The sequence below is a fragment of the Spea bombifrons genome, chromosome 5 (assembly GCF_027358695.1).
Source record: "Spea bombifrons isolate aSpeBom1 chromosome 5, aSpeBom1.2.pri, whole genome shotgun sequence".
NCBI lineage: Eukaryota > Metazoa > Chordata > Amphibia > Anura > Pelobatidae > Spea > Spea bombifrons.
The window spans coordinates 66,277,234-66,349,322 of record NC_071091.1 but is presented as its reverse complement, the minus strand read 5'-3'; the positions used below and the strand labels follow the sequence as shown (position 1 = coordinate 66,349,322).

The following is a 72,089-nucleotide window of genomic DNA, read 5'->3' as shown; positions in this document are numbered from 1 at the left end:
AACTAGTAGTTAACACAACACGATATATGGCCAAAGCTGACAAAACATTCAAGATTCTGCCTGGTATACTAAAAATACTTTTAATCAACACCAGGGGTCCCAAAGATAAAGGACCTATCTTAAATCGAATTCTTGGATAATTACATACTCTGTTTGCTGTGATGAATAATTTAAAATAGAATAAGGTGATAACCAGAATTGTGAAGGTGACTTTCAGGCATTGTAGAAATAGTCTCCAGCTATCAAATATCAAGTTAGCCCACACCAGCTAGTTTCTGGAGTGCTTTAAAGAAAGAATACAGGCAGAAAGCGTGAATGTTTACCTCTTGTTGAAGGCCAAGTAGAGTGGAGTACTTATTTTTCTTACAATAAGTATTATTTTGCCAGTATGAAGATAATTAACATATTTTAAAGCTGATGAAAAAATGACAAGGTCTACTCCATATGCAAAACACATCTCCAACTATATAGTATGCCCTGCAGATGTTTAGATCAAGACTTAGGACATATGTTTAACCCTGGACTGAGATTTCTATGACGCTTAAGTTACCAATACATGGTACATCAACTTTGCCAGAGATATGTATCAATGTTATCTGTAGTCCAAAGGCATTTTAGACATACATTGCCTCCAATTAAACTACTCAATTACTGATAATTTAGTGAAGTCATAATTTGTATCATGGCATTTGTTTACCCTACAGACTAAACAGCCTCCCCGCAAAAAAGGGTGGTTATAGTTGTAAAACTTTTCCTGGGAAAATATCAGACACCGCTGCAACCATCAGTAGACACGGCTGCAACCATCAGTAGACAGAACACAGAAGAAGTTACTTTGGCTTACTTGTATTTGCACCTTTGACAGTGCACCAAGGATGACAAAGTTTTAACATCATACATATAATTGTGCTAAAGGTTTTATTTTGTCTTGTTTTTCAGCTAGAGAAGGAAATAACATATGAAAACTTTTTGCAGTGGACAAACCCAGATATGATGGATGAAACTGAAATGGAGTTGTATGTTCCTAAATTTAAATTAGAAGATAATTATGACCTAAAATCTGTTCTTGTTGGCATGGGTATGTCACATGCTTTTGACCAAGGAAATGCAGACTTTTCTGCCATGTCTGCGGGTAATGAATTGCTACTGTCTAAGGTGGTTCACAAGTCTTTTGTGGAAGTGAATGAGGAGGGCACTGAGGCTGCTGCTGCCACTGCTGGAATCATGATGCTTCGCTGTTTCTTGAGAACACCTACAATTGTTTGCGATCATCCATTCTTGTTCTTTATCATGCATGCACCTAGTCGTAGCATTTTGTTTTGTGGCAGATTTGCTTCCCCCTAAGATACAGTAAAGATGAATGGAAAGGGCTGTCTTTTATATATATATTTTTTATAGTAAGCATTCAATTGAAGTTCCGCTTCAAAAACAACAATTAAAGTCCAAAATTAAGGGGAAAATGCATGCGTTAATTATAAATAATACAATAAAAATTAAGTACTGTAAAGATCAACAAAGCTAATTTCACATCAAAGCCATTTCCTTATTTCACGTAGACAATGACTGTCAAGCTTGATGACCTGTGTAAATCTCTCCATTTATAGATTAAAAAAAACATAGATCTGAGAACTTGATCCTAGTAAATGTCTGTAGTGTTTTGTAAGATCATCTCCTTGAAATATGAAGCTACAGCTTGTTTCGTCTGGATGAGTGATTGATATACCGAGCAGTCAAATGTGGGAATAACTAATACACTGAACATTCATATATTTGTCTGTGCAACGTTGAGCATGCACTACAAACAAAAGCATGTTTAACTTCTGCACTGTGGCCAAAGTTTAGTACTTGGAGCAAATTCTTCAATGTCGTTCCACTGGGGAAGATTTGATATGTGAACTGTTTTGCACAGACTTCATGGGTGCATAAAAAGTTCTGCTATAAAGCCTGGTAAATGGAACATTGCACACTATGATGAATGTTTGACACATGGAGTGTTCCAAACACTGAAGAAGGTTTGGTACAGGGAACGTCCTGCACAGTGAAGAAGATTTGATACATGGAACATTGAGTACAGTGGTGATGGATGAGTAAATAGAAAAGTCTGCTGTAAGTTTCTTCTGTGGATACATGGAACGCTCCGGGAAAAGAAGAATACAAGCAAACTTTCCCTGCTCTAATGAGCTTTGGATATGCTAACCAAGCGCATAGAATTGTAAAAGTGCTATTCTTCACTTCCGAACTATTGATCGATTAAAATATTTTTACTATGGCATTACAAAATCTTAATGTGACATGTTTCTTCAACATTAAAAAAATATATATGAAGCTGATAATTGTCAATTATTACAATATTATTAAATAATGTTTGACTTTGAGGAAATATATATGTCTTTTTTTTTTTTTTCATTAACAAAAACACATAATAAAGGATGGACAACAAATAATGAGCTTGGGAAGAAAGATGATCTGTACGTGAATGAACACTAATACAATTTTTATTTCTTGTGGTCTGGCCATAGATTAAAATTGTAAAACTATAATCTTCCAATCAGAATGACACAATTTTGTAATTTAACTGTTATCGAACAATTTATTCCCCCCCCAATACCTTAATAGTGTAATGCACAGTTTTCTTTGCACATCAGACGACATGTAAAGTACATATTGGTCCTCCAACTGTATATTTCATGGACCACATATATTACAGCTTGCTACTTGGAGCTTTTGCTTAACAAGAAGTTTTTTTGTTTGTTTGTTTTTTTGCAATTCTGTGGTATTCTGAGTAAGTGACTGAGAGCTAGAGTTAACCCCGCGTATTAATTCCGAAACATTAAAGGAGACTTGCTTTCTCAAAACATTGTAGATACTAGGACCCTTTTATAATGACTAAATTAGTATGATTCAGTAATGTTATATTTTATGCATGTTACTGAAAGCACGTTGGTTTATGGATATACATCCAATGCTAATTGCACAAAGCTGTGTCTTTTGTATTCAGAGCTAAGCGAAGATCATTGTATGCAGCTGATGGACTGGAGGTAAAACCAACGGTAGTCCAGTCTGATTGTAATCAGTTTTGTTAACTACCACTGGCATGGTAGAGTTGTTGGGGTAATAGAAGATCAATGTAATTGCGGAGGAGAAAATAATCTGGCCCAATAATTAATTTAGAAATCATTAATTTCTTGTAGCTTATAACATTTTGCAAATCAAAATCAAAATGAATGGAATTAGTATATTGAATACATATTCTGTATATACAAAACACAAATACATCCCGGTGCGTTCGGATAATAGCATAGCTTATACATAGTTAAAATACTTACCAAACAACAAGGATACTGGTGTCCTTAACTGCATATTCTGGATAGTTACATAGTTATATAGGCTGAAAAAAGACATGCGTCCATCAAGTTCAGCCTTTCCTATATCTGTTAATTTGTTGCTGTTGATCCAAAAATACTAATATGAAAATATTTTATAATATCTTACAAATGACTTTTTGTCTTGCGTTACTGGGTGTTTGAATGAGCAATATAGTATTTATGTACCTACATTTATCTGGTTTGAGCAGGTTGACTACGTTTAAATATTGGGATGTATTTGTTGTTTGATTTTCCTTGATAATCGACAATGTAATTTCCCTGCTCCTATCAAACAATTAAGAAGATAATTCAGGTGTTCTCCGTTTATTTACCTTTATATCAACTTCAAGCATTACAAATTGACAACTTCTGTTTTTCTTACAGCTTGAAAGGGAGTTAACCTATCTTAAATTCATGGAGTGGACTAACCCAGAAATGATGGACAGAACAGAAGTGGAGCTGTTTTTACCCAAATTTAAATTGGAAAACAACTACGACCTGGAGTCTGTTTTGAGCCAGATGGGAATGTCTGATGCCTTTGATATTGTACGATCAGACTTCTCTGGCATGTCGGGAAGTAATGACCTGGTACTGTCTAAGGTGGTACACAAATCTTACGTAGAGGTGAATGAGGAAGGAACAGAGGCTGCAGCAGCCACTGGGGCAATTATGATGCTTCGCTGTGCGAGAATAGTTCCAAGGTTTATATGTGACCATCCTTTCCTCTTCTTCATCATACACAAACAAAGTCGAAGCGTTCTGTTTTTCGGCAGATTCTCCTCACCCTGAAATGAATGAAACTAGAATTAAGCTGCCAACGTTTTGCCGTCTTTCCCAAGTTTTATTATTATTGTAATTTTACCACTTATACGGTTTATTTCTATCTATATGTAGAATCTTTACTGCAGTTTGAAGTATATTAGCACTTTTCTGTACAGGTTCTTATTCCACTCAGCTGAATAGCAACCAACTTATAATTCAGAGGCTCAACATTTTGTGCTCTTAAATGCACCTTAGACTTTTTCATATCTAATGAAATCTATATATTGAGTTTGATGAACTAGGGAGAAGGTGGTATAGGTACACTAAATCATTCAGTTCCAGTTAGATTATAAAATGTTTTTAACATTTATGACTGGAAATTGAATGTTAATAGATGGTTGAGACAGTTTGGCAGACAATCCACCATCTTTTTAGGGGTTAAAGAGAGACTTGTTACTGTTATAGGTTAAGTAACCCTACTGGGATCTATACGCTTCTTCTACTCGCCTGCTTTAACAATATTACTTTTCTATTGTGTCTTAAGGTCACAACCAACTTGAATGAAATGTTTTTGGTTTTCATGCACAAATTGTGACATCACTTCCCAATACTGAATGCCAAAAAGTTTTGGTGTTGCTTAAAATATACAATTTGTATAAATATCATACTCTATCCTATGTGTCTGTTACATTTTTAACAGTCCATCAAATTTCAGACCGTTTTTTCCTTCAGTAAAATATAATTTTTATACACATTCTTTAGGACGTAATGATTCCCAGTATTTTACTATACAATGTATTTATTCATTCTGATTTAGTGTTTCCTAATGCTACTTTTTTATAGTTACATTTCTATTTGCAGTGGACTGCTGACCTCATATTTCAACCATTTCTATTGATATAAAATATTTTTGGTGTGGCTAATTTTCCTTGCAAAATAAACAAAATGCAAAGATACATGTGTTTTTGTATTTTTTTCACCTATCTTACTCTGTTTGGGATTTATAATTATAAAAATTTCAGCCTTTTTTTCTTAGAAACTGATTATGGGAATTAGTTAAGTTCCCTTCTGTTGATCATGGATAAAAGCAAGTAGTCCTTTGTAAATGCACTGTGTGTCTCTGGCCAGAATAATGCCTGTGCCAATTGACATGAAAAAGTAGCCTGTAACTTCCCAAGTATGAGCTGCTTTCTGTGAATTAAACTGAAACTGAAAACTCCACTTCAAAAGATAGCCTGTGTAAAATTTAAAGAAACACGAGGGGATTCAGCAGAATACTTTGTGTATTTGCCCCTTCCCCCGCCTGCATCTATTTTCTTCACACCATATGTGTTCAACTGAACACTTCTTTCATGTAATATACTCGCCTCCAGCCAGATTTAGTTCTGGCTTATGAAATGGTTGGTTCAGACCCCGGTCCACATGAGCACCAAGCGCTCCCATTGACTTCAAGCAGCCAATCAGTGTTAAGAACTGCCAGACCACAGAGGAACTGCTGTTTCTACTTCAGGTAAGTTTGGGGAATGCAAATGAAAGTAATTACAGAGTATTCCCACTTTTTAACGTTATGACCACTGACAGGTGAAGTGAGTAACGCTAATAATAGTGTTTTCATGGCACATGTCGGTGGTGGCATATATTAGGCAGTAAGTGAACATTTCATCCTCAAAGTTGATTTGTTAGAAGCAGGAAAAATGGGCAAGCATAAGGATCTTAGTGACTTTGATAAGGGCACATTGTGATGGCTAGACTGATGTGTCAGAGCATTTCCATAGCTGCAGATGTTTGCAGGGTGTTCCTGGTCTGTAGTGGTCAATACCTATCAAAAGTGGACATAGGAAGGAAAATCAGTGACATGGTCATGGGCAGCCAAGGCTTACTGATGCACGTGGGGGAAGAAGGCTGGTCCGTAGGGCCAAATCCAACACACGAGCTACTGTAGCTAAACTGCTAAAAAAAAAAAGTTAATGCTGGTTCTGATGGAAAAGTGTCCGCTACCAAAAGGGCCTACAATGGGCACATGAGCATAAGAACTGGACTACGGAGCAATGGAAGAAGGTGGCCTGGTCTGATGAATCACATTTTTTTTTTACCATACCCGGAGAACACATGGCAAATTTTTGTTGGTTCGCTTTTGGCCCATTCGTTTTCGGACGTTTCTGTTTCCTGCCCGTTCATGTCGGGTGAAAGTTGGGAACCATTTAAGATTCTGGAACCACATTTGTTGTCCGATGCCCACATTTACCCTCACAATCTCTGACTCTCACGCTCATTTTTGTTCACTCTCTCCTGCTCCCTGAGTGTCTTCCTATCTTCTCTGCCTACAAGAAACAAAAACTGACTGCGCTTCTTACCCTAATAAAGTTGGCAACAAATATATAAAGATAATATAAATGAGAGGTTTTGGTTATATGAATTGGCCAAAGCATAATTAAGCTCACCCGCCACGTCAAGGCACACTCTCAATAGGGTGAGAACCTACTCTCACCTCCTACATAGTGGGCACACAAAGCAGTTTATACTGCTACCAAAACCTTATTAATGTGTTGGGGGAGGTGCAATTAAACCTCCTCCCTATTAACCCCTGGACAGCAAGCTGCAACCAGACTGATGAGGAGCCAACAACCTCAAATATGTGCAAACAGGGAAAAGAAAAAATGTCGGTGCGCTAAGCTAGTCACAGGCTCAAATAATACAAATGTGTAATACGAGACCTACCAAACAGGTGTAAGCATGCTGCAAGAAACAGTGTATTGGCTGTACAATGTATACAAGAAACAAAAACTGACTGCGCTTCTTACCCTAATAAAGTTGGCAACAAATATATAAACATAATATAAATGAGAGGTTTTGGTTATATGAATTGGCCAAAGCATAATTAAGCTCACCCGCCACGTCAAGGCACACTCTCAATAGGTTCTCAATAGGTTCACTCAATAGGTTCACTGTAACTGTAACGGTTCACTGTAACTTCAGTAACAGGAACAACATAGTTTGGTAGGCCTCGTATTACACATTTGTATTATTTGAGCCTGTGACTAGCTTAGCGCACCGACATTTTTTCTTTTCCCTGTTTGCACATATTTGAGGTTGTTGGCTCCTCATCAGTCTGGTTGCAGCTTGCTGTCCAGGGGTTAATAGGGAGGAGGTTTAATTGCACCTCCCCCAACACATTAATAAGGTTTTGGTAGCAGTATAAACTGCTTTGTGTGCCCACTATGTAGGAGGTGAGAGTAGGTTCTCACCCTATTGAGAGTGTGCCTTGACGTGGCGGGTGAGCTTAATTATGCTTTGGCCAATTCATATAACCAAAACCTCTCATTTATATTATGTTTATATATTTGTTGCCAACTTTATTAGGGTAAGAAGCGCAGTCAGTTTTTGTTTCTTGTATACATTGTACAGCCAATACACTGTTTCTTGCAGCATGCTTACACCTGTTTGGTAGGTCTTGTATTACACATTTGTATTATTTGAGCCTGTGACTAGCTTAGCGCACCGACATTTTTTCTTTTCCCTATCTTCTCTGCCGACCACTTCCGTGTTTTGCATCCTCTTGTTCTACATCCTTTTCTTCTCCTATCTTCTATATTCTCACTTCATTTACATTTCTGTGGACATAAGCTCCCAAGGAACTTCCACCAAAATGTCAGAGCTTCCAGTGACATCCTCTCCCCCATTCCTCCAGTCAGGGGAGAGGACGTTACCAGAAGCAATGCAATTTTTGCAGAAGTTCACACAAAGTTATCGTAGAGCAAAATGGTGGAGCTTCCGGTGACGTCCTCAACCCTCTGCATTTTTCCAGACATTTTCCCCAGGAGGTTATGTCAGCGAAGATGAGGGCATAGAAAGAAAAGAACAAGAATAGGTCACCTAGCTATCATGTAAATATCAGGTGGTAACATGGGCACGTGAGCTCCTCAGAGTTATTAAAGAAGAAGGTACCATATCAACAAAATAGGTGAACAGATTTGGGGTGTAGTTGCTCTAAGCCCTGTGGGGAGAGCGGTGAATGAGCCTGTGTGCTGTTTTTTTTTTTACGATTAACCCTTTCATGCTCATGCTCCCACTTAATGTTACAATGAAAGGCAGCAAGGCAGCGGGTAGTGGTTGCTGCTTCTGTTGCTGTGTGTATTGGTTTCCTTGACACTGTCTAGTAACAGTCTAGCCTAGGGGATCTTACAGCAATAATGTAGTAATTACAGAAAAAAATAAATGCTTTATCAGCCAACTGCATTACTACTTCATAAACAGAAAAAGGTAAACCCTTTTACGACCATGTAATTGCTGATTAAGGCAAGGACATCTCACGGTGAACTTTAAACCATGTTGTAGGTGACTGGCAGGCCATTTCACAAGTATTGTACAAAAGATTGTGGTTTACAGCTACATTAGGTGATTGCTAAAAAGCAGAAGCATGCAAACAGGTTCCTGGAAATTGTACATATGGTATACTGTATATAGATAAAAAGGTGATAAGAGGGCAATAATGTGTGGGTGCAAGGGCAAGTGTTAGCATGTTTATGTGTAAGGGCAAACATGAATGTGCATATGTCTGTATGGGCAGGCATTTATAAGGGTAGAGTATATGTGTCTATTTTGACAGTCTAATGTTACTGTGTTGTGCCTAAAGGGTATAGAACGAAAATATGTTGTGTCTGAGAGGAGCCCTGACTGATAGGAACTCACTGTAGGTACGATCTGGGTACTGGGCAAATCCTCTGGATGCAATCTGGGTGCAGGGGCAAACCCTATGTTTGCAATCTGGGGGCTGGGCAAGTCGTCTAGATGGAATCTGGGTGCTGGGCAAGTCCTATGTGTAGACCTTGGGTGCCAGGGATGGTGTTTTGGGTGTGCAACCTGTGAACTATGCCTGCAATTAAGGGCTTCCATGCTATTTTAAGTTGATCTATTCCTGTAAGGCTGGGTTTGTGGGTTCAAAATAAATAGAAACAATGAAATAAAAGCGCTAGAAAAACTATAAGGAGCTTCAAACCAATACTAAATGTGTATCAAATCACCATAAGTGTTAATAATCAATAATAATAATATACTTATAATATGTGAAAGTGTATAATTTCTTCTTGAATATTCGACCAGGTCACAAGATGATAATATACATGTAAAAGAAAAAAGTGCAAACATAGCGTAACCTGTAGCTTCAGTATATACAGGAATCCTTATTTAAATAAGAATCAAAAAAAAATGTATATGAAATATTTTATATATAAATAATTTTCAATATATAAGGAATCAAAAATACAGGAAACAGCTTGTATGCTTACAAGAGCAGACGCATATATGCATGTTGGTAAAGCTTCATAGAGACGCCGGCAATAGAAGTCTTGATGGATTTTCGGCATCTCTCCTCTCTGCAATGGATCGTAGATCGCAGACCGTGGACCGCAGACCGTAAGCCGCAGACCACAAGAATGTTCAAGGTAAGTGGTATTAATCAGTTCTTTTAATTAGCAGCGAACAACAAAAAAGTCGTTGAAGATAATGTTCTTTGAAGATAATGTTTCCAGGTTTCGTATTATACGGTAAGCATACAAGCTGTTTCCTGTATTTTTGATTCCTTATATATTGAAAATAATTTATATATAAAATATTTCATATACATTTTTTTTTGATTCTTATTTAAATAAGGATTCCTGTATATACTGAAGCTACAGGTTACGCTATGTTTGCACTTTTTTCTTTTACATGTATATTATCATCTTGTGACCTGGTCGAATATTCAAGAAGAAATTATACACTTTCACATATAAGTATATTATTATTATTGATTATTAACACTTATGGTGATTTGATACATATTTAGTATTTTTTAAGATCACCTACTCTCACTTATTTTTCCATTACTGGGTTTGTGGGTTATTCAGTTGATCTATACCTTCATTGTTGTGGTTCCAGAAGTTGTTTATTTTATATTTACATAAAATAAGCATAGGAGAGCAAAAGAGAGATGTAGCACTGTGAAGCAGGGGACAAAGGTTTTATTAGCCATGAGAGAGAGGTTGTGCTAACATTATCTTGAAACAAGTTCGAGTTTGCATTTCCACAACCATTTCCAGCGCACATACATTTGTAGCAGGAAAAAAAATTACAACTTAAGATTTCTGCGCTCACTAACTACTAAAAATTAGAGGGAACATTGATCACAAGTTATCCTAAAACTTCTTGTGCTAATGTTCAATACCAGCACTTGAAGACGGAGGGAATTCATGTCATTCGCTGAGGCTATCTTTCACAATGCACAACGAAGTTGAAAATGCAACTCTCCTGTAAACTCCTATGAAAAATTCTCACTTTTGTGAATAAACCATGATAAGTTAGTCATAGGCCATTCAGAGCTACTATTACCATACATTTTCATAGCTAAGAGTTCTTCTCAAGACCAGGCATAGGGAAAAGTTAAAAGGAAAGCCTAGAGCGGTATTTGCTGGTACAAGTTTATTTCTTATTATACACAATGGGACCTCTTCAAGGTGATGATCAATTCACTAATTTTAATTACCGTATATGAAGAATAATTAATAATAGTATGCTATAATACATAATTTTGCATGATTTCCCTGAACTGACAGCCACACCTAGAAGCAGGCAAGCACACCTTTCACCTGAGTTGTATGCACTGTAAGGAGCCCTCCCCACACTCACTTCCTGTCTACACTGTATGCTCTGAGTCTATTATATATTGTGCCTTCGTATCAGTTGCTACATTCCCCACACACAGCAGCAGCCAGGAATACACTAAGCATAGCCACCGCCCCACCTATCACATACGGCTCGAACTCTACAGAGAAACTGCTGAAAAGAAACAAAGGGTAAGGGGTTTTGTAAGGCTAATGAGCAGTAATGCCTGTTGCAGTTACCCAAAGAAGAGCTAAATGCCTAAACATCAGGGAATTATGCTTGTTTGCTCTCTCTGTCAAAAGGAAATGTATTTTGCAATGTCATTCTTTCATGCTGCCATGGCCTGTATTTCAGTGTATTGTATGTTATATTAATTTTATTGTATTTTTTAGGGTAACCGCATGGTAAAAGCAAGATTTATTTACTGTTGGATGTGTGAAACTTATATAAACAAGTATAAATAAGTTTATGAGATACACCAACCATCATATGTGATATATATATATATATATATTATAGCTGAGAGATCCCTTTAATTTTTTGTGGGGTGCCTGGGTTGCAAATGTGGGGAATTTTGAACAATCCCGCCATACGCATTTGACTCTTTCCCCATCCCACATCTATTTTCTGTGACAGAGACGTGTTTGGCTACACACATCGCCTGACAGGTGGTTTGCTTACCACTAGTCGCCTCACTGGCTAATCGAATGTGTGCATGTACTGAACACACTCTCATTGCTTTGGATGCGAGTTCTTTCCTGCTATCCTTACCTAGACGAATGGCTCCTCCAAGTAAGTTCTCAGTCACAAGGTTAAGTTCACATCACCCTCTCCGTGCTTCTGCAAAAAGGATGGCTAGTGAACTGGGACAAATCTCATCTCATTCCCGCCAGGCACATTACTTTCCATAGCTTCATGCTCAACATTTCTCTGGGTACCTCAGTACAAGCAAGAAAATTTGACAGAGCGTATATGTCATATGCAGTATACAAAGAGACCAACCTTCCAGACAGCTATTGCTCTCGTAGGGTGTCTGACACCATCGAGATATGCCATCCCTTTGGCTCTAGTTTTTCCTGTTGCCTTGATGGGATGGTTGTATGACATCTCTAGACCATGATGTAAGATTTCCACCACAGACTCTGTCCTCCCTGAATTAGTGGTTAGACCAGGCCCAACTAACCTCCGGAAGATCTTGGCTGACACCTGCGCCTCTAGTCATCACCACAGATGCCAGCCGCTATGGTTGGGGTGCTCATTTGTCAGATCAGGTCATCCAAGACAGCTGGAGAAGAAAACAGTGGTGACCTACCTGAATCTGTCCCTGGGAAGAAAACTGGCAAGTCTCTCTGGCTCTTCATATCAAGGGGGCTCTGAATGTTCAAGTGGATTTCTGAAGTCAACATTCGCTGATACCGGACAAATGATCCCAGGAGACATTTCGGCTTTTGATCAACAGGTGGGGGTCCCAGACATCAACCCCATGAACTAAGTTCTCACTTAAGTCCTTCAGCAGTAGATGCCTTATCTCAATTATGGGATTTTCATCTAGCCTAGATTTCCCCTCCTATTCCCCTGATCTCACAGGTCCTAAAGAAAATTGTTACAGACACAGCCTTGGACATCATCATTGCTCTAGACTGGCCTTGGCGGGTTTGGTCATCCAAATCTTAATTTACTAAGGCTCACAGGAAATTGAGAAAAAGAGAGTTCTCTGAGTCAGTTACAGAGTAGGAAGCTGGTCACCTCGTTATTTAAAAATCTGGATGCCCAATGTCCTTCCCCTTACACAGCCATTTTACTTTTGCAAAAAGGGTTTGATAAGGGCCTCTCACCACTAATCCCCCTCTGTAGGTTCTCCAGAGTAATCTACAGATTATGGCCTTGCCAACCCGGCAAAACCGATAACTTGGGACATGAACCCGTTACATAATCAACTGACTCTTTTGAGCCTCTGGACTTTTAGCCTATTCCATTTTTGTTGTAGAAAACAACCTTTATTGTGGCTATTGCATTAGCCAGGCGAGTGGGACAATTTGCAGGCTCTGTCCACAAAGGAAATGTTTATGTGCCACAGAGTACAAGATATTATGCTTCCTACCTTTTTTCCTAACCCTAGAAACTAGGAAGATATTAATCCATCTGCTACTCAGGGTCTACCAAAGGCTGCTACACCTCTAAAAAGACTATTACCCACTGGATTATTTAAACCATTCTTAAACTCCTTATCTATCTGTAGGCATAACTTCTCTTCTGGGACATAAGGCCCATTCTGAGGGGGCTGTGGCTACGTTTTGGGCTGCATATTCGGCCCCTCCTGAAGAGATTTGTAAAGTGGCTACTTGGAAGAGTCTACATACATTTTCCAAACACTACTGATTGAGTAGCCTGACTATAAATTGAATGCATTTTAGTGTTTCCCACTCTTTTTCTCTTGTAAATCTCACATTTTGTGCCACAGTTCTTACCCCTCTGAGTTTTCTTTTTTATCCAGTAAGAACCCTTCCCATGAATCTGTCTCTCACAATTTGTGCCACAGAAAACAGAATTCTCGGGAAGTAGAAGCTATGTTTCCTCACCTTCGGTCAACATTGCAACTAATCCCACATTACAGTTCTTTATGTTATTGCCAGTAACCCTTGTGTTGCAAAAGTACTTACTATAGTATATACACCATATGGACACCTGACCATTACATCAACAGGGACTTTTATGCCATTGCATTCTAAATACATTGACATTAATATGCAGTTGCCTCCCCTTTCCAGCTATAACAGCTTCCACTCTTCTGGGAAGGCTTTCCACAAGATTTTGAAGAGTTTCTGTGGGATTTTTTGCTCATAATCTCCATTCCAGTTCATCCCAAAGGAGTTTAATGAGGTAGAGGTCTGGGCTCTGTGCGGGCCAGTCAGGTTCTTCTGCAACAAACTCATCTAACCATGTCTTTATGAACCTTGCTTTGTTCACTGGGGCAGTGATGTTGGAATAGAAAAAGGCCTGCCCCAAACTGTTCCCACAAAGTTGGGAGCATAGCATTTTCTAAAGTCTGTTGAAATGCTGAAGGGGACATACCAAAATATTTTGGACAATGCTTTTTTTCCAATATTTTTCAAGAGAAAAAAAAAGGTGTATTAAGTGAAAAATGGCTGCCCTTTCACATTCTAAATGGGCAAAAGCGTCTTCTAACAAAGCAAAATGGGAAGTAGGAAGAAAACCATACTTTTTGTGTGGAATTGGCTTAATGATTTGTCCAGTCTATATATATATATATATTCTAGAACATACATTTATGCATAAAATGTATTTATGATGGCATTAAAAAAGGAGAAACCACATATACTTATACTTATATTGTCATTTTAGGAACAAACATGGAGAAACTGGCTTCTACTGGCACCCAGTTTTCATTTGAGTTATTCAGGGAGATAAATGAAAGCAATCAGGGAAATGTCTTCTTCTCGCCTTTCAGTATATCAGCAGCATTGGGTATGGTGGTGTTGGGTGCAAAAGGTAAAACTGCTGAGCAAATCTCTAAGGTATGTATTTTTTGCAGTTTGATAACTAACAAACACGTAGTACTTGTATGTACTTGTATGTACCATTACTAATATGTGTATGTAGTCTAGATCAACGAAAATCAATGCAGCTGAAATAAAGAAGAACTACTCAATTTGATATCAACCCATGGTTTTATATAAACTACTGTCTCGACATTTTAGATTTATTTATATCAGGATGATGGTGTAATAGCTATATGACTAGTCCTATGTGCAACAAAAGGTTAATTATTAAACCTTATCTATGGTGGTTCCTTTAGAATAGTTAATAGGTCGTAAATGTAAGAGGTGGATATAAGCTGATTTATGGTCATGAAAGTTACTCATAAACCAAGGGAAACTTGGGCAATAGCATGCAATAGTCTAGCTGGCAATAATATACTAGTCATAAAAAAAGAACATAGTCGCTTCAAAAAACATGGTTTTAGGATGACTTCATGTCTGCAAACAATTCAAATGTCAGGAAATTCCAGGCTAATGCATCTAATATTTAATTTGCATCTGACAATTCAAAATTGATTCTAACATTAAAGTCAAGTTACGACTAGTAGAGAAGTGGGCACTTCCTTTGCAAACATCCAATGTTTGAATGTATTCATTTATACTGTTCAGCATTTATAATATTGTGTGCTAGAACATCTGATGTATATAATTACTTATGAATTTCAGAATTGTAATACTTATGTCCTTCAAACTTTTTTATGGCATTTCAGTTGGGATAACCATCCACACTTCCTAATAGTCTTGGTGTGCAATCTCTCTTTGAGGCAAAAAAATCCTTCTATCTTTCTTTTCCAGAAACATAATTTAACATATCTGCCCCCAAAACACCCAAACAAGTATTTGTTTGCCTTTTGTATATCGTGAAAAAATGTAGTCCCAGATGTCTTCAGTATTCATCAAGCAAACTGCTGTGGTTATGTGGTGAACCCTGTATTTTGTTAACAACAAGTTAACAAAGTAATGCTAACATTTAGAATATGTAACATATTTTGCAGTGTGATGTTGTGAGTCGACATAACAATATCAATGGGTAATGATAAAGCCTGCAACCATAGGGCAGGGTGGCATGAGGTTGTGGGGGCTAATAGAGGTCAGGGTTATCATTGCAGGTATAGGCTATGGGGTCAATAAAGGTCAGGTATCTTGCAAAATAAAAAAAAAAAAAAAAATGTGAAGCTTATGTAAGATTTTGTGTTTGCGCATGCGCTAGCGTCTTTGCCGCGTTTTTTAGCGTCTCGCGCTGCCGCGTGCCTGCCTCGCGCTTGCCTCGCGCCTGCCTCGCGCCGCGCTATCGGCGGGAAAATCAGCTATAAATAGAGCGCTGTGAGGGAGCTGTGCACTTACCTGGCGAACCGCTGAGCCGATACTGCACTGACCTTGAGTCTGGTGAGCAGTGGCGAGGCTGGTAAGCTGAAGACTCCATGGAAGACTTGATGAAAATGCTGCAGGAGCGGGTTGCCGTGCAGGGAGGAGAAGAATGGCTTCGTGGGTGTCTCCAGGCTTCTTCGTTTGAAGACGCAATGGTTCCTGCTATTCCGAGTGGAGCTGAAGACGAAGTGGCTGAGGAGGAGCCGGAAGAAGTTTTTATACCGGCGAAGGACCCGATAGATGGCGCTCTCTCGCGGGATAACGCCGGGTCATCGAAAGCAGCTGATCGGGTCACGGCTGCGTCGGTCAGACGTAGCAGACCCGGAAGAAGAGTGTCTGAATCGGTTCAGACGAAGAAAAGGCCCGCTTCTCGGGTGAAGGAGGTGGCGAAAAGGTCCAGGTCCGTTCAGGACCCGGGTGAGGGCTGCAGCAACCAAATGAACAGCCGGGGCAGACGTCAGTCACAGGCTGTTCCAGCTGCTGCAGAACATCTTGATGCTGGACGGAGAGACGAGGGCAGAGCTGGTGAAGCTGGTGAGTCTGTTGGTTTTCAGGATAATACATTTAATGACGCTGTTTCTGCTTTAATGGTTATTTTAAAAGGTTTGCAAAAACAAAGTCCAGCTCAGGCTTGGGTACAGAATGACAATGTTGGTCAGAGTGACAAGATTGGTGTGAGGAGCAGTATAGTTCATGAAGCCTGCATGAAGGAAGTTATGTCATGTGAGGTTTCTCCGCTGGGTTTTCATTTAAGTAAAAGTGTTAAAGAAAAAATTTGGAACAATGAGTATTTGGACTTATTATCGTTATTACCTGCGTCAAAGGATTTTTTAATGAAGCAAGATAAGGATGATGACCGGCGCAGGCCGGTAGTGAGATCTTTTAACAATTGGTTACAGGCGTTTTGTATATTTTCAAGTGTTTATTGCGAGAAACATAAGGACAGCAGTGCAGGTCTGTTTCAGCATCTTGATGCGGTTTTAGAGGCTTACAAAAACTTTGGAGGATTAGCGTGGTTTCATTACGATGAGACTTTTAGACAAAAACTGTCTGTTCATAAAAATTTGAAATGGGGGATGAAGGATGTAGGCTCGTGGGTAAGCATTATGTTACCACAGAAAAATGTTAGCAGTTTTAGGTCAATGAGTAATGTGTCGCATCCTAATAGGCAGAAAGGTATTTGTTGGTCCTTTAATGAGAACCAATGTAAGTGGCCCAATACTTGCAAGTTTAAACACGAATGTTCTGTTTGTTCGGGTAATCACCCGGCTTTTCGTTGTTTTCGGAAGAACTTATTGCATGCAGGAAAAGACCTTCCAAAAGGCAATGACGCCGGTGAGGGTAGTAAGTCTGCTCCCCTTTTTAGGCAGATATCCAAACCAACAGATGGCTAAGCTGCTTTATGATGGTTTTAATGAAGGTTTTCAAATTCCTATTTATAATAAGGAAGGGACGGTTTGGGTTGATAACTTGAAGTCAGTCAAGTTGAATGAGGATGTAGTGAGAGATAAAATAGGTAAAGAGTTGCGTTTAGGTAGGATTGAGGGTCCTTTCACTGAGCCCCCATTCTCTGGCTTTCGTTTATCACCACTTGGTCTAGTTCCTAAGAAGGAACCTGGTGCTTTTAGGCTAATTCATCATTTATCGTTTCCGTATGGTAGTTCTCTCAATGATGAAATAATAAAGGAAGATTTTTCTGTACATTACGCGTCTTTTGATGATGCTCTTAAATGGGTTAGATTGTTAGGCAAAAATGCATTATTAGCTAAGGTTGATATAGAAGCGGCTTTTAGGTTGCTTCCTATACATCCCAGTTGTTTTTGGTCATTAGGTTTCCAATTTGATAGTTTATTTTATTTTGATAAATGTTTACCGATGGGTTGCGCAGTTTCTTGTTTTTATTTTGAGGCGTTTTCAACATTTTTAGAGTGGGTATTTAAGGATGTTTCTGGTTTTGTTTCTGTGGTACATTATTTGGACGATTTTTTATTTATTGGTAAAGCAGATTCTGATGATTGTTTGTTTATGCTTCATACGTTTTTACAGTTAACTGATAGTTTTGGTGTTCCGTTAGCTAAAGATAAGACGGTTTTTCCGTGTACAGAGTTGCAATTTTTAGGAATTGTGATTGATTCTGCAAATATGTGCTTTAGGCTGCCTGATGATAAGATTAGGAAGTTAAGATTGTTTGTCGCTAAGGTTTTAAGTAGTCATAAATTAAAGGTTAAGGAATTTCAGTCGTTGTTAGGGATGTTTAATTTCGCTTCCAGGGTGATGCCGATGGGTAGGGTTTTCTCTAGACATATCGCGAGGGCCATTTCAGGTAAAAAGATGCCTCATCATAGGGTGCGGATCACTAAACAGATCAAAGAGGATCTTAAAATCTGGGATTTGTTTTTGAGTGATTTTAACGGTTCTGCTATTTGGCAGGAAGAATTTGTGGATAATGATGCTATGGAGTTTTATACTGACGCTGCGGGAGCTACGGGTTTTGGGATATTTTGGAATGGGCATTGGGCAGTTGCTGAGTGGCCGATTGCGTGGGTGGAAGCGGGTTGGACTAAAAATATGGTTTTATTAGAATTATTTCCAGTGGTAGTGGCATTTGTTCTATGGTCTCAACAATGGGTTAATCGACGGATTTTGCTTCACTGTGATAATATGGGTGTGGTTTGGGTAGTTAATACTTTGAGGGCTAAGTCTACCCCTGTAATCAATTTATTGAGACATTTAGTGTATTTATGTTTAAAATGTAACATATGGCTTAAAGCGAAACATATTCCTGGTAGTAGGAACGTTGTCGCTGATGCACTGTCTCGTTTTAATTTTAAGCTGTTCAGGACGTTGGCGCCGCAAGCAGACAGGGACGGTCTGGTAATTCCGGAGTCGGTTTGGGATCTAACTTCACCCGGATAAGTGATCTGTTGGTGAAATCTGTTTCAAAAAATACATGGGAGGTTTATTCCAAGGCTTGGAAGGCTTGGACTGTTTTTGTTCAGCAAAGGGGTTTGGACATTTTTGAAGGGAGTGTGGATGGAGCATTATCGTTTGTGCTTAGTTTAATTGATAAGGGTACTGCTAAGTCTAGTATAGATAGATCTCTATTTGGTGTAGCTTTCTTTTTTAAATTAGCTGGTAAGCAGCACTCATTTCGAGATTTCATTATTAAGCAGGTGCTTAAAGGTTATGGTAACATCACTAGGACGCCTGATAACAGGAGACCTTTGTCATCTAAGGTTTTACAAAGTTTGATAGGTGTTTTGTATAGAATTTGTTGGGATGAATTTGAATGCGTGTTGTTTAAGGCAGCTTTTGTGGTGGCTTTTTTCGGAGCATTTAGAATTAGTGAATTAGTGGCACATAATAAGTTTGGCGGGTCTGGGTTACGAGATAAAGATGTTATTTGTGATGTGAATTTGAAATTGTTTGTTAGGAATTCTAAAACAGACAAGGATGCCAAGGGTTGTTGGGTTATATTGAATAGGATGGGGGGTTCGGACATTTGTCCGGTTAGAGCTGCAGAGGTTTTTAATGCAATTCGTCCTGGGGTTACGGGAAATTGGTTGGTGCATCGGTCCGGGTTACCCTTAACTAGGTTTCAATTTAGAAGGGTTTTGGAGTTAGGTTTGAAGGAATTGGGTTTAGCTAATGAAAGATTTACGTCACATTCTTTCAGGATTGGTGCTGCTACTGAAGCTGCTTTATTAGGTTTAGATCATTCAGTAATTAAGAGGTTGGGAAGGTGGCAATCTGACCGTTTTAAAATATATGTTAGGCCTAATTTGTTATAAGCTTGTTATTTTGTTAGTGTTGTTAACTTTGCATTTTTTCCAGGTCGTCCAACCTTTATAGTATGGATTGTTGGGCATTCTTACGTATTTTGGGCGCAAAGAAGAGCAGCAGACAGAAGCTATGGAGAGAATTTAGGTTTTGATAGAAGTGTTATTACTGTTTACTGGTTAGGGGTACGAGGTTTAAGGGTTAATAATTTGAGGGATTGCTTAGAAGAAGGTATAGCTAATTTTCCATGGCCAAATGCCATAATTATACATTGTGGTGGGAATGACATGGGTAGAATGAAGTCGTTAGAATTAATAATGTTTTGTAAAAGTTTCATTTTATGTTTTAAAGAATGCTTTAAAAATGTTTTATTGGTATGGTCAGAGATGATTCCACGGCTTCTGTGGCTGCAGAGGCCAGAATTAAAGGCGTTGGAGAGAGTACGTCGCAAATTTAATAGAGCAATTGAAAAATTCATGTTGTTAGAAGGAGGTTTTTCTTTTCGGCACACTAATTTGGAAGGAGGGTGTGCAGGTTTATATAGACAGGATGGTGTTCATCTGTCTGACATAGGTAATGATATATTTAATGTTGATTTGCAGGATATGGTGGAACAGGCCGTGGTTTTGTGGGGTGGGGCCTCAAATGGTCATTAAGGCTCATTTGAGGCGGTTGGGGTGAACTGTAAGTTTAAGTTATGCCGGCTGGCTTTTATGGCGGTTTGGCAAGGTTATGTGGTTTGTACGGAGGCTCTGGGCTTGTGCCAAGGGCTTGTTATGTTTTGATACATTGGTTGCAAAGTTATTTCGTTATATTTGAAGTTTGTATGTTTGATAAACCAAATAAAAGTCCACGGCCTGTTTCATCCAATTTTGGTGTGTTTGTTTTTATTTATTTATGTGTTATTTTGTATGGTTCAATGCCCCTTACAACCTCATGATAAAGCCTGCAACCATAGGGCAGGGTGGCATGAGGTTGTGGGGGCTAATAGAGGTCAGGGTTATCATTGCAGGTATAGGCTATGGGGTCAATAAAGGTCAGGTATCTTGCAAAATAAAAAAAAAAAAAATGTGAAGCTTATGTAAGATTTTGTGTTTGCCCATGCGCTAGCGTCTTTGCCGCGTTTTTTAGCGTCTCGCGCTGCCGCGTGCCTGCCTCGCGCTTGCCTCGCGCCTGCCTCGCGCCGCGCTATCGGCGGGAAAATCAGCTATAAATAGAGCGCTGTGAGGGAGCTGTGCACTTACCTGGCGAACCGCTGAGCCGATACTGCACTGACCTTGAGTCTGGTGAGCAGTGGCGAGGCTGGTAAGCTGAAGACTCCATGGAAGACTTGATGAAAATGCGCCCTCCCACCCACCCTGGATTACAATGTATTTTTTGTCGTGGCTTTTATCGGGGTATAGTTATCCTATAATTTTTAGGGTGAACTGTAAGTTTAAGTTATGCCGGCTGGCTTTTATGGCGGTTTGGCAAGGTTATGTGGTTTGTACGGAGGCTCTGGGCTTGTGCCAAGGGCTTGTTATGTTTTGATACATTGGTTGCAAAGTTATTTCGTTATATTTGAAGTTTGTATGTTTGATAAACCAAATAAAAGTCCACGGCCTGTTTCATCCAATTTTGGTGTGTTTGTTTTTATTTATTTATGTGTTATTTTGTATGGTTCAATGCCCCTTACAACCTCATGTTTAGGAAGTGTATTGTTGTTCTTAAATGTTGGTATGGTTTAGTTATCATTTGGATACGATACCCTTCAGTATTCAGACAATGCATAATAAAAGCAGTATTGAATCTTTCAATACATTTATTTAATTACATGCAAATATATTTAAGAGGGTAGGGTTTTCTATTTTAGAACATTGGAATGAGTTGGATATGGTATCATCTCATACAATATGTTATTGTTATAACACTAAATAATATGTCTATTTTTACATATTTAACAATGTGTTTTCTAAATTTAGACCATGCACGTTGATGATAATAAGGATTTCCAACAAAATTTCCAAAGCCTTAGTGCTAAAATTAACAAGAAAGCAGATTCTTCATACGTTCTGAATCTGGCCAACCGACTGTTCGGAGAGAAGACCTCAAGCGTCCTTCCTGTAAGAGTAAAAACTGTTGTAAGAACACATAGCGGGGCAGGTGTTGTACCTAGTCAAGTATTCCTTCCAGTGAGCATGATGTTCCATGTTATTTGAGATTATGGGAATGTAATATTGGGAAGTCTAATTCTTAGACCTTATTTTTTATAAGTCGTGTTTAAAAATAAATAATTTATAAAGCAAAATAATCTGGGCAAATTGCTATATATAAGGATTGCACCAGAACAACTTTATATGTATGCCCTGTTATACTACCATGCTTTCCAGAGAATTTTAATGTAATACCTGATGGGCTGTGAAAGAAATATACCTGAGTCTTGGAAACAGTTCATGTAAGTCCTAGTATGTGTTAGTGGGTTGGGTCTCTAAAGGGATATTCTTGGACAAACAGTGAATTTGGTGTCTTTATTTACTAACATTCAAAAATGAGAGCAAGGAACGAGTGTACCCTTTGAAAAATATTGAACAAAGATAAACGTACAATAAATGTTTTATTTTTTTTTTACTTGTAAATTGTTCAACGCACTGCACATCTCTACGTCAATAGGAAGGTTGTGTGTGTGCAGTAGGATGTGCTACAGACAAATATTATTTACTATATAGAAAAAGGCAACAATTAAAAAATATGGTACAAGATTACAAGGCTAAAACTTTAGTGTGTTGTATTGTCATATTATTTATCAGTGTGAACATTCATTTTTGTTTCTATAGCATGCACAGATTCTGTTGTGTTTGTACAAGGGGATTATACAGATGAACATAGAAAACAGGGACAGAAGGAGTGGAAGAGGAGTGTTTTTTTATTTATTTTTATGATTGTTCTTAAAACATTTTATACATTTTATTTTACAGGAGTTTATATCTTCTATCCAAAGTTTGTACAAAGCAGACTTAGGAATTGTTGATTTCATGTCTTCTCCAAACGCTGCCCGAAAAGAAATAAACTCCTGGGTGTCAGAAGAGACTAAAGGTACAGTTCCCTAATAATGTGTGCTAGTGACCGTGCAAGGAGAGTAACTGTGATAAATAATATGTTTAAGTTGTATGTTAATCTTGCAAGCATTACTGATGAAGCATTAGCAATAAAGAAATTAATCAACCAGCAGACAAAAAAAAAAAACATTGGTGTAAATCGTGTATGACAGATGCCAGAGGAATGGATGCTCCCTCTGCCTTACAACAGGGAGCCTTTGGGTGATCTGTAGCGCCACTGCTCGACGGGCTAGTTAAAAAAGAGAGCACCGATCTGACCAACTAGTCCATCAACACTGTGGAGGACTATGGTGAATTGGCACAGCCTCTATAGTTTATTTCTGAACAGCGCTGCGTATCATTAAAAGGCAGGATGGCAGGATATGACATCATTTCCCACTTCTCAGAAGAATGGCGGTATGGAGGGGGGCTTGTTTAATTAACACAGCACTGCTGAGGGCTATGTGCAAAGACCATTTCTGGAGCAATCACCATAGAAACCAATGGACATGTTTCTATTGACAATTATTTAAAAATTTGGGACCAGAACTTATCTTTATACATAACCCATAAAGTGAACAATTATTTCTAGCAGAATGGTCCAATGGCTTGTTGTCTACTTGATCCTAGTCTTTGATTGATTACAGTATAAGGTGAGATAATTATTTGCTTGACACTGTATACATAATATGACGGTAATAAGAGCTGTGAGGGTAAAACCTTAGCCATCATTGAAAGCTATCCTTTTCCAGGGTGCCAGGGAAGCCCTGCTGCTTTTTGTGGGTCTTTGTATCCCATCAAAGGCCAGCAGAGACATGATTAGGAGATATCTAGAGGAACTGTTTATTGGGAAAAAACAACCTTTTACCAGTAGAGAAGAGGGGCAATAAAACAACTAGTGGGCGTTTGTAAGCACCTGCTTCTGGGTTGGGGGAATAACAGCTAATAGGGGATAGTCACTTCATTAAACAGCTACCGATTGGAGGGCAACCAACCTTCCTCATATTATGCTTTTGGGAAGAGCAACCAATCACAACCAATCAGAGAAACACCTAAACTCTCTGTATTACTCCTGGTGGATTGGCACAGGCAGCCCTGCTTCGCTTTTATTAAATGTAGCCACCTGATGCCAAGCTCAGGGGCACACTCATGAATGCTTCCACTATCATCATGCACATTCTGTCACATATAATATCTACCTTTTTGTTACCCTATGATACCACTGATTGCCTTAATGCACTATTCCACATGCAATTTAATGTACTCTGATTATGGTAATTGTTCTATTAAGAATAACACCATTTCTGCTGTAGGAAAAATTCCTGAGCTGCTGGCTGAGGGATCAGTGGACGAAACTACCAAGTTGGTGTTGGCAAATGCCATTTACTTTAAAGGTGACTGGGCCGAGAAATTCAACCCTAAAGAGACCACAGAAAAGCCATTCAATTTAAATAAGGTAAACTTAAATTGCTTGTTCAGATATAAATTATATACTCTTTGCATGTACTGATGATTATTTTATTTTGCACAGAATGAACAGAAGATGGTAAAAATGATGTATCAGATGAAAAAATTCCCCTTCGCTTACATCCCCGATATCAACTGTCGAATCTTGGAGCTTCCATATGCTGGAAAAGATATTAGTATGATTATCATGTTGCCAGATACAATTGACGATGACACCACTGGACTACAGAAGGTATATAATTTTATAATAAATAATTAAACCCTATTACATTGGAAGATACCACTTGGTCAAAGGCAAGTAGAACCAAGTCATAACTATTTTGCTAAATATTTTTTTTACCAAGTTTCTTATCTATTTTCAATGTAAAAATCATAATCAAATGTCCTTGAGAAACTTTAAAGCTATATAGGATATTATTTATCAGATGCAGCATGCAGCAAAGAGTCTCAATTACATTACAAAACTAATCTTTCCATAAAAAATAACAAGGAAAACACAATGTGCCAAGAAGGCAGCAGATAAATGTTCTTTAGGGCTGAGGGACCCACTGAGTTCTGTTGCCAATTTGAGCCAAGGTAGATGAATACTCATTTTGTTAGTTGTTAGTATTGATAGTTTTGTTGTATTTAGCTTTCTTTCTCTTTGACCACAGCTTGAAAATGAACTGACTGTAGAAAAGTTTCAAGAATGGACAAAATCAGAGAATATGAGTTTAATTGATGTTCATGTTCATCTACCAAAGTTCAAGCTGGAGGACACGTACAAGCTCAAGTCTAAGCTGACTAGTATGGGAATAGTGGATCTCTTTAATCCAGGATGTGCAGATCTATCTGGTATATCTGGATCAAGCAACCTGTTTTTATCAGACTTTGTTCACAAGTCCTTTGTAGAGGTGAATGAAGAGGGCACAGAAGCAGCAGCAGCCACTGCAGGAATTGCGATGGTTTGCATGTTGATGGAAGAAGAATTTAATGCTAACCATCCATTTCTATTCTTAATTCGCAACAACACAACAAAGAGCATTCTTTTCCTAGGCAGATTTGTATCCCCATAGAAATAAACATTCCCTTTTAGTTAATGATGTAATTATGACACAGCCTCATCTATCATCAATCTTAATAAATACCTTCATGTCTACGAAAGCACAGGGCTTATTGTTCTCCAGCTTGTTTGTATTCACAGAAAAAAAGTTAAGACATTACCATCAGCAAATTCTTTAACATTAGGTTATGCAGCTTTTTCTCCCTACCTACATATTATCAAGAGTGAAAGCCATGCCCTGATTAAACCCTCGCACATGGCAAAAAAAGACATTATATTTCATTGCAAGTTAAAAATTGAAAGAGATTATAACCAAGTGAATGGCCTTGTGATTGTGATAAATTTTAGGGTTTTTTTTTTATCAAACATTGCAAATACAAAACGTTGAGGCTTTAACGAGAAACTGAATTGTCCTGTGGTGACCAGTAGCACCCACATATTTTTATTTTATTTATAAAGCAGAAAAGAACATTTTAAATTAACAGAGCAAAAGAAGAAAGGAGATAACTCTCACAATCAAAAAACATTCAAAATCAACTGCAACATTTCAATATATCTACAATGAAATAACTTTAGACGCTTCTCATATTTCTTAAGAAAATATATTTGGGTACTAATTACAGCATTATTACCTATAGTATAATGTGTGCTGCTGCCGCATCTTTGTGAATAATGTGCCCCATAAATGATTGGCACTGAAAAGGTGTAACACACATTTGTGGATTTTTGGTAGGTATTTGACAAACCCATTAAAAGCCTCCATGATTATCAAATGGCTGAATTTTCTGTCCTCACATTTTCGGAACCTTGGAGTTCAGCCGAGATCATTCCAATTTTCAGACATGACAGATTACTTACTGGCTCAGTGTGCTAATGCAGTGGCAGAGACAGCATAGTCAGATATATTCTTTATTGTAACAAAAAAGACAAACCCTCCATTCACTTTCTACTGACGCTCAGCAGTTTGTACAGGCCTAGCTCAATCACAGTAGCAGCCAGAATCATTTTAAATAAACAGCTGAGCTTTCATTCCCCATCCTTCTGTTCTACTAAGCTGCTATAACCGTTCTTTTTCATTTGTGTTAGAAAGTAACATGTCTATAGAGTTCACAACAAACAGTGAAGAGAAGGTTGCAGAGGCAAGGCTCTTTGTTTCTCAGTTATGCTACATTGCAAACATTTGTTCTTGGTTAACCCAATTTTGTCCTGCCAAAAACATGAACCCCCAAGTTCATCATCAATGTAGTGACTTTCTCTATCTGCTAGATATTGGTTAGGGTGGTTTCTGTACACTGTGAACACATCTCCCTGATGCCAGTGATTGTCAGTTGGTCAGTTTTTGTAACTGGAAACCAGAAACACAGTATGGTAAATGCCCATGTTGGTATATATCAACTTTTTCCTCATGTGGCCCAATAAAGTGAAGAAAACATGACATACCGATTTCACGCATATCAGCAATCTGGATTGTATTTGTTATCGCTCTAGAATTTGGTAAGTAAATGGTCTATGTCTGGATTACACTTTTCAGTACCATGGAGAGCCTGTAGAGCATGGTTATGTGATGGTTTCTGGGAGTTGCTCAAAGGAAAAACATCCCCCCATTCTTCTAATCAGGTGTAATTGGGCACACTGAGCAATTAGCAGATAGAGAATCCCACTCACCGCCATGGAATTGATGTAATTGGTTAGTTTGTAACCACCTGATAGATGTACACGTCAAATGACTGTGATTCATCGGGTCTTGAAAACGGTAAGGTTAGTACAGGCAATTTCTTTCAAGGCAACCAACACTCCAGATGTATTCCTGACTTTGCAGGTCTGATCATTCAGTTGCATACCTCTCAGTATTTGAAACAGCCAGAAAGGGCACTTTTTGGGGGGGGGTGTCTTGGAAGGTAATAAGAAGAATTATCTTCTGAATTATTTACAGATGAAGAAGACTGTAAATCACATTAATACACTCCTACACAACAAAAATTTAAGTTAAAGGTGTAGGGATGTATGGAGGTGCTGATAGAATTAGTAAGGCTTATATGTCTGGATTAGACTATTAACTAGGGTGACCGAGAAATAGGAATCACTTAAAGGCCCACAGGCAGGGACATTGCTAGGTCTCCAAAATGTGATAGCAGTGGAATCCGCTTTGGGAGTGAGGCACACTGCACAAATACACACATACAACACACAAATACTTGCAAAACATTTCAAAATTAACACAATTCTGATTTTTTCCAACAACCTCTCTGAAAATATGCAACCAAGTCCATCTGTATTAGACATCCAATTTTAACTCTATGATATGTACATATAGACTTGCCCCAGCACCCAGATTGCATCCACAGGACTTACCCCTCACCCAGATTGCACCCAGCGTGGTCTCCACTCAAGTCTCCTCTTGATCTTCCCCTTTCTCGTTATCTCAACTTTTCACCTCTCCATTTTCTCCCTATCTCTCCAACACCTCTGTATCTCTCCCTCTCATCATCGCTCTTCTTTTTTCTCCTTTCTGTCTCTTCCCTTTCTGTTTATCTCTTGCTTTTTATCTGTCTTTGTTCTCTTTATCATCCCATCTTTCTCTTTATTTCTCTCTCGTTTCTCTTTATCACTCTTCCGATTTCTCTTCACCTCACATTTTTCCTATCTCTCCCGTTTCTGTATATTTCTACTCCTCTTTCTTTCTCAGTTGGGCCAGGAACCGAGCTTGGTCCTCGGGTGGTACACAGGGTGGACCCCCACATAGGCCACTGGTGCTGAGCGCTGGGATATGTTGTCTTAACTCTGCACTCTGCATTCATTTCTGGCCCATAGCCCCAAATGGAGACTCTGGGGCTAAAGTAAGCTTTGAGCTATGAAGTTGAGACTCAGGGCTTCAGCCCCAGTAGCCGTCCCAGTGATGCCCCTGCCCAGGCAGCATTAATGGTGCTTATATGCCCTGCCCATTCCAATTAGGCATAGTATTGTCAGAATGATATGGAGCACTGGCTCAGTGAATATCATTACTGTAGTAGCCTCACCTGTCCATCACACGAACACATTCATCTATTTTATTTATTATTCCTGCCTGGGCTAGCCTTGTTCAGGAATCCAGCACAGCTCCATGGTGATCTCCCGGAGAGGGATGTGCGCATAACACAGGGCACCTGAGCAGCAAAGTCCCGCCATGTGATGTCTATGCATGTTGAGGCTCCTCTTGGATATGTGTCTGCTGATGATGCAGTCATGTGGCGGCACATGAAATTGGAGACAAGAGAGCTTGAGATAGATTTATCTCTGCCTTTTTGCAGCTTGTGCAAAACCATCCCCGCTAGGTAGGATAGACATTTGAATTATCCAAATGCCCCTGTCTTTTTGCCATTTATTGGCTACTTCAAATTGTGATATTTGGTTTAAAATAAAGCATCATATGGATTTGCGGTTTTTGCTTGTATAGTTAGCATTGAACTCTGGTTGTTTTTCAATGACCTCATACAGATATCCATTTACAGAATTTTCTTATTGCTCCACCAACCATGAAATAAGAGGGCCAAAAAAACCCCATGATTATTGGTTAACATGTAAGAGTACAAAAATGTTTGGTAAAATGTTGCCCTCTTGTGGACAAAAAGGAGTACACCAATGCATTGATTGTAAAAAAAGATCTATTACCCAAATATTTTTGGGAAATTATATAGCAAAAGAGAGACTGAAAGAAGTATCAATGCATTGTAGAATACGTTGCGTAAAGGGGATCACACAATAACAAAGCATGAGATTATCTAAAAAAGGAGGTTTGCTCAAAATGAGTAGATAAATGGGTAGATGGATGAAGGTTGAGCAAAAAGTAAAGGAGGCTAAATTTTAAAAGCAAACAAATTATCTCACTATGGTTGTTTTGAGTTAAACTGTTATCCCTCACCTCTCACAGTGGACCACCTTCCCTGTGCAGTATGATGGCCACCAAGTTGGCCTGGTCTTTCTGCCATCTCTGTACTGTATAACCTTATTATACATGTTTTTACTTCTAGAGGTAGGGCAAAGTGATATTACAACACTTTATATTAAAATAATATACTGTATTTGCTCGATTATAAGACGAGGTTTTTTTCAGAGCAAATGCTCTGAAAAATACCCCTCGTCTTATAATCGGGTCGTCTTATAATCAGACCTCAAATAGGTCTGACTATGAGACGACTAAGATCCAGATCCCCCGCAGCTGCAGGGGACCCGGATCCTACGATTCAAGTAGACAACTTCCGCTGCAGCAGGAAGGAGGTGTGGCTAGCAGTGGGGGTTGTCTGCGTCCATCGCGCAGACCTTCCCCGGCTGTCAGAGATCAGAGTTCTCCGTACCGGTGCCGGGAACTCTGATCTCTGACAGTCGGGGAAGGTCTGCGCAATGGACGCAGACAACCCCCGCTGCTAGCCACGCCTCCTTCCGGCTGCAGCGTAAGTGCGTGGGATCTACACGCTGCCCCGGCTACATGACAGGGAAGTCAGAAGCACCGGTAAGTTTGGGGGGGGGGGGCGGGCGAGTGTTAAATGGGGGCATAAGGCATTTCTGGAGGCAGAGTGCTCTGTGAAATGCCTTTTAACCCCCTTAATGCCACTCTGCCTCCAGAAATGCCTTTTTAACCCTCTATACGCCACTCTGCCTCCTGAATGTCTTTTTAACCTCCCTATATGCCACTCTTCCCCATAATATGCCTTTTAACCCTCTAAATGCCAGAGTGGCATATAGGGGTATAAGGCATTTCTGGGGCAGATGTGCATAACTGGGGGGCAGGTTGGAAAATAGAAGGAAATAAAACCAAAATATTTTTCTCAATCATAGCTTTTATTAAAATAAATAGTTTAGATGAATTAACATGACACCAACATTTACTGGTAAAACTTTTTTCCTATAGGGTCATCTTATATTCAGGCTTTTTCTTTTTTTCCTAAATTAATATTCAGATTTGGGGAGTCGTCTTATAATCGAGCAAATACGGTATATATATATATATATATATATATATATATATATTCTCCTTGGTACTGTACAATACAGCTTTTGCTACCTTGGTGTCATGCTTGATTCTGCCCTCCAGCCCTGATATCAATTCACAAAGCAAATTCTTCACCTATGAAACACCTCTCAAATTAATCCTTTCTTAGCACAATAGACTACGAACGGTAAATTCACTTGTGGAACTCCCTAACCTACTACTAACCCCACTTCCACTTTTCACCTCTACAATCCCTTGTTAAGAGTGCTACAAGACTAATTTTCCTTATATTATCGCTATATCTGTGCAGCTATTCCTTTAGCACCCGATACCCTCTAGAGTAAAAATTAAACTCTGCTTTTATTTTCCCACCCTGCTACCCGGGCAGAATGTGAGTTTAAGTGTTTCAGCCACACTCATTGCTAACAGTGGTATAAACCCTACCATATAGGCAGCCATCTCCATAGACGAACATTTGCAGTAGAATGGGCTGTTCAGAAGAGCTCAGTGACTTTAAATGTGGCACCTTTCATAAGATCCCACCGTCGCCACAAGTCAAGTGAAATTTCTGCCCTGCCTAATCTGCCCTGACCCAGGGTAGGTGCTATTATTGTGAAGTGGAAGCATCTAGGAGTAACAACAGCTCAGCCATGAAGTGGTGGACCATGCACAATCACAGAGCGACGCTGTTGAATATCATAAAAATAGTCTGTTCTCTGTAGCATCACTCACTACAGAATCCAAACTGCCACTGCAAGCAACATCAGCACTACCACTGTGCATCAGGAGCGTCATGAAATGGGTTTCCCATGGCCGAGCAGCGAGACATAAGCCACCGGGAGTGGTGGAACTTAATGTAATGAATGTACACTTCACTATCCGGAAATATGATGGACGAATCTAGGTTTGGCAGATAACAGGAGAATGCTGTCTAACAGAATGGCTACTGTAAAGTTTATGAAGGAGGGATTGGGTTTGGGCCCCTTAGTTCCATCGAAGTTTGATGTGGAGTCCTGACTTTAACCCCACTGAACTTGTTTCTGATGAATTGGAACGGAGATTGTGAGCCAGGCCTTCTCGTCCAACATCAGTGTCTGACCTCACAAATGTTCTGTCGACTGAATGGGCACAAATTCCCACATACTCCAATATCTTGTGGAAAGTCTTCTCAGAAGAGTGGAGGCTGTTAAAGCCGCAAAGGAGGCCCCTTAATGCACTACATAAGTGGCTATGTTAATGGTGCTATATAAATAAAAAGATAATAATAATGCCCATGGTTTTGAAATGGAACGCCTAACAAGCTCATTTAGGTGTGACAGATGCCCACATATTTTTGGTTATAGGGTGTACATTCATTAACATAATGCAGGCTGAAAATCACGGTTTAAAAATCACACCAATAAATTACTGCTCCTATTTTAGATACAAGTCATTATCTCTATACTAAACAGTGAAATTATTTTAATGAAAATGGTACAGTGCCAAAAATAGAATATTAAGGAGAGGATTCATTAAGCTCCAATATAGCGATTACTGTTTAGCTCCAATGACACTTAGGAACTTAGCAACCTAGACACATGTCTCTTTATAATTAAAGGCTTATCCGTGGCCTTTCTAGTATGTCTCATTAAAATATCAAAGCAAAGTAAGGAGAACTTCACACACTATAGAACACATTTACATTTTCCATTCCTGAATTAGGTCTGTACCCCAAGCTCCTGTGCAGTGAATGAACCTGTGTCATTAAAGGCACTTAAATGCTTTCTAGCAACTATCATTCTAATCGAAGGCTAAACTAGATAGGCATACTATTTTTACCTACACAGACATGATGACAAACTCAGAAATCAAAGTGGTCTCACGGAAAGGCAGAGCAGAAAATCTTTCCAGAGGCGTATGATCCTATAACCCTAGGGGTAAGCGATGGGGGCCAGGACACTTTCCCCAAAGGGAGGTTATGCCAGGGGGACAAAAAGCTTACACTTAAGCATAACACAGTATCTTTGCAAACATACTGCCCCCCCACCAAAAAAAATAATTAACTTTCCCAGTAACTTCTTTAAATTATTTTACACAAAAAATTGCATTTTCTTTTTATCCAATTAATCCAAAAAATAATCGGCCAACTAATTAATTATGAAAATAATCATTAGTTGCGGCCCTAAACAAATGGAAATTCTTGTGTCTTCGATTTTAATTGTATTTGATTTCTGAGGATTTTTTCAGTTTGAGTAGCTTCGGGTGTAAGCACTACAAAAAGGTTGGTAAAATGTGCCCAAGATGCCAACCGCATGTAACCCTGTAATGCACATGTGGAAGGCGCTGTCTAGTCATCCAAACTATTTTCCTTTTTAATTCATATCTATTTTTATGAACCCTTTCTTTCTATAATTACCGGAGCTGGAAGATTAGACTTCATTTAACTCCCCCACCCTGGACTATCTTTAATGACACCAGGAGGCATTAGTATGTAAATGTCTTTCACATGCTCAACTGCTGAAATAAAAAAAAAAAATCAACTCAACTGAAAGTGATCTTTTTATTTTGTGGTATGGAATGACATACTATTTTTTTAATATAAAGACTGCATTACATGCTAGCAGTACTACTATTAATTATGCAGTGAAAGTGAATAAACCATTGGAGATACAAGAAATATCTAACATTGCATTATGAACTTTGAAAATGTACTGTACTGTAAAGTACATCTAACCACTATGTCATTCTTAGAATCGTTATTCAAAGCATCATTCATACACAGGTTTCTGGGGACTGTGGAAGGTCCTGTAGCTCTGCACCTTTTCCCCGGTGTTCTAAAATAATGGTGTCGGCTACTGTCACTCTGTCAGCATTCATCTCTTAAGCCATTACCATTTGAGAAGGGAATATATATGTTGCAATTATAATTTTGGTAGCTTCATTCTGTAGCATGCACAACACAGCAACAGCATTGTGCCATTAGACTAGCGCTGAAAACCGTTAACACTTAATCACCGCTCGGTGGGACCTTGGCAATGCCCATCCAATACAGGGCAATGGGTTAATTTTGTGGCTAGGTATCACAACCTACAATTTCAGTAAGCGTAAATATTTTACCTTATAATACATGAGAAAATTTGTTTAAAAAAATTCAACATGCAGAAGACTACTGCATGCTGTTGGTGAGCAATAAGAGACTGGTGATACATTTAATAAGATGTAGAGGCTATATATATATATATATATATATATATATATATATATATATATATATATATATATACACACACACACACACACACACACGCGCAATCTACACCTATATGTATATGGAAAGTCTATTTCTTAAACATCATTGTTTCTTTAATTAAACAGATACAGTAAAGAGTTGAAGTTATGAGTATAATTATAAAGAATTACAAAAATATAAGGATGTTCACAGAACAAAAAATGGCCACATGTGATCAAATAAACTTAATCCCTTTCATTTCCGGAGGCAGATAGTCCTGCTCTACAGGTTCACTGTACATGGGGTTATATTTATAGTCTTTGCCATAACCCAAATTTTTCATGAGCTTTGTTGGTGCATTCCTCAGGTGTAGGGGAACAGGTGGAAGTGGCCCCTTGTGGTTCTTTAAGCAATCTTTCACTTTCCTGTAAGCACTGTATACTGATATTGATTTTGGAGCACGAGCCAGATACATCACACATTGGGCTAAAATCACCTGCAAAACAAATATACATATATAAATACAGAACTATTTATTTCTAAAGGCATTTCAACATTATTTAAGCAAATCATAAAAACCCAATTCACCCTAAATCACCATGCTTCCCATTAGACACTTTATGTGTACATTTCAGATAGGTACATTTAAGTAGTATTTTCTGTATCAGTCACTTCAGCAGCACCCAAAAAATTTAATTTTTATGTTTTTAGGCTGTGCTCTTCTTTTAGTATGGTTTATGGATACTTGCAAGTTTTGACTAGAACTTAAGGTAAAGCAGCCCATTTACCACACAGCTGCTTCATTAATGGTGTCCAGAGAGGGACTAAATGGTTTAAAAGGCAGCACAGTCCTGTTGATTCAACACCACAGTTAGCATCATTGCCATGTTAGGATTAGACAGGATTAACCAATGTTGGGGTACTTTGACATAACGGTGGGATAAGTAATGTATAGAAAATGTGTATATATAACATCACAGTTGTGTGAAAAAGAAAGTACGCCATCTTTGAATTCTATTGTTTTACATATCAGGACATAATAACAATCATCTGTTACTTATCAGGTCTAAAAATTTGGTAAATACAACCTCAGATGAACAAGAACACATGACATATTACAAAGTGTCATTATTTTTTTCAACAAAAATAAAACCTAAATGGAGAAGCCAGGTGTGAAAAACTAAGTACACTGATTTAATAGCTTGTGGAAACATTGACCTTGGTATATACTGTTAAATGTATTTGCTGATAGTTTTTTTTTTTTATTAAATCTTTTGCATTACTGAAAGTTGGTCCTACAAGATACGTAGGATGGGCATTAGCCATCTAAACACAACAGGGCTTATGAGACATACATCCAAGAAATACAGTGGAAGGCTGACTTACATCGCATTCTGGCATTCCAATAAAATGGCAGGCTTGGTAAGCAGATACTGCTTGGGGTAGTGCCAGGGGATCAGCTAAGCCTGGGACATTAAACACAGAAATCACAGTTTAGAAATTCACTCAGGTGCAACGTAACTTATTATAATATTTTGCTGTCATCCTGAAATCTTATTGGGGCCATCCGGGACAGATATTATGTATTGGCTAACTGGAGTATAATATATTGCAAACTTTTTCAAGAGCTTTAGAGCATTAGCATGAAATGTAACAGCTGGATTTGTAGTTTTAATTGACAACCTCAGAACAGTTGATTTTAATTGAATGGAAACAATTTTCTTTGCCATCTAAAATGGAGAAAAAGGAAGAAAAACAATGTTTATGTTAAGATAAGCGATAGATTTAGAATTATTTCCAAATCAAATGCAAAATATTAACGAGAACTGTCAAGAAGAAAAACCAAATATAGACTAAAATATATTGTTCCACAATGATTAGATGGCACAGTGATGGAGAGCTGGTTTTGGTATAAGCAGATTAATAACATAATTGGTTTGAATATTTAAAACTAAAATAAAGCCGGCAGTGTGCATTTGAAAGAGATAGAGGAAATGTCACTATGAGTCACAAACCATTTTTTTTTTTCTGAGGGTGACATGTTTCTTGAGAAACCTAGTCCTCCTGAAGAGATATATATATATATACACACATACACAAACACACATACATACATACATGCACGCACCCATTTTAAGTCCCATCATTAATTCCATGTGCGGTCATTACTTGGGGTTGGTTGGAAACAAACAGAGATGCGTGGAACGCAATACTACTAATGTTACAATTAGATGTTATATGGGAAAAAAAAATGTGCAAATATATTGTTTAAATATATTCAGAACACAAGTAATCTGCATAAGTATTAAAGGGGCAAATCCCCTTTCCCACTAACAAATGTATCACAAGTAATGTCATCCAATCTAGGGCTGCAACTAACGATTATTTTAATAATCGATTAGTTGGCCGATTATTTTTTCGATTAATCGATTAATCGGATAAAAAAACAATATGCAAATTTTTCGTTTATTTAAAATAATTTTAAGAACTAGATGTTAAAAACAACTTGCATTGTGCCCCCACCCCTTTGCACTGTGCCCCCACCCCCACTCTGCCCTGCATCCCCACCCCCACTCTGCCCTGCACCCCCACCCCCACTCTGCCCTGCACCCAGTCTCACACCCTGCAATGCCCCCCACCCCCACTCTGCTCTGCACCCAGTCTCTCTCTCTCTCTCTCCCAGTCTCGCACATAAACATTCGCACACACAATAGACATAAAGAGTACTTACCTCCGCTACGAACTTGTTCCACTTCAAACTTGATAGTAGACGCGCGTCACCTCCGTCGTCACGTAGCATGAAGAAGGCGGAGACTGCAGAGCGTGGAGCAGAACCGGGGAACGCAGGCGGAGGTAAGTAAAAGGAGCCTAGTGCTCCAACGACGAATCGATCACTCGATTAATCGATAACGGAAATCGTCGACAACGATTTCCGTTATCGATTATTATCGATTTTATCGATTCGTTGTTTCAGCTCTAATCCAATCTCTAACAGGGGATAACCCTTAGATTATATCATAAACTAAGAAATGGAATGCCATCATAAAATAAAACTTGACTTTTAATACTGTCTTAAAACATAATCAGTCAAGCAATTATACCAAACGAAGCAGATGCTGACCCAAAAAATGGAACTAAAAAGACTCTGGAAATTTACTCCGCAGTAGCTGCCTAAATAATGTTAATAATACTACCTTACCCTAGTGACATAACATACAAAAGAGAAGAAATGGGATTTCCACAGTTGCTATTGTAAAATGTCAAGGTGGCAAACCAAAATGCAAATCGGTAAGTGAGCAAATGAGTACCAGCCGAACTTAAAAAAGGCAGCACTATATAGCCATTTCTCCAAACCCCTCTCTGCACTGCATGAAGTAGTGGGTAAGAACCTCTGTTTTCGAAGGTCTGCGTAAAGCAAAATCAGCTGTGTGACGAAGGGTAGATACTCCAACACCTTGATTAAAAGTTACATTTTATTTTAAGATGACATTTCAAGCATGCATTTCCTATGCTGCATAAGTAACCAAACGAATGTGTTCATCCCTCAAATGACTGATGAGTTTGAGCACATTGGGCTCTAGTCCTCTTTACATTAGTCAGGAGTTGGGCTCTAGCAAACGGCAGCTCACATCGCTATAAACAAAAACACATACCTATATCTTCACTGGCAAATCTTACTAAGCGTCTAGCCACATAGAGAGGATCTTCACCACCCTCAAGCATTCGCCCAAGCCAATAGAGAGATGCATTCTCATCAGACCCTCGTATGGATTTATGAAGTGCAGAGATACAGTTGTAGTGCTCTTCTCCTGAAATAAGAAAAACACGGCAAGAATTTAAACCACTTAACAGGAACGATTTCATTGTTAAGGCCGACGTGAATATCATTCGTCTCGTGTTTTGTCCTGCATTACGTACAAGGCTTGTCCCTGCATTTTTCCTCTCTTCTCTGCTGTACACAGGTCCAGTATCTAATCAAGTGTGATCTCTTCTAGATTTCCATATAACATAGTACAAGTCATACAGTAAATTCAAAACAAACATGGCCCTAATTAGTTATTTGAAGGACGATAAGTCATGAAACGATTCCAAATAAATTTGCCTCAGTTTTGCAGCATTTGCTGCTTGGGATCATTCCATTGGAATGCACTTCCTTCACTGCATTGCATACACACCTTATTGTGGAGTTGGTACTAGGCACAGGGGATATATGCATAGGTATCTTCTCTGAGACCTCAGACAGGAGGTTGTGCAAGGCAGATATATATATATATATATATATATATATGCGCCAGAGCACATTTATCCCCCAAAAAGGACCAAGCCAGATTCCAGAATTCTGCTGTAGTTACATTTAGGTGACAATCTCACACACAGCTGAGATGGGCGTTTATATTCTATGGCCCCTTGGTGCTTGCCCAGCTGTTCTTTCTGATCTTTCTCCTAGCTTTACTGGTTTCTAGGCACGCAGTCAAATTGCTGTTGAAGTAACGTGAAGCTAAGTTATCTAAACTATTTCTATTCTTTAAGAGCAGGTTTTGTTATTTTCAGATTTGAACTAGTTTTTTTTTTTTTAATCCGTGAATGTCACAGTACACAATATAGCATAGTGTAGGCACATATACGAAAGTGTTAAAATCCATTCCATTAAGCTTAGAATGCAAACGCTAGGAAAAAAATACATATGCCCACATGCATGCCAACATGTTTCCACCTCTGAACAGGGAAAAAAGCAAATATTGGGAAAAAACTGTTTTTTCCAAAGCCATTTTTTGCTTATTATTTACTCAATGCACTTTTATTTCAAGCATGATACTTTTATATCCACTGCATTTCATGTTCGCAGTTTAACAAAATGATACTACATTTGTAAAACTACTCCACTCTGCATTTTTTTAAATTTTAATTTCTTCCAGGAAAAAAAAAACAGGTTTTTCCCATGAATTTCCAGAAATTTGACATCTCTACCTATGACACACATTTTTGACTTTGAGCAGAAAACCTCATCACTCGCTCATCAGTATTCTGGCCATTTTTGCTTAAAACCATACAAATAAACGTATTGTGATAATTGTATTTTCTTACTTCTTTTTTTCATGTATATTTTTTAACTGCGGGATCAACAGCAATTAGTAGATGTGGAAAAGGCTGAACTTGATGGACCTATGTTTTTTTTCAGCCTTGAGCTTAGCAGCTGATCTACCAATAGACCAGTTGGCAGAATGCAAACACTTCAATTCCCCTCACAGTTTCTGTTACAACTTTAATTTTATTTTGTAGCTGGCACTCTATGGGTTAAAAGGTGAGCCAAACCAGTTTTTACAGTAATTAGTCAAACTTTTTTCCTTGCAATTTGAGCCGCATTTCATTAACTCTGCTTGCGCAGACTAACAGCAGCTGATGACAGTTAGGCAGTACTGCACATTCCCGCATGAGTTATAGAGAGGATTCAGTGTTAAGATGAATTACATGCAATATTATATATATAATACACACACAAACATACACACTACTATTTAAATGCTTGGGGAAAATTGTGTCCATTAAATAATATCAAATGAATCAAAAATACTTTGAAGACATTATAGCTGTATACGGCTTTTGTACCTGGAAACGGCTGATTTTAATGGAATATCTTCATTGGCATACAGAGAAAACGTATCACTCCCGTCACTCCTGTGTTCCAATGGCACGTTGTGTTTAATAATCAAAGTCTACCTTTAAAAGGCTAATAGATCATTAGAAAACCCTCTTGCAATATATGTGCACACAGCACCAAAAATATGCAAACAACCAGAAAACAGTCAAGAGATACAATCAAATTAGGCTGTACCTGTGAGGTCTTGCCCAATATTTAGGCACAGATGCCTTTATCAAGGGTAAATAAAATCTTATTTACCCTTGATTAAAGGTGTCAATCCTGAAACAACAACAGGGGTACTGCAGGTACTGCATTCAACCATGCAAGGTCAATGGAGCCCAGCTCACTAATCAGTGAGATAATATTTTTTTAAAAAAATTTAAAAAAAATGGTAACATGTAAAAATTCCCCACTGTCACCAAAAAATAAAGAAAAATAATTTTTTTATGAGCAAGTCCTACAATTCAAGCTATAGCTTCACAAAAATTCCCGCATGGAAAGAGTTAAAATATTGGCATTATAAATGCCCATAGGGTGCCTAGTTTTAAAAATGTATGTTTTGATGGGGTAAATTGAATTGGCCGGCTTCAAAGATGTCCCACATATATTGGACGTGGGCAGACTGACCAGATGTCTAAATGGCAAAAAATACACACCTCACAAAGGTGGCCTTTTAGTCGCCGAACAACCTTACACCTAACCTAACACATGCACGTGGGGTATCACTGCATTCAGGAAATGTTAATGAACACACATTTGGGGTGTTGTTTGACAAGGACATATACCAGGAGCTGTAAATTCATACCTGAAGTAAAACGTGTGTGGAAAAAATACAAAACAAACTACTACCATAAAGTTTGACAAAGGCCGGTGGTAAAATTAGTGCATGGAAAGGGTTAAAATACCAGCTTTTTATGGGGTAAATTTAATTGGCCGGCTTCAAAGATACCCGAAATAGCACATGGGGCAGAATGACCAGCTTTGCGGAAAAAATGGTTTTGAAATAGCAAAATGCTACTTTTACTTATTGCCCAATAAAAAACATAAAAACATTGGGTATTTCTAAACTCAGGACAAATAGTAGAATTTATTTAGCAGGTTTTTCATTAGTTTTTGCAGATGAGTAAAAGTTTTTTGTTTAAAAAGTCATTTTTTAACAAAATAAAATCACCATATTTTATCATTTTTTTAAATCTTAAATTAGATATGATAAAAATAATGGTATCTAAAGAAAGTCCTGTTTGTCCTGAAAAAAAACCAATATATAATGTGTGGGAGCAGAAATGAGAAAGAAGAAAATCACAGCTAAACAGCAACACTGAAAAATGTTAAAAGAGCCTTTGTCCCACAATGCACAACGAGTAAGAAACAGTCTTGTCATTAAGGGGTTAAAGTGAATTCTCCATTTGATAGGAAGCCAATGGAGAGACCGTAAATAGGTGTAATATGGCATGAGCGGGGTTGATTTGTTAATAGTCTGGCTGCTGCGTTCTGAGCCAACTGCAGTTTGTTAAATTCTTTTTCTGGGAGGCCTACATACAGTGCGTTGCAATAATCCAGACGAGATGTCGCAAATGCATGGATTAGGGTGGCAGTATCCTCTGGTGGGATTAGGGGCTTTATCCTGGCTATATTCCTCAGGTGTTAGAAGGCAGATTTTGTTGCAGCACAGATTTGACGTTTAAGTGAAAAACCATTGTCAAGGAGTACTCCAAGATTTCGCACTTCACTTGACCTGAGTAGCTCTGAACCCCCGAATTCTATGCCAGTTGTGTTAGTATTTCCTAGGATCGGCGCAGTTATCCTTTGTCCTCTGATCAACAGGAGTTCTGTTTTATCAGGATTTACCTTTAACCAGCTAGCTTGCATCCATTCTAAGAGATCTGCTAAGCATCTGTTGAAAAGAGATGTTGGATCCTTAGTAAAGGATAGGTTGAGCTGCGTGTCATCTGCATAGCAGTGGTATCTTAATCCATGTTGTCTGATGATGTCCCCCAGTGGCAGCATGTATATGGCAAATAGAGTGGGAGATAGAATGGATCCTTGTGGCACTCCACACGTTAGTGGTGCGGGAGCTGAGGAACACATTCCTGATGACACCCTTAGTGACCTGTTTGTGAGGAAAGATTTAAACCATGTTACAACTGTGCCTCCCAGCCCGCATAGGTCTTGCAGCCACTCAATAAGAAACGTTGGTTAACATTTCACACGTACAGCCTAGTTTCATTATATTTCTTGACTGTTTTCTGGTTGTTTGTATATGTATATTTGCATTATATATATACTGTTTTCAGATGTATATTTATTAATGCAGGTGTGCAAATAGATGTAATTTATGACTCATGATGTGTGTAAATACTTTAGTCTTGGTTTAATACACCTCTATAGCATTACTGGTGTACTGACTTCTCTTTTGTGTTCTTTGAATGCATTATTGGGTTGCTTATTGGGAGAACAACCCTTTAAGGTGTTTCCGGCAGTGCCGTCATAGGCAGGGTTCTCGTTCATACAAAATGAATAGCCAGTCCTAACTATGATGGAAGAGGGCAATGTTTTCCTATCGTGCAGGTCACGATCATGTCATAAAATGTACAGTCTGTCACATTACCAGAATGGAAATGACATTTAAAGCTGCCGACACCACAGTATTGATTCTGTAAAAGGAAAACAATTAAAGTGGCAATGCGTGATCTTCATAGGAATATAAAACTTTTAGAACGCAATTAAAATAAAGAGAAAAAATATAAATCTCAGCAAAGTTGGATCTGCCCCCTCTCTTTAATCACCCTACAGCAAAAAAGTAGATAATTAAGGACAGACTGCCTACATCATTAAAATCTAAAATTCAGCATTGCAACACCACCCTGTAGTCATAGTCCAGTTTGGGAGCACCATGCTGTTAATTTCCTTTCTCATTAAGCTTGACAGACAGCTATCCCAGACATTTAATACATAAAAGAGCATTGAATCAGCAGCTGCATCGCCAAGAGACAGCAGATAAACAGAACATGAAATACAAACCACTGTTATTAAGATCCTGTAAAAGACGGTGTGTTTGTTTATGCATACACTGATCAGCCATAAGATTATGACTACTGGCCGGTGAAGTGAATAACATGTATAATCTTGTTATCATGGCACCAGTGGGTGGGAAATATTAGGCAACAAGTGAACATTTTGTCCTCAAAGATGATGTGTTAGAAGATGAAAAAATAGGCAAGTGAAAGGATCTGAGGGACTTTGACAAGGGCCAAATTGTGATGGCTGCGTCAGAGCATCTCCAAAGCTGCAGCTGTTGTGGGGTGTTCCCAGTCTGCAGTGGTCAGTACCTATCAAAAGTGGTCCAAGGAAGGAAAAGCAGTGACCCGACAACAGGGTCACGGGCAGCCAGGGCTCATTGACGCACATAGGGAGCAAAGGCTGGCCTGTGTGACCAAAACCAATAGATGAACTACTGTAGCTCAAATTGCTAAAAAGTTGATGCTGGTTCTGATAGAAAGGCATCAGAACACACAGTGCATCACAGTTTGTTGTGTATGGGGGTGCACAGCCGCAGACCAGTCAGGGTGCCCATGCTGATCCCTGTCCACTGCCGAAAGCGTCTACAATAGGCATGTGAGCATAAGAACTAGACCACAGAGCAATAGAAGAAGGTGGCCAGGTGTATGTGCATCACTTACCTGGAGAACACATGGCACCAGGATGCACTATGGCAAGAAGGCAAGCCAGCCGAGGCAATTTGATGCTTTGGGCAATGTTCTGCTGGGAAATCTTGGGTCCTGACATGTACCACCTATCTAAGCATTGTTGCAGAACACGTATACCCTTTCATGGACATCATATTCCATGATGGCATTGGCCTTTTTCAGCAGGATAATGCAACCTGCCACAAAGCAAAACTGGTTCAGGAATGGTTTGATGAACACAAGTTCAAGGTGTTGACTTGGCCTCCAAATTCCCCAGATCTCAATCCAATCGAGCATCTGTGGATGTGCTGGACAAACAAGTCCGATCCATGGAGGCCCCACCTTGCAACTTACAGGACTTAAAGGATCTGCCAGACACGACAGCACACTTTCAGGGGTCTAGTGGAGTCCATGCCTTGATGGGTCAGGGCTGTTTTTGCGGCAAATGGGGTGCCTACACAATATTAGGCAAACATACACACCAGGGCAGGCTCTGCCACACCAACACCTGCATCAGGATGGGTTAAGCTATACAAGGCATAAAAAAATGCTTTCCACACTTTTTTGTTGTTTGTGTGTTTGCCCCCTTGTGTATTGATGCCCCAACCAGGCCCCCTTTAGTATTAATGTACTCCCCCACACCCTTGTGTATTGCCCCATGTGTTGATTTTTATGTAATGACCCCAGCCAGCCTCCCTCCCTTGTGTATTGATGCCCCCACCCCCTTTTGTACTGGTTAATGTAATGCTTCTCATACCCATGTGTATTGTAAACAGCCACCTCCCCCTTTTGTACTGATTTATGTGATGCCCCAACCAACCTGTTGTGTGCTTATAACCCTCAACCGCCCCCTTTTTGTATTAATTGTTGCCCCAAGGCAGCCCCCCTTCTGTGTGAGCCCGCCCCCTTGAGCGTTATGTCGCGTCTTCAAATGGATGGGACGAAGAGCCTCATTAAGGCACCAGGGGGCATGGTGCCTGCACACCGGCCGCTTCAAATCATTAAGCGGACGGTGGAGGCGGCAATGTAACTGCCGCAATGCACCTCGAAGTCCAGCAAGCCACATTTGGCTGGCGGGCTGCACTTAGGATGCCCCTGCCGTAGATTTTTACATCAATCCCATCACCACTATGGAACATTAATTCATTCAGAAATACTCTTTTCCTCTCAAATATTTATGAGGAGGCAAGATTCTACTTTAATGAGCGTGCGTTAGGTAAGGACAGCGTTAGAAGTGGTAGAGGCTAATACAGTAAGGGAATTTAAACATGCATATGATAAGCATTCCTGAATGCAGACAGTACCCTTAGCCTCCTAGCAAGAACTTGAGCTTGACAAGCCATAGGCTCCATTATAACAACGACATCCATGTGCACATGCAGCGGATATAAAGAATAACTATGTTATGGAATGTTTGGTGTCAGTGTTACCACTAATGCAACAATTACAGTATTAGTAAAGATAAACAAACTGCACATTCTCTTGGAACATCGTATCTAAAATTTTTGGTGTTCAATCACAACTGTGAAGGACCAGCATGAACGTGTCAGAAACAGAAACTAGCCCACAGTCTGTGCTGCCAGTAGCCCAGGCAATTACCAGCCCCAACATCCACTACAAAACAGAGTACCAATCGGCAGAGGATTCTCAGTCTCTGGGCTCTGTTATTCTTTCAATTTCACTCACTGGTCCTATAAAAATGTATTAGCAAATGCCAGTAAAGCATAAGTCATCTTTTTTTAAAACACAAAAGGTATTTTTAAGTTATACATAATTTTTTCCCACCTGCGTTTTGCTGCCCGGGCCAATCTTTATATATTTTGAAGCGTAACCTTAAATGCAGGGATTCCCGATGACAGCTATTTTTAATCATATACTTCACAAAAGCATTCGCTGGTATGTTCTCATTATCGTGCCAGGCTCCACAACGTGCCTGTTCCATGTGCTAGCAATCACACTTTCAACTTGCAGATTAAGCCTGCAACAATCCACCCAGGCAGCTGAACATAGTGTGCCAAGGACAAAGGCGACACTCTGGCTCCATCTTGACTTTAGAACGGCTTCCTTGACATAATGAGGTTTTGTGGGATTCAAGGCTACTGTGCAAAGGAAAATTCACACCAACCATACAAGCATCTCTGAACATTTCCACCGCATAAGACTATGTATAAGATAAAACAAATGGTACAAGACAAGGGTTTCCTGTGAAAGTATTTCCACCCACAGCCAGGAAACTCTGGGTTATGTGCGTGCTAGTGATTATACAGCCACATTTACCAAAAAAGTATTACATTATTATACTTCTTAAGAAAGACTGAGTTATCCATTTTATATATTTTCCCCATTTACAAGGTTAATTGTTGATTATTATGAGTTGGTTAGTGGAGACAATGAGACAAATACCTGAGCTAAGATTAAAATCAATGAAAATGGCACCAATACATGTATGTCGTCTGAGCACCAATGCGTGAGTACATTTGCATCACTTTGGAGCCAGTTCGCCCCAATCAATAATACTCCCCGATTTTAGATTAGTGAAAAACAACTAATACTTTTAATGAAAACATATTCATACTCAAAATTCAGCAAAACTGGGCACCGAATACCGCCACGCCACTATGTTATTTGTTGGGTTATTCACGTTACATCTTTCTTCCCACGCATTAAAATGGCTGTTTCATTTCAAAATGATGGAGCAGAAGTTAATAATCTCCAATTACGCATAGCCAGTTTAACATCAGAAGACCTTTCTAGAAATACATTGCTCTGCAGGCCCATCCAAAGACCAAGCTGCGAAATATTGGATTGCAGGAGATGTCCCTTCCAAGTGACACATGAGAGGCATCTGGGCATTCAAAAACCAAAGTGAAGAAAATTATACACACACACACACTATATATATATATATATATATATATATATATATATATATATATATATATATATATATATATATATATATATATATATATATATATATATATATATATATATATATATATATATATATATATATATATATACACACACACACAAAAACGTCCAAATTATTTTTGGTCCATTTGCACAAGTGTTTGTGTGTGTATTTATATTATATTATATATATATGTATATATATATATATACATATATATACTAGGGCTGCAACAACTAATCGATAAAATCGATAATAATCGATAATGAAATTCGTTGGCAACGAATTTCATTATCGATTAGTTGAATCGATTATTATCGTTTATAAAATGAGGGTTTTTTCAGAGCACACGCTCTGAAAAATCCCCCTCATTATATAATCCGTTTAGTCTGACTCACCGTCTCACAGCAGCAGCTCCTACTTACTCCCCCTCCCTGTAATCACTGTGACAACTGGCCCCGCCCCTTCCTTCTCCAGGCCAGAACCACATGGCTGTGACACTCATCTAACTGTAAGTATATGTGTATATATATATATATATATATATATATATATAGGGCTGCAACAACTAATCGATAAAATCGATAATAATCGATAATGAAATTCGTTGGCAACGAATTTCATTATCGATTAGTTGAATCGATTATTATCGATTATCAAATGAGGGTTTTTTCAGAGCAAACGCTCTGAAAAATCCCCCTCATTATATAATCCGTTTAGTCTGACTCACCGTCTCACAGCAGAAGCTCCTACTTACTCCCCCTCCCTGTAATCACTGTGACAACTGGCCCCGCCCCTTCCTTCTCCAGGCCAGAACCACATGGCTGTGACACTCATCTAACTGTAAGTATATGTATATATGTGTATATATATATATATATATATATATATATATGTGTATGTATATATATATATATATATATATATATATATATATATATATATAATGTGTGTGTATATATATATGTGTGTGTATATATATATATATATATATATATATATATATGTATGTAATATATATATATATATGTATGTAATATATATATATATATATGTATGTAATATATATATATATATATGTATGTAATATATATATATATATATGTATGTAATATATATATATATATATTTGGGCTACTGAAAGTTAGGGGAGGTGGGGGTTAATTTAGGGGCAGTTATGGTTAGTGGGGTGTTTAGGGTTAATTTAGGGGCAGTTATGGTTAATTGGGTGTTTAGGGTTAATTTAGGGGCAGTTATGTTAATAGGGTGTTTAGGGTTAATTTAGGAGCAGCTGTGGTTAATGGGGTGTTTAGGGTTAATTTAGGGGATGCTGTGGTTGATGGGGTCTTTAGGGTTAATTTAGGGGATGCTGTGGTTAAGGGGGTGTTAAGGGTTAATTTAGGGGCAGTTATGGTTAATGGGGAGTTTAGGGTTAATTTAGGGGAATCTAAATCCTGGGGGCAGTGAAGTGACATATCTGGGGGTATAAGGCATATACAGTATATAAGGCAAATGTGGGGAGGGCAGTGTGGCATGTCTGGGGAGGACGGAGTGGTGTATCAGGGTGAATAAGGCATATCTGGGGATAGAGTGGCATATCTGGGGGTAGAGAAGTGGCATGTCTGGGAGGCAGGGTGGCATGTCTGGAGAGGATGGAGTGGGGTATCGGGATATAAGGCGTATCAGGCGCAGTGGCAGATGTGGAGTGGCAGATGTGGGAGGCAGCGTGGAGTGGCAGATGTGGGAGGCAGCGTGGCATATGTGGGAGGCATTGTGGAGTGGCAGATGTGGGAGGCAGCATGGCGTGGCATATGTGGGGAGGGCAGGGTGGCATGTCTGGGGAGGATGGAGTGGTGTTTCAGGGGGTATAAGGCGTATCAGGCACAGTGGCATGTGGGGGGTAGAGTGGAGGGGCAGATGTGGGAGGTGGCGTGGCATATGTGGGAGGCAGCGTGGAGTGGCATATGTGGGAGGCAGCGTGGAGTGGCATATGTGGGAGGCAGCGTGGCGTGGCAGATGTGGGAGGCAGCGTGGCAGATGTGGGAGGCAGCGTGGAGTGGCATATGTGGGAGGCAGCGTGGAGTGGCATATGTGGGAGGCAGCGTGGAGTGGCATATGTGGGAGGCAGCGTGGAGTGGCAGATGTGGGAGGCAGCGTGGTGTGGTATATGTGGGAGGCAGCGTGGAGTGCTGTGGTAGGCAGCGTGGCATATGTGGGGGGGGCAGCATGGCATGTCTGGGAGGCAGCGTAGCAAGCCTGGGCTCAAATGTGCATATATTGGGGGGCTGGTTGGGAAATAAAGACAAGAAATGTATTTTTTATTCTGCTGTTTGTATTTAACATCATTTGTTTAGTAAATTATTTTAAATAAATGAAAAATTTACATTCATTTTTTTTATCCGATTAATCGAAAAAATAATCGGCCAACTAATCGATTATTAAAATAATCGTTAGTTGCAGCCCTATATATATATATATATATATATATATATATATATATATATATTTGGGCTACTGAAAGTTAGGGGAGGTGGGGGTTAATTTAGGGGCAGTTATGGTTAGTGGGGTGTTTAGGGTTAATTTAGGGGCAGTTATGGTTAATTGGGTGTTTAGGGTTAATTTAGGGGCAGTTATGTTAATAGGGTGTTTAGGGTTAATTTAGGAGCAGCTGTGGTTAATGGGGTGTTTGGGGTTAATTTGAGGCAGTTGTGGTTAATGGTGTGTTTAGGGTTAATTTAGGGGATGCTGTGGTTGATGGGGTCTTTAGGGTTAATTTAGGGGATGCTGTGGTTAAGGGGGTGTTAAGGGTTAATTTAGGGGCAGTTATGGTTAATGGGGAGTTTAGGGTTAATTTAGGGGAATCTAAATCCTGGGGGCAGTGAAGTGACATATCTGGGGGTATAAGGCATATACAGTATATAAGGCATATGTGGGGAGGGCAGTGTGGCATGTCTGGGGAGGACGGAGTGGTGTATCAGGGTGTATAAGGCATATCTGGGGTAGAGTGGCATATCTGGGGGTAGAGAAGTGGCATGTCTGGGGAGGATGGAGTGGGGATATAAGGCGTATCAGGCACAGTGGCAGATGTGGGAGGCAGCGTGGAGTGGCAGATGTGGGAGGCAGCGTGGCATATGTGGGAGGCATTGTGGAGTGGCAGATGTGGGAGGCAGCATGGCGTGGCATATGTGGGGAGGGCAGGGTGGCATGTCTGGGGAGGATGGAGTGGTGTTTCAGGGGGTATAAGGCGTATCAGGCACAGTGGCATGTGGGGGGTAGAGTGGAGTGGCAGATGTGGGAGGCAGCGTGGCGTGGCAGATGTGGGAGGCAGCGTGGAGTGGTATATGTGGGAGGCAGCGTGGTGTGGTATATGTGGGAGGCAGCGTGGAGTGCTGTGGTAGGCAGCGTGGCACATGTGGGGGGGCAGCATGGCATGTCTGGGAGGCAGCGTAGCAAGCCTGGGCTCAAATGTACATATATTGGGGGGCTGGTTGGGAAATAAAGACAAGAAATGTATTATCAAAGTTTTTTTATTCTGCTGTTTGTATTTAACATCATTTGTTTAGTAAATTATTTTAAATAAATGAAAAATTTACATTCATTTTTTTTATCCGATTAATCGAAAAAATAATCGGCCAACTAATCGATTATTAAAATAATCGTTAGTTGCAGCCCTAATATATACATATACATATATATACACATATATATATATATATATATATATATATATATATATACATACACACATATACACATATATATATACATATACACACATACATATACACACATACATACATATACACACGGTGAAGGAAAAAGTATTTCATCCAGAAAAAATTGAAACATTGATTTGCATTTTACTCAGTGAAATAAGTATTTGATCCCCTATCAATCAGCAAGATGTCTGGCTCCGAGGCGTCTTTTATACAGGTAGATATTATTCTGGAATTTTTTGTTGGTAAATTATTTGTACACATTTTTTGTTTACTTTTTTGGTCCATTTGTTTACAGACAGCAAATGCTGTTTAATGCCCTTTCGGTTCGGCCGAAATTCAGCTTTTTCCATTCTGAAACAAAGTCCGTTGTCACTCATGGAGGATCCATCCTTTCGCGCAAGCACTTGGATAACAGAGCTTATCATAGGGAGAAGTGTTTGAAATAAGAAGACAGACGTACAAGAAGAGGCATGAGAAGAAGTGCGGGACATTGTCAGGACTCGGGTGATCAGGTCGGGTAGGAGCCCATGTGCAGGGGATAATTGGGGTTTGGTCTGTAACCCACAATGCATGATTATGCAAACAAAGACACCACAAGCAGAAATCCAGGTAATGCAGAGTATTTTTTAATTTATTTTGGGACTCAATGACATGAGATACTGCGATATGTTCATGCAGTGGCCAACGTTAGCGTCATGATCTTCAAACAAACAGAGTACCACCAAAAACATTTTGCACTAAAGTCTTGTTTCTCTAAGCAGGGAAGATATTACATTGCAGAGGGATAATCGTTCCTGATGGAAAACACCATTACATCTGCCAACATGAATTACAAGCAGCAATGGTTTTCATATATCGCTGGTAACTACCGTATTTGCTCGATTATAAGACGACCCCCCAAAATCTGAGTAAAAGCCTGAATATAAGACGACCCTATAGGAAAAAAAGTTTTACCAGTAAATGTTAATTCATCTAAACTATGTGAACAATTGTTTGTTAATAAAAGCTATGATTGAGAAAAATATTTTGTTTTTATTTCCTTTTTTCAACCTGCCCCCCAGTTATGCACATCTGCCCCCAGGCTTGCCACTCTGCTCCAGAAATGCCTTATACCCTCTAAACGCCACTGTGCCCCATGATAATCCTTTAACCCTCTATATGCCACTGTGCCCCTTGATATGCCTTTTCACCCCCTATGTGCCACTCTGCCTCATACCCCTATATGCCACTCTGGCATTTAGGCGGTTAAAAGGCATATTATGGGGCAGAGTGGCATATAGGGAGGTATAAGGCATTTCAGGAGGCAGAGTGGCGTATAGACGGTAGAAAGGAATTTCTGGAGGCAGAGTGGCATTAAGGGGGTTAAAAGGCATTTCACAGAGCACTCTGCCTCCAGAAATGCCTTGTGCCCCCCCATTTAACACTCCCTCCCCCTCCCTCCTCCAAACTTACCGGTGCTTCTGAGTCCCCGGTGCTTAGTCCGGGCAGCGCGTAGAGCTCCACACGCTTCCCGGACTAAGCAACGGGGACTCAGAAGCACCGATAAGTTGGGGGGGATAACACAGGAGGATCCAGGTCTCCTGCATTGCTGCGGGGGATCTGGATCTTAGTCTCATAGTAAGACCTATTTGAGGTCTGATTATAAGACGACCCCGATTATAAGACGAGGGGTATTTTTCAGAGCATTTGCTCTGGAAAAAACCTTGTCTTATAATCGGGCAAATACGGTATGTAGCGCAGGGAGGAGAATGCAGACTGGCAAACTCCAAGTTCAGCACAGACAAAGAATTTCGAGCACTTTCCCCTGTCGCCCCAACACAGGGCACAGTCTCACTAACAGTAAAAGCTTCTCCCTGTGTATCATGTATCACAGTGATAATCACGGTCTTATGTTGTTAGAAGGAATGCAAAAGTCTCCCTCAACCGAATAACTATGTCCTGGTAACTTTTCAATGGAGAAGCCATACATCTATGTGACCACCTGCCATCAAAACAGCTGTGAAATCCACAGACACAAATACCATGAAAATACAAATAGTGTGAACGTTTAAAAAATATACTCACATTAAATAGGTGGAATGCCGTTATTATATAAATATATACACACACACACACACATACTTTTTTTTATAATTAACATTCTACACTATTTTGTGGTTGTTACTTCTCTGAATGATTTGCCTGGATTTACTGGAGCATTTGAAGATGTGTTCCTTGGTGGAAGCAATTACCTAGGAAGTACTTGTAGATTAATTTACCCCATTTGTCACCTTACAGTTTCTTTTGACACCAATAAATAGAAAAGGGGATAATGGCACACAGTTTACATGAATAGAAGTAGAATGTAGAGGCAACCACGGGAGGATTTAAATGTGACTGAAGTTTAATGTTCTAACTCCAATAAGTAGCCCGTTCAAAACGACGGAGCATAAATTAATCTCCAATTACAAATAACCATTTTAAGAGGATAACATCATAAGACCTTTCTAGAAATACATTGCTTTGCAGGTCTATCCAAAGCCTGAGCTTATCTGTAGATCATTTTACACCATTTTTCACTCTTGACACCACTGCAAAGAAAAGGGAGCAGAAACATGCTGTTTCCATGAGGATTTAGTTTTGTTGATAACCTGACAAATAGGGGAAATTCTATCCCTCTAAACACTTAGATCTCTACAGATTTTGGAAATGTATACATTAAATGGTAAAAGTGAAAAGTTCATAATTGTTTGGAAGGGCAGATTATATATTTATTTGCTTTACATTTTGGTTTCAGACCTCTAGAACGCAACCACTTCACAAAGAGGCCCATGATTTCAGACGGATCAGTACTACCAGCACTATACCGTGGAGTTTTATACACCTAAGATTTTCCCCAAATTATTATGAAACCTGCAAAGAAAATTCTAAGGCTGTTTAAATTTGTGCTAATTCTAAATTATAAGCAGGGCTTCAGCAGGAGTCTACTTCTTATGTGAGATTATAAACCTATTGAGAGGTTACGGGTATAGCTAAAAAGCATCCTTTATTACGGCAAAGCGATTCCGCAGATGTGGTCTTTCTTAAAACGAGATCTGGACATTTGCAGCTCTCCTTTCTTGCCAAGCCAAGTGTCATTTGCAATTTGCTGACACCACTTCAGTAACCCCAGAACATGCTAAATCCCCAGGACACCCTTATTAAGAAAAGTTGTTTTGTGTACTCACCAGCCCGGTCATAGAGGATATGCGAACGTTGTAACCCTTCCTTGATATGCTCTTCCTTTATAACCATGCCACCGTTTAACGGATCTTTCCCTGCGGCTAGTCTGGCTTGAACAGACAACTGCAGACCATTCAGTCCTGTCCTGGCGTCTCCATCACAGAGGTGGGCTAGAGTTGTTAAAGCTTTTTGTTCAATATACACTGGGAACCTGCAACCAAGCCACACATTCTACTTGAATACTCAAAATTGAAGCTCTACTAAAATATTTATTATAAAATATCATAAAACTTAAATTCGCATTTATTTGAAAAAAGAATCAAGTGTTTACAAACCGATAAAAAGACAAGGCATATGGTATTATTATCCTGCAACTATATATGTGGCAGAATCAAAACATTTGTACATTTTTACATTTTTCTCCTACAGACTCAAATCTTGCAGCAGGTTGATTTTTGAATGTCCACAATTATGCTAAAAGCAGAAGTCTGCCTCTATGAAGCATGCATATAACCCAAAACAGAGCCTTTTGAGTTTCGGAAAGTTTATTATTATAAAGTTTACATGTACTTTAATACAGCCTAGGATGTATTTTGTCTAGAAACAAAAAGGTACGCCAACACGCGCACATGAGCCTCATGTTTTGTGATGGCAAGGTATGAAATAGATCATTTCTATTTGCCAGGGATATGGAGCTATTTACATACTTTTGTCAGTTGCAAATTAACAATGTAGAACAGAAGTATATGGAGCAGAATTTCTCCCATTGTTTTTGTCTAAGATATCCAAGTCTTTAGTGTAAGTTTAAACCTTTAATTGGACCAATATTTAAAATAAAATAAAAATGTTATATAAAAGCTTTCAGGGAAAAAAAAGTGACCTTTGGGGTCCTGCACATCTGTACATCTTTTTATAAGCTGGCCAAATAAACAAAGTATATACTCAATTTTCTCTTGGACTAATACATGAATATTCACAGTGTAATAATGTGTAATATACACCGATTACACATATACACATTTATATATATATACACATACACACATATATATATATATATATATATATACATATATATATATATATATATATATACACATATATATACACATACATACAGGGTTACTGCACGTATACATATATGTTTACTCCCTGGTTAAAAAAATAAATAAATAAATAAATAAATAAATCTTGATCCAGTATGCATTTTACAAAATAATCAGTCATTTTTATTATTTTATGAATTGTGTTAAAAGCAAAAGCTTCACTTGGTTCAAATGCTGCAAAATCAATCATTTTAAATCTATATCATAAACCACTTTTTTTTTTTTACAGCCCTACATTTATCCACTTTTTCCGGTCAATGGAGTCATAGTAATCAATACAAGAAGAATTCAGTAACAGAACCCCATGTTAACAAATAAAGACCTACCAGAAAAAGAGACTTTCAATTACAAGTGTCTATATTCTGGAGCAAAGTAGTTTATATTTTTCTACAATTAATTTGGTCTCAGTATTCAAAAACGCAATCAAATTTTACTAATGTGTAAAATGCTATCCTGTTATAACCTTTTCCAAAAGTCGCACACCATAAATGGCAAAAGGCAGATTGCTGATACAGTGCGGCGTCATTAACGGCAAACATCTCTTGGTGATAAAGGCTTTAATCATAAGGATTCAGCTTGCGAAAGAAGCGTCTGATCTGTTTGAGGAACACTGGTCATTACCAATAAGCCATGAGGAATTCCAAATGTAAAGTTCTAAATCCAGCATGACTGCTGCTGCCAGGTGGCAGAGCTTCTCCAAGTATTGGGAAATAACAGCATGTTGGGAAAGAAAAACCACAACACAGAGGAAACAAAGTAGATGGAAAGTCCTCTTGCGCACGTCACAACACAAAGACAGATGTACCCATAGTCTGTCAATGGTATACAAGGGAAAAAAAGAACCCAAGCAGCAAACGTGATTAAAATTCATGCCCAAAAAGTTACAAAGATGACATAGATATTCAAAAGTCCTGTGCTAAGTTAAGTTAGATTTGAAAGAACAAGCTGAAGGCAGCCCCCCCCCATACATTTCCTAAGCAATTCCTTGCCTTTGTGATTTGTTGAGAGTTCAGTTTTCACAGCCAAATGTCCATGCTCAAGTTGGGTTGCGCAATATGCACAGAAGTTAAATGTTCTCCTGGAACACTTGGTTGTCTAAAACAAGGCTTGACAAATTTGTTGTGAATCTAGGCGCTAGCCAAAAAAGTTAGGAGCCAGGATTTTTTTTAAACTAACAGTTGGTCAGGAGTGATCTGATCATCATCAGCCCACTTACTAAACTCACAGCATTTGACCTGGAAGCACCCTGGACTTTCAGGTCAGTGCTGTTTTTTGTTGTTGGTTTTTTTTATTTTATAATTTTTGTTGATAAATTATTTTTTTAACTCTTTCAATGCTCATGTTCCATTGGAGCACATCACTGACTGATATTTAGTCCCCACAAGCTTGTGGGGACAAATGTTAACCCCTGCAATGCCACGAATGTGTTATACACAATTGTGTCATTGAAGGGGTTAACGCTGCACTGTCTCTCTCATGGAGCGATCAGGCAGTAGGGGGATGTTGTGTCAGGTCCCCACACTTGTGTGGGGACCCAATCAACACACAACCCCCTTCCCTGAAGCTGTCTGTGGCAGCTGAAACCGCAATTGCTGGTTTGCCGGCAATCGCGTTTTAGAAACATAGAATGTGACGGCAGATAAGAACCAGTAGGCCCATCCAGTCTGCCCAACCTCTGAGTACTTTCCTTTAGTACCTGCCCTTATCCTATATCTAGCTTGGCCTTATGCCTATCCCCATGCTTGCATAAATGCCTTTACTGTATTTACATCTACTACTTCTGTTTTGAGCCTACACGTGGGAGTGATCACAGGCTCGGGGTGGCTGTGCTGGTCTGCCCAGACACCTGGACAGACAGCAGCAGCGCCCCCGCGATCACCACGATTGTGGCAACGTGGGGGCATTTTTGGGGGATGTAACAAGCTGACAAACACCTAGGTGCCAGGACAAAATTCTCAGTTGCCATGGCGACCTGGGATTTGTCGAGCCCTGGTCTAAAATAGTGAAGGACTCTGGCAAGTTTCCTGCCGATAAACATTTTAGATGATGTCTGAAAATGTTCCTTTTGTTACTAAAGAGTTGGCCTAAGAATAAGTCTGTGTGTATAACATTTCCCTCCAGCAGTACAATGTAGATCAGCTGGGGACAATCAGGATTATATAGCGTGAATGGGAACGCTCTTCAGCGACAACGCCAAAGTTGCCAGACATGTAAATCTGCACAGCTTTACGAGATCATCCTACTGCACCAAGAATTCAAAAGTCTCATAGCATTAGATAAAAGAACAGGTGTGGTTATGTGATTGGGTAAATCAAATGCGGCTTTAAAATTATTCTAATAGCAAGCATCAGAGAATAAAAACAGAAATACAAAGTATTTAGAAACTGAAATATTTACAAATGTAGTAAATTTAACAGATGAAAAACTTAACCAAAGCAATATGCCAAAATGATGAAAACGGAGCAAAACTTGAGGAAGGATTCTGATGTCTTTTTTAAACAAGTAAAGTAGAAAATTGTTTATTAAAAATACCTGAACAGATCCAAAATTAGAAGACATAAATATTAATGCTGTAGCTAGGAAACAAAAACTGTCATTTATATTATCAAATATTTAATACTGACAAATAGTACAAACCTTTAAGAAGTTAGTTGCAATGCCACCATCCCACTTACCATATCCAGGCGGGTGCTGGCCATCTAGCACACCGGGCAATGCATTGTGCAGCCACACTTATTTCAGCAGACGGCCACTGGCCTTAAAGTGCCAAACCACCTTGTCATTGCCAGTCTGGCACATTGCAACTCATCTGTATATTTTCTACCTAGATTGTTTATTTAGCACCCCTTTTACATACATCTACTCTGGCTGTTGTGTTCTGTCACCTACATGGGCTTTGCATGAAATAAAGGAAATTAATGGAATTTATTTTTTTGTATTTTTACCTGAAATTATTACACTGGCATACATGGTTTGGCTTAAAACTAGGTGACTACAAATAGCTTGACTTGTCCTGAAAAATATATATATATATATAATACAATATCCCTGGGTAAAGTGTTGCGTTGTCACCTTACTATAAAACTACAAAAATGAGTGGACAAAACATGCCCGACATCCAGCACTCAAAGGGTTAGATCATACGTATAAAAGCCCCAGCAGATTAAGTAGTGCTAGTACAATAGACACATTAAAAAATAATAACTTAAACAGATATGACATACTGGTACTGATGCAGAACGCAGCCCTGCTCTCATGAGCTCATAGTTTATGATTTCTAGTTTAAACTTACTGTAGGTAACAAAATGCTTTCATTCCAGACAGATTGCTAAAACATGCATGTCCTAGTCCAACCATAACACTGTTTTGTCTTGCACAGAACTTATCAGCGAAGGAAGGCAAGTGTTTAAGATATCCACTGCTGGAGATAAAAGGAGGATTTTTGTTTGCTAAAAAAGAACACACTCGACAAATGTAACACTGCCCATGTTTGGCAGACTTCCTCGAGGCAACACTACGTAAAAAGATAATTTATCAGCATAGGACGAATAATGGAAACATCTAATTATAGAATCAACATGTTGACTGATTTTTTTCATCTAATACTTAATTTTTTTTAAAAAAAGGAACATCTAGAAAGAAAAATGTGTGTGTATTTATACACATATAATTTCAGGTTCTACTCTTTTCCAAGAGCCAAATATGTACTTTATAAGGTCTTGTTTCAAACTCATCTTTTGACAGGTATTATAGTTGTCATTTGTTGCTATATCAAGCTTTGGATGAGGTACACAAATCATCTTGTAAACATTTGAACTGAAACCAACTGCTAGGATATAACAAAGTACTTAGAGCTCTTGGGGAAGGAATCTAGATTAGGAGCCATCAAAACATCACATGCATTCATACTGATGCTTGTGAGGACGGTTGCCTGTACCCCCCACTTCACAAGCCAGGGTGAGCCTTGCTTGAGGTTTGGTCCAATGTTTCGGCTTGCCGAGTTATAGTTTAGTACACTAACTAAAATTATGTAATTGTATTAGGTTCGATTAAGTCATTATATACACTGAACAGCCATAAGATTATGACTGCTGGCAGGTGAAGTGAATAACACTGATAATCTTGTTATCATGGCACCTGTCAGTGGGTGGGATATTTTAGGCAGCAAGTGAACAATTCCTCCTCAAAGTGTACGTGTTAGAAGCAAGAAAAACGGGCACACGTAAAGATCTCAGCGACTTTGTCAAGGGCCAAATGGTAATGGCTGGACAACGGGGTCATAACATCTCCAAAACTGCAGTCCAAGGGGTCCAAGGGGTCCAAGAAAGGAAAAGACGTGAACTGGCGACAGGCGGGCCCTTGTGGTCAAATCCAACAAACAAGCTACTGTAGCTCAAATTGCTGAAAAAAGTTAATGCTGGTTCTGAAAGACGTCAGAACACACAGTCCATCAAAGTTTGTTGTGTATGGGGCTGTGTAGCTGCAGACCAGTCAGGGTGCCCATGCTGACCCCTGTCCACTGCCAAAAGCACCTACAATGGACACGTGAGAATAAAAACTGGACCACGGAGCATTGGAAGAAGATTGCCTGGTCTGATTAATTATGTTATCTTTTACATCATGTGGATGGTCGGGTGCGTGTGCGTCTCTTACCTGAAGAACACATGGCTCCAGGATGCACTATGGGAAGAAGGCAAGCCTTCTTTGGGCAATGTCCTGCTGAGAAACCTTGGGTCCTGCCATTCATGGGGATGTTACCTTGACACGTACCACCTATCTAAGCATTGTTGCAGAACATGTACACCCTTTCATGAACACAGTATTGTGTATTTCAGCAGGATAATGTGCCCTGCCACAAAGCAAAGACAGTTCCCGGAATGGTATGAGGAATACAACAACGAGTTTAAGGTGTTGGCTTGGCTTCCAAATTCTCAAGATCTCAATCCAACTGATCATTTGTGGGATGTGCTGGACAAAGAAGTCCGATCCATGGAGGCCCCTACCTCGGTACTTACAGAAATTAAAAGATCTGCTGCTAATCTCTTGGTGCTAGATACCACAGCACACCTTCAGCCAGGGCTGTTTAGGTGGCAAATAGGGACCTATAGTATATGGCAGGTCAAAATTTTTATTACAAAAAATATATTATTTTCTTAATTGCATTAGTTGCATTTTGTGAAAAATCCTACAAAACCTTTTCAAGACCTATGGAATCTGACGTTTGCACTCCCTGCATCTATCTCCAAAACGACACGAGAAACCACGCATTTTTTCCTTCATGCAAATGATCAGAATTTGCCAAGAGACTGATGGACAGAGAATTTGGCAACCGCCTCTGCCAGTCTCAAAAATAAACACATAGATATCAGTCTCCAAGTGGCAGTGTATGAACTTTGCACTTTAAAGATACAGACCTGACAAGGAAAAACAACTTATTTACTCAAAGAACACTTAGCATTTACTTATTTCCATAATACATTTATCTGCGGACGTACTTCTACGTCCTGAAGAAAAGGTGGTTAGAATGAGCATAGGGCATAACAGCAAATTCTGTGTTTTTCACGGATACCGCCACGCCACCGAGATCAGCCTATTTGCTGACAGCCTGGCCTCTTCTCTGTCAGCAGGAACCAGCATTGCTGCCTTCATGCTGACAGCTTCAATGTAATGGCGGTATAAGTTTGAACACTTGAACGGAAGTTCAGGCATTCCCTTCCTGTCTTGCCAACTCTGATGACAGCAGTGCCTAAAGAAATGCTTTTTGGGGGGAAAAAACCTTCATGGCCCACCTATCTATAAGTATCCATGTAATGTTTTTTCTCTCCATGTATACAATAAAACTGATGATGAAGAGAATCTATACACCACCATCATCATATCTAGACAAAACATCTCAAGTAAAAAAGCAGCGCCGCTCCAAATTACTAGAAATGCACCAATTACAAGATGAGCCACTAAATGCTAGCCCCATGTTTCAAGCACTGGGACTACTCCAGTTGCAAGTGAAATGATGAAGGGAAAATGAAAAACACTCTTAACACCTTGGGGCATACCCAGCAGGGAAGTAATGTCAGGCATTTACTGTAATTTCCCCACTAGCCTACACATGACGTCTTTACACACCAAATCCAATTGGATACAGAGGAAAAATAAACCCTGTAGAGGATTTAAGTTACTTTTTTTCTACTTCTCTCTAAATATCTAAATAATTTTCAAAAGGGATTCCAATATCTTCTATTCCTATTACAACTGTTTGTTTAAGGGCTTAACATGCCTCTTAGTGGAACCCATTTAATATCCAAGCCACCACATATTTTGTACAATGGGTTTTATTCACAAAAGTGGGAGATTGCAAGAAAGCTATGGTTTTAATGCACCATCTTCATTCATCACGCATTATAAATGGTCAAATTTGGCAGGTTACTGCTGAAAGAAGGGCTGAACTGGCCCTGCATAATTCATACGACCGCGCTCAAGCTGTTATACAAGGTCAACCAAGTTCTTCTTGCCTGAGATGCTAACTGGATTGACCCTTAATAATGCATAGATATCAGAGTATTAACAATGCACCTCTCCTGAAATCTCCAATTATGGCAAATAAAACCCATTGTGTGGTTACCAATAACTCGGTGAACAGTAATGTTTATTTTATGCCACTTTCATGAGTCATCTTCTTTCATGCCCCCTTTCTTTTCTCCCACAACATGTTTGTGCCCCCTTGCCACTGTCCTATCTTTCTTCCAATAAAGCTACACTAGTAGAACATGTGTTGCTTAGATGTCTCTCTATAAAATAATGAAATTATGTATTATTATTATCTTTTATTTATATAGCGCCAGTAACTTATGCAGCGTTTAATACAATACATATGAATGACAAGACGAGAACTGACAGACTAGGACAAACCGATACACTAGGTGGAGAGAGCCCTGCTCCTAAGCTTACGCTCTTGAGGTGGTATGTTAAAGGGAGAAAACAAACTATGTTTATACAATCTTGAAATTCCTCAAATCTTCGCAACACATAACACTTAAGCAAACATATTAAGTAAACTTCTTTAGTAAACAGAATTTCAATCCTTTACACTCGGTAAATTCACGTAACACGCGATCCTGCACGTTAAGAACTAAATGTTACTAATGCACACACATACAATAACCGGATATAGCGCCGGACACCAAAATCAGTGAATTACACAAAGCTATGCTATACACAAGAGAACTTCATTTTTTTGTGGTTGACATTATGGCGTACTAAACAAGTAACTTTACTTAAATTCACTCACAGGTATGCGTCTGTGAATTTTAAAAAATGCAGTTCTTATCAGGGCAGAATTTTTCCATCGCTGAACATCCTTTTAACCACTTGAAAGCAAACCAGAATGTACTAACGTGCAAAGCGTTAGCTAGGAGTAGTAGGCTGCCTGTGAGGTTAAATAACTTGCTTATCACTAAAGCAGGCACCCAACTACTGAATGAACAAACAGGTCTCTTGAAAGATCAGATACTTGCATTTCCCTTACAAGGTGAACTAAATTTGTTCAAGGTCATAGGAGGCTGCTAACATTACCATACTCTCAGTAAAAAATCAAGACGCTGGCCGATTACATTCTGTCCTTTGTGGTTAAAAGAATATCCTCCCAATCAACCAGAAATGATTGATAAGAGGAATATTGGCACAAGACCAGAGTGAGGGGGCAGAAATTCTAAGAGCTGTAGGGAATCCCTCCTTCAACACAGAGAAACCTGATCCGTTCACATTCAATAACATTCTGTGCGGCTCTCTTTCCACAGAGACACTTGCACAGGCTTTCCCCAAACAGATGTATCGGCTCGTTCTGAAGGAGGTTATCCTTAACCCACCAAGCAAAGAATGTTTGGCTTTTAGTGACTATAAAATATCAAAATGATTGAAACACGTTAACAAAGATTTTACGATGTGCGCAAAAAATAATAATAAAAAAAAAAAATTAAATCACGTATTGATAACGCCTGCCAGTCTATAAACTGATTTTTTTAATGATGAAAAAAAGGCTGGCTAATAAACAGCTTATCTTCGATATTGGCTTATGTATGAATGTAATTCCTTTAATCAAGAACATGAACTACCACATTAGCCACATATTTTTTAAGTTACTTTCTTGTAAGAAAGTAAATGTTTTCTATGCATAGTGCGAGGTTTCATTTTGAGAATCTGTGCCGCAGCAAAAGATGTCTAAAAACAGACTGGATTCAGTTTAAGTTGATTTTGCAGGTTGCTGCTCCACCTTCCGAATCAGCTCCCTCCCCGTTCTTGGCTACATGACAAATCTGACCCTTCTTTTTCTGTGTACCAACAACTGTTACTCTGTTACTTACTCGGAGACATCGCTGCTACTGCAGTCAGGCTGCCCATCCTCATTCAGGACTTTCATCCCCAAGGAGTCTACGGCTCGCATCAAGATAGCCTCCATCGCTTCCACAGACAGCTTCTCCAGGACAATAACCCTGCAACGGCTCAACAGAGCAGTATTCACTTGGAAAGACGGGTTTTCTGTGGTGGCCCCGATAAGAGTTATTGTTCCACACTCCACGTGGGGCAGGAACGTGTCCTGGAAATGGGGGGCAAACAGAAGGAGCACTTTAAACACCCTGGGTGAGTACTATACTCTAAAGGAAAACCATTTATTATACTGTGTAAGAGAAAAAAATGTGCTTATAAATGGTCCATCCAAGTTAAACATGTTTAGGTATTATTACACATAGTATTTCACTGTATGCTATACGAATCCGAAACAAGAAACATGGATATCTGACAATGACATTCATATGTGTAAACTTGATTTTGGGCTACTTTGGTTTTCTTTAATAAAGTTTAAAACGTACAACAGATATCCAGAGTTGGCATAATACTTGATGCAGCAAAACAAGGTTGCATTCTGGGTTTCTGAGTTTCTGATTCTGGGGTGAAAGGATAACAATGAGGTATAACAATGAGGTAATTAGGCCACTTTTTATAAAGCACACCAGCTGGTTTGGTTAACAGCCATGTAAAAAAATATATATGGTTATGGGAATCTGATTGAGCTATACTATTCCAAGATGGCCTCAGACAGAAGTTGCTTGGAAGTTATTAATATAGGTATTGAACAAATGGAAACCACCAGGCTTAGTTGAAAGCCCAAGTCCCTATTCCATAAAGCACGGCATCTGCTTAGAAGAACACAGCAGGGTTTCAGCACAGAGTGAATTCAAGTGCTCAGCCTGCCAAGTTCTGCACAGCTGTTGGAGAACTGACCCAAATATTAGCATCCTCATGCATGTTAGTGAATAAAAGCCAAATCCACCGTATTGTATTGTTTACAATTGGATAGCTTTTAGAAAGGTTTATTCACAGTGTATTTATGTGTGTGTGTGTGTATATTTATATATATATATAATCCAGAGAATAACAGTTTTAAATATTATCTTCCTGACTTATTAATTGAACTAACTGCATATAGCTAACAGCTCAATATACAGCAAATATATCTCAATCCATTTCCTATCATAAAATAGGAAGATCACTGTTGATAATTATTCTATTGACCTGTAGTTGTGAGGCACTTGAGTATCGGCATGCGTGAGGCATAAATGTGGTGCTTCTGCAATGTAAGGGAGAAACGCCTGGTTTTTTTATAAAATGTAATACACGTCACCAGTTCAATATCACAGGGATTTGACCGCAACACATGGATGAAAAGCATTTTGCAGTTGATGCCTACGACTATTTAATTCTATGCAAAAAAAATTCTGATGAATGTAAACAATAACATCAGTTTTGAATACTGCATAAATCTCAAGTTTTTAAGACAGCAATTAGCCTTAGCATTTTGCCCACGTCAGCACAATAGTATTGATATTTAACATTTACCAGAAATTACCGTATTTTCTTGGATATAAGACAAGGTTTTATTTCAAGGTCGTCTTATAATCCAAACTCAGATAGAGGTCTGACTACAAAACTAAGATCCAAATTGCAGGGAACCTGGATCCTCCTCTCTGGCAGCCGGTGAATGTCTGTGCGATGCACATAGATAACCTCCGCTCCTGCCGGCACTTCCGCCAGGGCTTCTATGACGGAGCACCAGCGTGACATGACCTTCCGGCACTCAGTCATGGAAGCTCCGGCAGAAGCGGAGTCTGGAGCAGGGGGGCAAATCTGGGGGCAGAGTGGCATCTAGGAGGTATAAGGCATATCAGGGAGGCAGTGGGGCAGATGTGCATAACTGGGGGGGCAGGTTGGCAAATAAAATGAAATAAAAACAAGGAATGCATTTTTCTCAATCATAGTTTTTATTAAATATGAAAAAATAGTTTCAATGTGAAATATTTACTAGTAAAACTTTTTTTTCCTATAAAAGGTAGTCTTATATTCAGGCTTTTTTTTTCCCTCAATTAATATTCAAATTTTGGGGGGGGTCGTCTTATAATCAAGCAAGTAATCTGGCAGTTGTTACTATGGCAGGTACGCTCAGGCTGTAACCTGACCATGAAATTAGTAAGGAAAGGCAGAATACAAACCAATACAGAACACAATCCCACATCATAATCTATACATTTATCAAATGTGGATTAACATGGCTAGTGCCATATACACACACACATATATATATATATATACACACACACACACAGTTGTGTGCCATTCACATTCGTACCTGTTGTGTCTTATTAAAGCGATGAATCTCATCAACAAACAGGATAGTTTTCCTCTTGAAAAGCTTTGCTTCATTTTGTGCTTGTTTGATGACCTCTCTCACATCGCTGGTGGAAGCACTTGTCGCAGACAGTGTTACAAACCTTGTGTTGTTTTTGTTGGTATTCTTCGCAATAATCTGGGCAAGCGTGGTCTAAACGAAAGAAGAGTGATTTAACTACGTGGTTCTGATTCTGAAACAGATTAGTTTAGAAAACAACCGAGGTTCAGTTGTCACAAAAGCATGTCCTTCTTTGCTGGCTTGGGTCAATAGGGATTGCTTTCACACTGCAACTAAAGGGCATCATCAACTCCTAACGAGAACAATTAAAGGTTATTTATAAAGCACACTTCTGGTAAAAGGTGGCTGGCTTTATCACTGGAATGTTCTCGCTGAACGCACATATCATAACCCACCGTATCTTATATAGTTAGATAGGCTGCAAAAAGACATGCGTCCATCACGTTCAGCCTTTCCCATATTTGTTTGGGATATTTGTTCCCACTTCTTGCTGTTGATCCAAAAGATCTTCTTTTGGATTAAACATATGTGGCTTCCGAATTTTGAGAAAAGGCTACGTACTTTCTAAGACAGATAGATTTGGCTGCCTCCTTAGTGCTTATCATGCTTAGTGCTTATCATGCCAACAGTGTACAGCAGGATGATAGCTGGCTAAAAATATTTGACCAACAGTCCCTCCTTGCATATATGCATGTTTAGTAGGGCTGCAACTAACGATTATTTTAATAATCGATTAGTTGGCCGATTATTTTTTCGATTAATCGATTAATCGGATAAAAAAAAAATGAATGTAAATTTTTCATTTATTTAAAATAATTTACTAAACAAATGATGTTAAATACAAACAGCAGAATAAAAAAACTTTGATAATACATTTCTTGTCTTTATTTCCCAACCAGCCCCCCAATATATGCACATTTGAGCCCAGGCTTGCTATGCTGCCTCCCAGACATGCCATGCTGCCCCCCCACATATGCCACGCTGCCTACCACAGCACTCCACGCTGCCTCCCACATATACCACACCACGCTGCCTCCCACATCTGCCACTCCACGCTGCCTCCCACATATGCCACTCCACACTGCCTCCCACATCTGCCACGCCACGCTGCCTCCCACATCTGCCACGCCACGCTGCCTCCCACATGCCACTGTGCCTGATACGCCTTATACCCCCTGAAACACCACTCCATCCTCCCCAGACATGCCACCCTGCCCTCCCCACATATGCCACGCCATGCTGCCTCCCACATCTGCCACTCCGCCTCCCACATCTGCCACTCCACGCTGCCTCCCACATCTGCCACTGTGCCTGATACGCCTTATATCCCCTGATACCCCACTCCATCCTCCCCAGACATGCCACCCTGCCTCCCAGACATGCCACTTCTCTACCCTCAGATATGCCACTCTACCCCCAGATATGCCTTATACACCCTGATACACCACTCCGTCCTCCCCAGACATGCCACACTGCCCTCCCCACATATGCCTTATATACTGTATATGCCTTATACCCCCAGATATGTCACTTCACTGCCCCCAGGATTTAGATTCCCCTAAATTAACCCTAAACTCCCCATTAACCATAACTGCCCCTAAATTAACCCTTAACACCCCCTTAACCACAGCATCCCCTAAATTAACCCTAAAGACCCCATCAACCACAGCATCCCCTAAATTAACCCTAAACACACCATTAACCACAACTGCCTCAAATTAACCCCAAACACCCCATTAACCACAGCTGCTCCTAACTTAACCCTAAACACCCTATTAAAATAACTGCCCCTAAATTAACCCTAAACACCCCACTAACCATAACTGCCCCTAAATTAACCCCCACCTCCCCTAACTTTCAGTAGCCCAAATATATATATATATATATATATATATATATATATATATATATATATATATATATATATATATATATATTACATACATATATATATATATATATACACACATACACATTATATATATATATATATATATATACACACATACACATTATATATATATATATATATATATACACATATACTTACAGTTAGATGAGTGTCACAGCCATGTGGTTCTGGCCTGGAGAAGGAAGGGGCGGGGCCAGTTGTCACAGTGATTACAGGGAGGGGGAGTAAGTAGGAGCTGCTGCTGTGAGACGGTGAGTCAGACTAAACGGATTATATAATGAGGGGGATTTTTCAGAGCGTTTGCTCTGAAAAAACCCTCATTTTATAATCGATAATAATCGATTCAACTAATCGATAATGAAATTCGTTGCCAACGAATTTCATTATCGATTATTATCGATTTTATCGATTAGTTGTTGCAGCCCTAATGTTTAGAGATAGCCGACATTAGATTAAAGGTCCTTTAAACAATTAAAATAAACAGGCAACTGATCGGCACCAAATTCTGATAAATTAATTCGAAAAAAACTAAAATGGGATATACGACATATGTGGCATCATATATACGTGTTAAGCACCGGTCATTGGCCTATTCATTTACACCGACACTCTTCACTTATGCTCGTGTACAGCAGGCATAACACTTATTCATTACACGACAACAGTTCAAGGGCTCACAAAACTATTGTTTATCTTATTATTATTTAGTCCAAAATTGGCTCATATATAGGTTGGATTGAGAAACGTGCTAAAAATTATATATATATATAAGGCAAAGGTTACAAGCAACCTCATCTAACACTGCAAACGTTACTTTTAATCCTTCAGCGATATAGGAACCGCGCGGGGAATAGATGTCAAAACATCACAGTAGATATGTGCTTGCGGGATGGAATTACGCTCAATGCATGGTGTTTCAACGCGCCCCATGGCACAGATCATTCCATCTGGGACCGGAGGACTCTGCTCCCAACTTAGCCTGTTCTCATCCTTGGAAAGAACACAACACCACCTGTTATCATTTATCTGGGGTTATTTGGGTCTCTTAAGACACTCCTTTGCGTCTTTCAAACCCTCAAAAAAAATTACAGAATAAGCCACAAGAATTTTCAGCTAAGGATAAATACATTTCAGAGAAGGTGTTAATTAGAAATAATCTTGTCTATTTGCTGAACAGCTAGACATATTCCTTTCACTGGTATCTGCTTTCTGGAGCGATTCACCGAAACCCACAAGAACGAACACGCTGTGATTTACACAGGATAAAAAAACAACCTAAAATGATGACGATAAAGTGTAACCTATTTTTATTGTTATTTATTTACCCAGTGCTAATTATCAGACTTGGGTTTTTAGAAGTGTATAAATACTTTTCACATTCCTCTGATGCTATTTACATGTTTAAAGGAATTGTTACTATTCAGGTGTTATACAATGTAAACAAACCCAAAAGACTCCCCGGCTGTAAAAAAAAAAATTATATATATATATATATATATATATATATATATATATATATATATATATATATATATTTCAGGCCTACACTAACTAAACAGACGGTTTTCCAAGAAACAGAAAATCTTGATTTCGATAAGTTGTCATTTTTGGTTAATTTCAAATCATTCACAATCACTTTCTTCAAATGCCTTTTATTACACAATGCTTGTGTTAATATTATCTTGGCCCCAGAGATCTCTAAATGAGATAAACTAATTTGTAACTAATTGGTACCAGAAAGCTAATTTGTATGTGTAATAAGGAAAAAGTGTGCCCAAAGATCCAGTGCGCCCTCTACTGGAGGATTCGAAACACAGCGTCTCCACAACAATATTTCTAACTACTGTAACGTAATCTTAGTACCAAGAACAGTGTAACGATAGTAACTTAATGTTTAAGCACTACAATGTTACTTGTACCTTTCATGGAGTACCTTCGCCAAATATTAAAGACTTCTTTTAAATTAATCACTAGGGCATAAATGAGTTTAACAGATTAGTAGCTCCCTGTAGAGCTGTTTCTATAAGTCAAATAGTTATGTTATATACTACTTGCTATGTCCTGTCTACCCGTTCTACAGCGCTACGGAATTTCTTGGCGCTATATAAAACAATAAATACTAATAATCATATTACATAGTGAAAAAAAAAACATTCAAATACATCTAAATCTAAATGAAGCCGGGCAGAGAATTACAAAAAGGATCAAAGTCCAATCTTTCCAGCTACATGCAACGACAGATCTCTGTGTATTAATGCGACAATACGCCTTCAGCATTTATTAATCACACCCTAATGGACAGGACTACATTTCAAATGTAGTCTTGTAGAATATAATTCCAAATAGTTCCTTAAGCCCTAAAGGCTTAGTTACAAAATCCAATTCACCACCTTTTAAAGGAATACCTGTGACATGATAGTAATACCACTTTACAGCGGACCTGTCAGCTACAAAGGAAAGACACTTGATTAATATATTGCTTAATAGAATCAAAACAATGTGTATTACACATATCTTTATCTGTTATATAATATCAGATAGAAAAACTGCCGCTTAAATATATCGGTAAATAATAAAATAGTATAAATGTCTTTCATCTACTTTAAATGGCTTGTTGAGTTGCATGAGAAAGACTAGATCTAGATCTACCTCCTTACATGCTTATTGTCACCACAATGTTACCATTCTGATCAATAAAAGATAAATATTAGACGTTCAATTTAAAATGTTAGGACTTCCTTCTGCCACGAGAAGACAATGGCTTTTTTACATGCCCATAGTACACTGACCTTGCCGCAACCTGGAGGCCCCCAGAGTATGATAGAGGGAATGTCGTTGGACTGTAGCAGGGTCCTGAGCATGGTGTTTTCTCCTAAAACCTTGTTTTGCCCCATGTAGTCTTGCAAAGAGCTGGGTCTCATTTTGTCCGCCAGTGGTTTGCCATCCAGCTTCTCAGACAGATTCTTCTGTTTCTGTACGGAATGAAGGGTCCCGCTTTGAGAATGCTGTGGCTCCTCTTGCTTCTGTGGGCATTCAGAACTAGAGGGTGCAATCTTAGCATTCGCCTCTACCCTTTTGGGGGACTGAAGGCCAAAGAATTGGGAACTAACAGAGGACAATTCAGATGGGCCATCAGAAGATCTATGCTTGTGAAACAAAGGAAAGCTGGGTGCTGCTAATCCCTGCAATCTCCCAGGAACCTGAACATTCTCTGGAGCTCCCGAATTCTCATGCGAGGAGAGGCGCCTCTTCTTGCCAGGAGCCCCAGTAGGCCTCAGGTGTAGGCAGGTATCAAGGTGAGAATTGATGGTTGCAGCCGGCATCTCAAGACTACACACCGGGCACTGTACAAGGTTGTTTTCACCACAATCTCCTGGTGTCCCAGAAACCCCATTGGCCTGATCCATACTGCAACCTAATGTCTACAATAACAGCTGATCTCACAGAAGGCCTCCACCAAGACCAGGATCTCCTTACCTAACTAAGGTTCCAGATGATTCTGAATACTATAAAGCAATTTAAGACCCGAATGCAAACTATGAACCAGTCCTATCAGACCACAAGCATTTTTTGCATAATGTATAGACGGGTACAACCTAATATGTGAGCCACCTAAAAGAGGTTAATAATGGCTTTCCGATGACTGAAATAAAGGTAAAGTATTGAAAACAGAGAAGCTGTCACCTCACACTGTGACACCTGTCAACTTCTACACTACTTAAAACTGAAGGACTCCCGCCTCATGTATACTTTCTAACAAATAATTAGCAGATAGGAGGGAATTCTCGTAAACCTGACGATATCGCTAGCCCTATATTATCATAAAAATAACTTGCGGACTTTAGCGCCTAGAATCAGAAGCTGCATTTCCTCGCAGGGCGCCTTCAGAGAGAGTCACGTGACAGTGTGGTCTGGGGCATCATGGGATTTGTATTTCTCCTGTACAACAGAGACCCGGGTTCGCGTTTTCGCAAATCTCGCGATGTTCATTCTGACGTGAATGTTCGTTCTGTGGAACCCTACGGGAGTGCAGAGTTCGGCGAGACCGACCCCCTGTCACTGCAGCTAGATTTAGGATATTGTTTGGCGGTTTTCCAAGCTGGGTGCCTGTGGTTAAAAAATAAAATAATCTGTAGTCTTCGCAGCAATGATTACAGCACAAGTGTATTTTTTTCTCTTACCCTGTCTTCTTCATTTTCCTGTCTGGGGTTTATCCAGTAAAGACAGCGTTTTCAGGAGAGTGGTGGTTTTGAGCTCTCTCATTTTGCTATTCATTATAAAGGGCCAACGATAGTATGTTATCCAGTAAGAATGGCTGAGGTGGCCCTGGAAGAGGCATGAGAAATCTCAACAATTTAGCTTTGCATCATACAGAGCGATTCCTGCCGCAAATGTTTACTGGTGTTGATACTTTGTAATGTATAGTTTATATGTTATTAAAGTGAATGAGCTGAAATACAAGTCACCCGCCAATGTTTTATTTAACAAATATACCCCTTTAGACTAGCCACGATGACTATACAGAGGGTAGAGAAGCAAACATTCTCTAGAACGCACGACAACGATAAACAATAACCTAGGATCAGTGGCCATGTTACATAGTGGATCGATAATGGATTGATTTGCTACCAGGCTTTATTTTAACACCATCTAATCTTACGTTAACCCCTTAAAATCTTAAAGACATTCCATAACGTCATAAAAAAGGGGCCCAAAAAGCTATGTTGAAGGCAGTCCTTGTGATCCGGCATTCACCCTCCCCATATCAGTAGCGCGATCAAACGGGCCTTACTATATATATATATATATATATATATATATATATATATGCAAGGTGCATTCGCCAAGGTGCAACGCCATGCGCCATTCACCTGGTGTGAGTGCTGCTGATTGTTCAGAGATTGATCAGCAGCCTCACGGAAAAAAAAATGTTTGCAGCTACAGTGTGGATGTCTGCGAGCGGCGGGTCCCGGTGCAGATGATTGCCTAGTATTTATGCTCCCCTACATTGGAAGTCTCACGCGATCAAGCAACATGTACTTTTTTAATGGATGCCTCATGTTCAAAATGTATGCTGATGATGAGGGTGATAGGAGTTGTGGCCCACAAAAGCGGGTGCGCAGGAAAAAGCAAAAGGCTGGCATACTTTTGAAAATGTATGTTTATTTAATCTAAACTGTGTTTGTATAGTGTATCATCAGTTAACCCTTTATTTTCTGTCTGCCTAGCATGCCCTACTCTATGTGTGGTTGTACAGTGAAATGCATGTGGGGTATTTCTGCAATCTGAAGATACAGCTGAATAAAGTTTTTCTGTGGTTACGTCTAATCTGTACAAAAAAATCCTAAATAACATGGAAAGTTTGGTTGAAAAAAGCAACGACTGAGGACCAACTGGTTGCATGATAAATGTCCAAACTGAGACGTTAGACATTTTAAAAAAATTAGGTTTGGGAAACAGCATGGACATGTTCTATTTTGTGTCTGGTAAAAAAAAAAATTAAAATCTATGCAATTAAAGATAATTTAATATATTTTGATGTATTTAGGTCAACTGAACTGGTTTGGGGACCATTCTCATAGTAAAATATTAGAAAATAATTTTCCCAATATTTTCATTATTTTAACGTATTATTCATCATTGAAAAAAAACAATAAAACTGAAAAAAATAATATATAATACAATATATAATATATATATGCGCAACAAAAATTAAAAAGAAGAATCATGATTAAGGAAAAAGTGTAAAAATGCTGAAAAAGTCTCAGGTTTTGGGGCACAGAGGTTAAGGAATACAGTTTTTAATGGTTCTATATACTTATGAAATATGCCTATTTCTATTGTCTGCGGCGTTCCATAGGAGGGGAAAGTACACAATGATAGCGAGATGGTCCATTTCATACGAAGTAATGTTGCATAATATTAACAAACATTACCATAC

General features: G+C 39.1%; 3 protein-coding genes across 5 annotated transcripts in view; 2 read left to right on the top strand and 1 right to left on the bottom strand.

Annotated features, from left to right (window-relative positions):
- LOC128497012 (serpin B6-like) overlaps positions 1-4,165 on the top strand; it is a 14,536-nt gene extending 10,371 nt beyond the window's left edge. The window contains exon 7 of one of the 2 annotated variants that reach the window (XM_053466860.1): positions 3,750-4,165. In XM_053466860.1, coding sequence (XP_053322835.1) covers positions 3,750-4,154 — 405 coding nt within the window. In that variant the 3' untranslated portion in view covers positions 4,155-4,165. Of the gene's footprint in view, positions 1-939; positions 2,326-3,749 lie in introns of those variants that run through there. The other variant, XM_053466859.1, reaches the window with a different exon arrangement.
- Positions 4,166-10,814: 6,649 nt separating this feature from the next.
- Positions 10,815-25,161, top strand: LOC128497014 (leukocyte elastase inhibitor-like). The gene is made up of 7 exons (XM_053466861.1): positions 10,815-10,957; positions 14,130-14,302; positions 21,436-21,576; positions 22,429-22,546; positions 23,862-24,004; positions 24,080-24,247; positions 24,669-25,161. Exons 2-7 carry the CDS (start codon positions 14,138-14,140, stop codon positions 25,068-25,070), a joined length of 1,137 nt encoding a protein of 378 aa, XP_053322836.1. The 5' UTR covers positions 10,815-10,957; positions 14,130-14,137; the 3' UTR covers positions 25,071-25,161.
- Positions 25,162-33,265: 8,104 nt separating this feature from the next.
- Positions 33,266-69,560, bottom strand: WRNIP1 (WRN helicase interacting protein 1). Of its 2 annotated transcripts, XM_053466854.1 has the most exons (7): positions 68,938-69,560; positions 64,177-64,368; positions 61,856-62,088; positions 52,398-52,603; positions 36,885-37,040; positions 34,618-34,697; positions 33,269-33,727 (listed from the first exon to the last, which is right to left on the bottom strand). In XM_053466854.1, exons 1-7 carry the CDS (start codon positions 69,553-69,555, stop codon positions 33,467-33,469), a joined length of 1,746 nt encoding a protein of 581 aa, XP_053322829.1. In that variant the 5' UTR covers positions 69,556-69,560; the 3' UTR covers positions 33,269-33,466. The 2 variants fall into 2 exon arrangements, with proteins under 2 accessions (XP_053322830.1, XP_053322829.1); XM_053466855.1 differs by lacking the exon at positions 34,618-34,697 and having other exon boundaries at positions 33,266-33,727.
- Between the last annotated feature and the right edge of the window lie 2,529 nt (positions 69,561-72,089).

What these genes read in the sequence shown, in the direction of transcription:
- LOC128497014 (XM_053466861.1), top strand. Translation starts at nt 14,138, where the DNA reads ATGGAGAAACTGGCTTCTACTGGCACCCAGTTTTCATTTGAGTTATTC. An exon ending in AGACCTCAAGCGTCCTTCCT is followed by an intron (nt 21,577 to 22,428) that starts GTAAGAGTAAAA and finishes TTTATTTTACAG; the next exon opens with GAGTTTATATCTTCTATCCA. An exon ending in GGTGTCAGAAGAGACTAAAG is followed by an intron (nt 22,547 to 23,861) that starts GTACAGTTCCCT and finishes TTTCTGCTGTAG; the next exon opens with GAAAAATTCCTGAGCTGCTG.
- WRNIP1 (XM_053466854.1), bottom strand. Translation starts at nt 69,555, where the DNA reads ATGGATCAGGCCAATGGGGTTTCTGGGACACCAGGAGATTGTGGTGAA. An exon ending in GCTTTAATAAGACACAACAG is followed by an intron (nt 62,089 to 64,176) that starts GTACGAATGTGA and finishes CCCCATTTCCAG; the next exon opens with GACACGTTCCTGCCCCACGT. An exon ending in AGTAGCAGCGATGTCTCCGA is followed by an intron (nt 52,604 to 61,855) that starts GTAAGTAACAGA and finishes GCTTGGTTGCAG; the next exon opens with GTTCCCAGTGTATATTGAAC.